At 37.4% G+C, this 72,089-nt stretch overlaps 3 protein-coding genes and 1 long non-coding RNA gene across 4 annotated transcripts; 2 read left to right on the top strand and 2 right to left on the bottom strand.

Moving 5' to 3' along the window:
• Positions 1–28,537: 28,537 nt before the first annotated feature.
• LOC114263868 (pentatricopeptide repeat-containing protein At2g13600-like) lies at positions 28,538–29,911 on the top strand. Its single transcript, XM_028204451.2, has one exon. It carries the CDS (start codon positions 28,538–28,540, stop codon positions 29,909–29,911), a length of 1,374 nt encoding a protein of 457 aa, XP_028060252.2.
• A 1,839-nt stretch (positions 29,912–31,750) lies between these two features.
• On the bottom strand, positions 31,751–32,382 carry LOC145814330 (uncharacterized). Its single transcript, XM_082911000.1, has 2 exons — positions 32,041–32,382; positions 31,751–31,801 (listed from the first exon to the last, which is right to left on the bottom strand). The coding sequence occupies exons 1-2, from the start codon at positions 32,380–32,382 to the stop codon at positions 31,751–31,753; spliced, it is 393 nt and encodes a 130-aa protein (XP_082767126.1).
• A 4,076-nt stretch (positions 32,383–36,458) lies between these two features.
• LOC145814191 (uncharacterized) lies at positions 36,459–38,603 on the top strand. The gene is made up of 3 exons (XR_014357529.1): positions 36,459–36,580; positions 37,504–37,556; positions 38,322–38,603. It is a non-coding gene; the product is annotated as an uncharacterized LOC145814191 (long non-coding RNA).
• A 25,028-nt stretch (positions 38,604–63,631) lies between these two features.
• On the bottom strand, positions 63,632–64,956 carry LOC145814329 (F-box protein At3g07870-like). Its single transcript, XM_082910999.1, has one exon. It carries the CDS (start codon positions 64,954–64,956, stop codon positions 63,793–63,795), a length of 1,164 nt encoding a protein of 387 aa, XP_082767125.1. The 3' UTR covers positions 63,632–63,792.
• Between the last annotated feature and the right edge of the window lie 7,133 nt (positions 64,957–72,089).

Here is a 72,089-nt window from a genome sequence, read left to right as displayed (position 1 = left end):
TTTTACATGCAAACCCAAATTTAATCTCATAAGTCTTTTTCATACATGAATTAAATCTAAAACTTTGAAATTCTAACATGCATGTAAGGATGAACCTCAAATTTATGAAAAATAATAAAAATCAAATTCAAACTAATTAATTTTCAAATTTATTTCCATAATCCTACACTTAACTTGATTTTCTTCATCTTCTTTTTTTCCAGCTTTTAAGTAATTAATCTAAAAGATTTGAACTTAAATTCCATACCTAGAGTTCTTGAGTGGTGAATTTCCTTTGAATTTCCCCTTTCCTTTCTTTAAACCCATGCTTCCTTGAGCTCCATCTTTCTCTCCTTGAAATAGAGCAACTCCCCCATTTTATTTTATTTTCCAGCAACTAAGTGCCTGGAACACTCTCTCCCTTTCTCACACGGGTTTCCAGCAGAACACCCAAATAAGCCTTCATTCAAATATTTCAACATATACACACACACAAGCACACATCTCTTGTTGACACATATTGCACACGTGCACCTTAGGTCAAGCTTCCAGCACATCACCTATACATATGCACACAATTAGATTTCTCAATACCCTCACACAAGTTTCTCTGCACACCCACACACAATTCTAATTTGTTCCATAATTTAATTTATGTCTAGGATTAATTCAATTAAGCATCACTTAATCTTAATAAATCTTGATCAACACATAATTAAATTAATTATAACAAATCATAATTCCTACATAATTTAATTAGTCTAATTGGCTTCCATTAGAGCCCAATTAAATATATTTAATTTTGCCAATCTGAATCAGATTTTTAGTCGGACTCCCAAAAGGCTCCAAATATTAAATTAAACTTATTATCATTGTAAATTTTGATTTCTCAAACCATTTAGGTCTTAAATTTCTAATCAGACTTTAAATTTCCGTCAATAATTTACATATTCAAATTGGACACCTCACAAATAAATTTAATTCGTAATAATCACAATTCTCAAACCTCAAAATTTAATTAACTTAATTTACTCCAATTCGGGCCCAATTTAATTGAATCTCAATTTTACTAAGTTGAATCAAATATTTAATTAAACTCCCAAATGGGTCCATAATTAAGATTAAATTGATTCAACTTCTTAACTTCACTGCCTTAAGCCATTTGGACCCTTAATTTCTAATTCCAAAATAAATCTTTAATAGAATCATATACGAGTCAGATCCCACAATTTCCATAAATCCCAAATTAAATTATAATACTCGGCAATTAATTTCAAATCCTCTTAATTAATCAAGTACTAATCATTATACGTGATGGGGTCGTTACATGTAAGGCATAAGCGACGAAGAAACAGTTCAGACAAAGAAGATCAGTACGATCCGTTTGTACGAATGATTGCAAGGGCAGTGCTACCCAAGAAATTCAAAGCACCATCATTCACCTTGTACGACGGTAAATCAGACCCCACCGATCACATTCGCCATTACAAGCAAGCCATGACGCTACATGCAGACGACGAGGCTCTCATGTGCAGAATATTTCCGAGCAGTTTGGGACCACTAGTTGTCAGGTGGTATTATAAACTGGAGCTGGCTTCGATCAAGAACTTCCACCAATTCCAAAAATCCTTCAAGGTGAGGTTTATTACTAATGAGGTCCAGCCAAAGCAAGCCGATTCCCTCTAGGCAATGCAGATTCAACCGAGGGAAACCATTCGTACGTATTCGGCGCGGTATTGGGAATGTTTTAATCTGGTAGATGATGCTTGCAACGACTCCATGGCCATTACCGCCTTCAAGATGGGGCTGCATCCCGACAATGCCTTTCGCAGCTCTTTGACAGACGGCCCCCCAAAACAGTCTGGTCTTTGATGAAGAAAGTTGAAGAATACTGTAAAGTGGAGGATGATGCCTTGCGGGTTAAAGCCGTAAATGTGACCAACAAGACGGCTCCTACTGAAATTGTTTAGCCGTTAAATTCTGTACCACCTCAGAGCCCTGAACCATGGCATCGGGCTAAACGAGAAAAGAGATGGGATTCTCGCCGACCAAACGACTAATGCTCTCACCGAGCAAATGAACAGCTACAAGTCGATAGCAGGCACACAAGGTGCGCCGATAAGAAATATACGGAGTTGACGGAGCCGATCAGCGCGGTCCTGACAGAAATCCAACACCTTCCGTTCTTCAAAGGACCGTCCAAAATGGTGAGACCTCCTGACACAAGAAAATGGGATAGACGGTGTGAGTATCATAAGGACCATGGCCACGATACTGAGAGTTGTTATGCATTGAAGGATTACCTGGAGGAATTGGTACAAGATGGTAGGCTACAACAGTATGTTCGAAAAGGTAACTCAACCGAAGTAATAGCCTTAAGACAGGATTCCCCTCCACTCGGCGTGATCCACATGATATATAGTCTGCCAATATCATCCGCGGTGCATACGATTTAGTCGAATCCCAACCCTCAAAATTAGCTCACTTCGACAAAACGTCCCCATGAAGCTGTGAGCATTACTTTTGATGATTCGAATTTGGCCAGAGTGACACTTCCCTACATTGATCCCTTAGTAATTGAGTTGCGCGTCAACCGATTCACCGTTGAGTGCATACTCATTGACCCAAGGAGCATATCGAAAGTTACGTATTACAAGACATTTACCAAACTCGGCCTCTCCGAATCGGATCTCTCTTCGGCTCCGTATCCGCTATTCGGCTTCAACGCCAATCTAGAATACCCGTTGGGGAAAGTTACACTACTCGTTCGAGTGGGCTCCCGAACAGTGGATGTGAAATTCTTGGTCGTTAAGCTGCCGTCGTCGTATAACCTCATCATGGGGCGAAATTGGTTGCACACCATGCGGGCCGTGCCGAGTACCTATCATCAACTGTTGTGCTTCCTGACAGAACGCGGCATTGAGCAAATCCGTGGCTCCTAGAAATAGGCACAAACATGTTGTCTCCTTGCTGAAAAAACACCAAAGGAGCTGCAAGTGAACTCTATTGAAGTAACAGATCAGGAGAGCCTCAACGATGTTGGGCGGCTCCCCAATGAAAAGGCCACGGAAGCCATAGATCGAGTTGAAATCAACGGAAACCCAGACAGGTTCTTCATGGTCGGCGTCTCCTTGAATTAAGTCGACAGATAGCAGCTAATTTCCTTCCTGCTCGGCAATCTTGATGTATTTGCATGGACTCCATATGAGATGTCGGGTGTAGATCCATCTGTTTCGCAGCACCGTTTGAGTGTTGACCTTAAATGCAAGCCGATCATTCAGAAAAACCGGCGATCAGTCGCAGAGCACACTGCTACCGTCGTTGAAGAGGTTAACTGGTTGCTTGATGCTGGAGCAATCAGGGAAGTGACCTACTCTACATGGCTCTCTAATACTATGGTTGTGAAGAAGAAAAATGGGACTTGGCGAGTCTGCGACGATTTCACGGACTTAAACAAAGCCTGCCCCAAAGATTGTTTTCCTCTCCCCAGGATAGACCAACTTGTAGATGCTACGGCGCGTCATTAGCGTATGAGCTTCCTCGATGCCTACAGAGGCTATCATCAAATCGCTATGCATCCGGAGGACCAAGACAAAACTACATTCCTCACCCCAAGAGGAACCTATTGCTACAAGGTTATGCCCTTTGGGCTAAAGAATGCAGGGGCAACTTACCAGAGACTAGTCACCACCATGATCAAGGAGCAACTCGGCCACACTATGGAAGTGTACATTGACGATATGGTGGTCAAGTCCAAGGAAGAACAAAATCATATAGCCGATCTGGAAGAGACATTCGGCATTTTACGCAAATATGGAATGAAGCTGAACGCTTCCAAATGTGCATTTGGAATCAGCTCTGGCAAATTCTTGGGTTACATTGTCAACCACCGAGGAATCGAAGCCAACCCAAGGCAAATCACAGCAACCCTGGAGCTCGGCTCCCCTCATTCAGTAAAAGAGGTTCAAAAGTTGATGGGGATGGCCGCCGCACTCAACAGGTTCATCAGTCGGTCCATAGATTGCTACCGACAATTCTTTCATACACTACGACAGGGCAAGGCTTTTTGAATGGTCCGCCGAATGCAAAGCCACTTTCAACGGCCTCAAGACCTACCTCCGCTCAGTACCACTCTTGACAACACCTGCTGCTGGTGACCCGCTCATTTGTATCTGGCAGTTTCTGACAGGGCCGTCAGCGCCGTACTGATAAAGGAAGAGCTAGGGGAGCAGCGGCCAGTGTATTATGTGAGCAAGGAAATAGTTGACACCGAAACACGCTACCTTTCGTTGGAAAAACTCATCCTAGCCCTAGTCATGGCAGCAAGAAAACTGATGCATTACTTCCAGGGACATGGCATTGGGGTGGTAATAGATTATCCCCTCCGATCAGTACTACGAAGTGTAGAAGCATCAGGACGTGTTTCAAAGTGGGCTCTTGAACTCGGCCAGTACGACATTCAGTTTTTACCTAGAACCTCAATCAAGGGACAGGTGCTTGCTGCCTTTGTTGTCGAATTCACTAGGGGTCTTGCCTATTTCAAGTTTGATGAAATTCGACCGAAGCTGAACTGGAGAATTTATGTTGGGGACATTTGGCAGTTGTACTGTGATGGATCATCCAATCAGTAGGGCAGCGGAGCCGGAGTTGTAATCATGGCTCTAGACGGCACAATAATTGAGCAAGCCGTCAAGCTCAGCTTCGAAGCATCAAATAACGAAGCCGAATACGAAGCCCTTCTAGCCGGTTTGCGGAATGCACATCTTCTGGGTGCTCGACGTTTGATTGTATTTTGCGATTCAAAATTGGTGATTAATCAGCTAAAGGGGGAGTACGCGGCAAGAAATGACCGTATGGCGGCTTACATGAAAACGGCCAACTCCTTGCTGGCAAAATTTGACCATCATGAATTGAACCAGATAACACGTGATCAGAACACACATGCAGATGCCCTGGCTTGCCTAGCCTCCGCCATTAACTCAGAGATTAAACGGACAATCGAAGTAGGTTTCATCCCAGAGCCGAGCATTGGCCCTTCGGAAGAAGTCCAGGTCAATGTTATAGAATCTGGACCGAGTTAGATGGATCCCATTGCTGCATTCCTATCTTCCGAACAGCTCCCAGAGGACAAGAAAGAAACGCACAAGCTGCGAAACAAAGCCCTGCGATACTACTTGGATCCGCAAGGAAGGCTTTATATCCCTCTTTGGTCCATATTTGGAATGTGTGCACCAGGACAAAGTCGAAGAGCTTCTGACTGAAATACATGAAGGCAGTTGTGGCGCCCACTCTGGCGGGCGGTCCTTGGCTCATCGAGTCGTGACACAGGGGTATTACTGGCCGACAATATGAGCAGGTGCCGAATGTTATGTGAAAAAGTGTGAACAGTGCCAAAAGTTCTCTCCTTTGACCCACCTGTCTGCTGAAGAGCTACGCTCCATAACCAATCCTTGGCCGTTCGCCCAATGGGAGTTTGACATCATCAGACCACTGCCTCGTGCCCCGAGTAACAAGCGAAGGCACTAACGCACGTCCGAGATATCGACGTGAAGCGTTTTGTTTGGAGAAACATCATAACGCGATTCGGCATTCCAAGAGCACTTATCTCAGACAACGGCACCTAGTTCAATTGTGGCGTCTACCGAGAGTTTTGCAGCAAGTATGGTATCCGGCCTTACTTTTCCACACCGGCTTATCCACAAAGCAGTGGTCAAGCTGAAACCTCTAACAAATCCATCTTGGATGGCATCAAGAAGAGGTTAGAGAAAGCTAAAGGCAAATGGGTCGAAGAATTGCCGAGTGTGTTGTGGGCTCATCGAACTACGCCGAGGAGATCTACTGGGGAAATGCCGTTTGCTCTGTGCTTTGGAACCCAGGCAATCATACCCCTGGAGATCGGCCTCCCAACCTTGAAATCGAAAGTTTTTTATATGGGCCAAAACGACATGATGCTAGCCTTGGATTTAGTTCTAATTGAAGAACGAAGAGACTGTGCACTTGCATCCGTGGCGCGGTATCAACAGCAGCTTGCTAAGTCATATAATCAACGTATCCAGCTGCGCTGCTACACACCGGGAGAGTTGGTCCTGAAGAAAGTACTTCCAGCTGCCAGGAAATCAGCTGATGAAAAATTGGGTCCTAACTGGGACGGCCCCTATCAGGTCGACTCGATCGCGGGAGTAAGGGCGTATCGGCTAAAAGACATGTCTGGAAGGAGTCTTCCACGGCCCTGGAATTCAACGCATTTACGTAAATTCTATCATTGACCCGACTTATGGGGCCTGATACTTGTATATATTTCCCTTTTGCAATGCAAAGTTTCTCATTTCTTCATCGCGTAATCCAGTTCACAAGTCTCTGGATTCGGAGCCCCATCGGCGCATGATGCCTTTGGGCCGATAAAGCCTCTGGATTCGGAGCGCCCTTCGCGGATATCACGATTGGCCAATTAAAGACTCCGGATTCGGAGCCCCATCGGCGCATGACATCTTTGGGCCGATTAAAGCCTCCGAATTCGGAGCGCCCTTCATGGATATCACGACTGGCCAAATAAAGACTCCGAATTCTAAGCCCCATCGGCGCATGACGCCTTTAGGCCGATAAAACCTCTGGATTCGGAGCGCCCATCGTGGATATCATGATTGACCAAATAAAGACTCCGGATTCGGAGCCCTATCGGCTCATGACGCCTTTGGGCCGATAAAGCCTCCGAATTCGAAGTGCCCTTCATGGATATCACGGCTGGCCAATTAAAGACTCCGGATTTGGAGCCCCATCGGCGCATGACATCTTTGGGCAGATTAAAGCCTCCAGATTCGGAGCGCCCTTCGTGGATACCACGATTGGCCAAATAGACTCCAGATTCAGAGTCCCATCAGCACATGACGCCTTTGGGCCGATAAAGCCTTCGAATTCGGAGCGCTCTTCGTGGATATCACGATTGGCCAAATAAAGACTCAGGATTCGGAACCCCATCGGCGCATGACGCTTTTGGACCGATAAAGCCTCCGAATTCGGAGCGCCCTTCACAGATATCACGATTGGCCACATAAAGACTCCGGATTCGGAGCCCCATCGACGCATGACGCCTTTGGGCTAATAAAGTCTTCGGATTCGGAGCACCTTTCATGGATATCACGATTGGCCAATTAAAGACTCCGGATTTGGAGCCCCATCGGCGCATGACACCTTTGGGCAGATAAAGCCTCCGAATTCGGAGCGCCCTTCGTGGATACCATGATTGGCCAATTAAAGACTCCAGATTCGGAGCCCCATCGGCGCATGACACCTTTGGGCAGATAAAGTTTTCGGATTCGGAGCGCCCTTCGTGGATACCACGATTGGCCAATTAAAGACTCCGGATTCGGAGCCCTATCGGCGCATGACGCCTTTGGGCCAATAAAGACTCCAAATTCGGAGCGCCCTTCATGGATATCACGACTGGCCAATTAAAGACTCCAGATTCGGAGTCCTATCGACGCATGACGTCTTTGGGCCGATTAAAGCCTCTAGATTCGGAGCGCCCTTCGTGGATACAGCGATTGGCCAAATAAACTTCGGATTCGGAGTCCCATCGGCGCATGACGCCTTTGGGCCGATAAAGCCTCCAAATTTGGAGGCCAATCGGTGCATGACACCTTTGGGCCAATAAAGCCTTCGGATTCGGAGCGCCCTTCGTGGATATCACGATTGGCCAATTAAAGACTCCGGATTCGGAGCCCCATCAGCGTATGACGCCTTTGGGCCGTAAAGCCTTCGAATTCGGAGCGCCCTTCGTGGATATCACTATTGGCCAAATAAAGACTCCGGATTTGAAATCCCATCGGCGCGTGACACCTTTGGGCCGATAAAGTCTCCAGATTTGGAGTGCCCTTCGTGGATACCACGATTGGCCAATTAAAGACTCCGGATTCGGAGCCCCATCGGCGCATGACGCCTTTGGGCCGATTAAAGCCTCCGAATTCGGAGCGACCTTCGTGGATACCACAATTGGCCAAATAGTGTTCGGATTCGGAGCCCGATCGGTGCATGACGCCTTTGGGCCAATAAAGCCTTCGAATTCGGAGCGTTATCGGCGCATGACCCCTTTGTACCGATTAAAAGCCTCCGAATTCGTGGCGCCTTCGTACAAGCCGTATAAACAAAGGCTGGAATATGCATATATTCAAAATTGAATAGTTCAAGCTGTGTAAATGAAGGTTGAAATATGCATCTATTCAAAATGAAATAGTTCAGGCCGCACAGACATAGTCTAAAACGTGCAAACATTCAAAGTAAAATGTGTCCTTAGATAAATCGATTGGCATCAAGTGTACTAACATAAATAAAAAGTACGCCATAAATTGAAAATTAAGCGTTTTATTAAAATCATCCAATAAATACATAATTTCTACATAAGCATTACAAGGTCTTCTTTTCTTGGCGGCTCCCTCATCATCACTCTTCTCGATTTCGAAAGCGGAGAAGGGGAAATCATTCTGTTGGTACAACAGCAACATCGAATTCACACGTGCTGCCTGGAGAGCCTCAGCTTCCTAAAGTGCCTTGATCCAGCCATGCCTAAACCCACGATTTTCACATCGGCAAACTTCTTCGACGAGTTTCTCCTTGGTCTTCTGAATTTCAACCTTCCAGCCGTCATGGAAGCCTTTTTCATAGGCCGCGGCCCTCGCAGTCTCAATCCCGAACATGCTAGCCGTGTTCCGATCGACAATAGCATTACTTATCAGCCTTTGAGTCACCCTCTCTTCCACAACCGGGTTAGGATGGCTGGCTGATTGAGACTCGACAGACTTGATTTTCCTTAGCTCACGCTCGGCCTTCTCCGTACGAGCTTCTAACTTCCGAATGCGTTCATCTCTCTTCTCTATATCGCATCGAGCGAAGTGGAGACGCATGCCGATTTCATAAGCGGTGTACAGCCCCTTCGCCACCCCGTGAATGCCTTTCCGAAACACTTCGATGTTCTGCCGACCTACCATCGACTGCTGGACCTCGGGTGGAAAAATCTGTCGAGCGAACTCGACTACCACATTTGGATCTCGAACGATCGAATCTGCCTCGGTCATGGGTCTATTCCCCACGAAGACCGTAAAACTCAATGGGCATGGATTCACGTTGGATTTCGTTCCAGAACGGGGTTGAGGAGATTTGCCCTGTGGCTGCTTGTCCCTCATGGGCGACCTACTTCGGCGACGAGGAGAGTGGTGTCTCTCCCGATCCCTCGAAGTCCTACTTCCCGTGCGCGAAGGTTCACCACTTCGACTCATATCTCATCCTAGCTCAGCTAGCGTCCTCGTTTCCCCTCTGCTGTTGAAAAAAATTCTATTCAACATTCGTACTTGTTTAATCTTCCTCAAAGAGCTGGACTGAGTTGTTGGCTGAGCACATAAATAGGACCTTCGTTCACGAAGTACACGCCCATTTATTCCCTACGAGGGCAGCACCTCCGAGGCAATCTCATTAATATTGAAACCTCAACAGCTCGACGCAGACTGAGTCATATGCCCCAATTGCCCCATCAACCACTGTTAGACGGCTTGAGTGCCCCAGCCACTCCACGAACCGATTCATCAGTACAATATTCATAAGTTCATGTTATTCGGCGTTTAACGTTCATGAACCAACTGGGGCAAGGATAGATTTATCAATCTAGTCGGCTTGAGTTCCCTAGCCGCTCCACGAATCGATTCATCAGTACAATATTCATAAGTTCATGTTATTCGGCTTTTAATGTTTATAAACCAACTGGGGTAAGGGCAGATTCATCAATCTAGTCGGCTTAAGTGCCCCAGCTGCTCCACGAATCGATTCATCAGTACAATATTCATAAGTTCATGTTATTCGGCGTTTAACATTCATGAACTAGCTGGGGCAAGGGCAGATTCATCAATCTAGTTGGCTTGAGTTCCCCAGCCACTCCATGAATCGATTTATCAGTACAATACCCATGAACTAGTCCTATTCGGCTTTTGGAGTTCATACATTGTCGATCAAACTGTGCCACAGCCACTCCATGAACTAGTCCTATTCGGCATCCAAAGTTCATACATTGGCTGGGGCAAGGGCATACGACGGGGCCCTAAGTTGATTTAAGGTTAAATTAATTACCAAGTTACATTGTTATCCAATCGGCAGCTATGCAGCGGGATATTTAATCTACTCATCTCTTGATCCTACTTCTTATCGGATCGATAGTTAGCAAGCACAACAGACAGTAATCATTTTATCCAAAGTAATGAAAAGCAAAACTCTTCATTAATATCAAAAACTGCGTACAACTAATAGTGAAATGAAAAAGAAATTTTCATTAATAAATTGAGAGCAGATAGTAACTAATTTATACATGAAAATTACCTTAAATTAACAGAAATCTACTAAACAAAAACATACATTGAAATTGAAAATACTTAATTAAACTAGAATGTCTCCCAAATCAATCCTCGGGATCAGACTCAAGTGGCTCAACGTCCACTTGCTTGTATGGAATTGGCATGGCCAATGTAACTCCAGCGGCAGCAAGGGCTTTGAGCCACCCATGTTTGAATCCCCGATTCTCGAATTTGGGAACTCCTTCTACGTAGTTCTCAAGGGCGACGCTCTTCCCAGTCTCGAACGCCGCAGAAGCCTCGGAGTCGGCTTTTTCCTTGGCCTTCTTCAACTCTTCGAACTCGGCCTCCACCTTGGCAAGCGCCTCCTTGGCTAACTCGATTCCTCACTCACGTTTGCCCTCTCCTCGGCTTCGAATCTGAGCTGGTCAGCAGTCCGAGCCCTCTCCTTCTCAGCTTCGGCTCGAGCACTTTCCATTGCGGCTCTCATCGCCTCGAACTTGGCCCTGCTCCTCTCACCTTCAGCTTCCGATTTCAAGTGGCCAATTCTTTCAATGGCATCGTGCTGGCGGCGGCCTAGTTCGGCTATCCTTCCAACCGTCTGCAAAACAAGGAGTTGAGATCATCACATACCAAGAAATATCATATGCAAACCAAACCAAACAAGGAGTCACATACCAGAAGGGCCGACTGGGCAGCTAATGCTATAGCTACCAAATCCGGCTCTGCTCGAAAGGTGGCTTTGTCAGACGGCAACGAGACTGAGGCAGCCAAGCTCAACGTTACAGCTGGATCCTTCAAGGTAGATGCGTCAGAGGAGATCGGCGTGTTTTTGATCTTTGGTTCAACAACAAAAGGAACAACCACATACGACTCCTCCAAGCGAGGCCGTTTGTCAGCAGGGCTCTCCTCTAAGCCGACCTCTCCCTCGACAGTACGTTTTTCTCCCTGCTCTTCTTGAATCGGTCGTTCATCTGGAATCTGCTGTTCGACTTCCTTCTCCGTCTTGGCCACAACAATTTGAGCCGTTTCTTTTACAATAACGGGTTGTGAAGATTCAATCGGGGCAGGTCCAGAACGGGTGGCCTCGACTTTCCGTCGGGCGACCATGCGTTCGGCATTTCTATTTCGTGTCATCTGCGTGAGATTTTCCCCAACCATATCCTCAGAATAAGCGCTGGGTAGGTCTCTCAAATTTGTAAAAATATCTCCGAAGGAAAACTCCGCCGGACCTGAAGTGGACGGTGAGTTAGGCTGGTTAAGACCGGCTGCCTCAAACACTGAGTTTAGAGCCTCGTCAACCTCTTCGGCCTCTGCAGCGAACTCTCTCGTTGGTTTGGCAATTACCTCGACCACCAGCTCTACGTCTTGCTCTGAATCAGAAGCTTCGAAACCAATTTGCCTAAGGGCCTTGAAGCTGGGGAAGATAAGAGCCATAAGGTGTTGTTTGCCGAATGGGATCGGAATGTCGTCCGCGGCCGAGAACGTAGTATAAGTAAGCTCGTACTGCAGGAGTATATGGGCGGCTCTCCCTTGCTTCTGCACGTTTGGACAGTCAAAATACTTGAGTGCAGTCTTAATTTCCGCAAGGACTGCGTCGTCAGTCGAGGTCAGAATCTTCTTCAACTTATTGCCTACAAAAACAAAGGATTAGACTTGGAGAAAAAGTCGAATAAAAGAAAGATCAATAAACACAAGAAGTTACACGGCAACCTAGTTCACCCCTCCGTCTGGGAATAGGGTCTAGGCGATCTTCGCCTTCGTCGAATTCCCAGTTACCTCGGACATTAACCATTGCATCGTCAACTCGTTTGCTAGAGCTGACAATCATGGTTACCAAGTGATGGTCGGTGTCCTTGGCCCTAAGAAAGTAGCGCCCGAGTCAACCGGAGGATTTGGCCAAAGCGTAGCAGTGCCAAATCGCCGGAATGCTAAGGTTGATCCTAAGGCGCCGGTTCAACTCTACGATTCCCATTATGATGCGAAAAAAATTCACATTGGGTTGGGAAAGAATCTGACCCCAATGGCAGATGACGACCCTAAGAAATGGGTGTAGGGGAAAGCGAACTCCGCCCTCCACAATGGACAGGAGAGGAAAGATGATTGTATTTTGGTCATCCCTCTCCATATCAAGAGTGCTGTCCATCACTAGAGATAGATGGACATCATCAAGGATAGAAAAATGTCGTCAGAACCCAGAAATACGACCCTCGGAAAGGAGGTCTTTCAAATGCTTAGTCATTCTAGTAAGGACTCAAGGGTATTCTAAATCAAAAATGAACACGAAAAATAGGATTAAAAAGAGAAGAGAAGAAAACTTACGAAAGGAAAAGGAGACAAGGAGAGACGGGAAGAAGTTGCAGAAGACGCGAGACAGAGGAGAGATACCGGCTGGCAATCCAAGAGGCTCAAATATTCAAAAAAGCGTGCGTTCGAAGAGACTGGAGGTTCAAATCATAATAAATGCAAAAGATGCACGAATGAGGCGGGAACGTATAATGATGACCGAGAGGCGTGTGCGTTCTGACATTTACATTGGGATAGGTGAAACCGCCTAACTTATGTTTCTCTTGACTTTTCAAATTCGAAACAAAACACACCAATTAACTGCTGTCAATAGGGAGTTTGGGGGGCAATTGTGGGAGCCGAATAAATAGCAGAATCAGAAGTGTACGCTCTAGAAGATAGGCATTACTCGGCTCTAATCTGCACGATTAGGAGGCCGAATACAATAAATAGGCTGAGTAACTATTGAACTATGGGGCCAAATAAATAAGCGAATAGTGAGCGAAAAGTGGACCAGGTCCCGAGGCCCTAGAAACGAGTATAAATAAAGGAACAGCAGTCGAAGAAAGGTATGTGAGAACTAGTATGCTTAACTTAAAATACAAGTAACCAAGAGAGAGTAGAGACTGACTTGTCCGTCGGAGTGCTAATTCCGACACCTCCGATCAGAGTGTTCATTTCTTTTCAAGTGTCTATTTGAGGATCACGAGCGTCTCCCAGAATCAGAAGAGTATTTCCAAACCACTTCCCCACAGTTATGAAATGCACTCAAGTTAGAATTGTTAGTCTATTATTTTATAAAATAAGATGTGGTGGATCAAGAAAGGTGATCAAATGATTTTAAAATCTCAAACCCAATTCAATAATTTAAATAATTTTATATAGTCATTCAATCCAAAATACATATTTTTTTATGACCATAAATACATATATGTGACTTGTGGAAGTATATTTTTAGATTAACTAAAGAGAAATATTTGTGAAACGAAAAGTATAACAATTCTCAAATATAGATTATTATTTTAAATATTAATATGAGTTTATAGGTCATTATAATAATTTAAAAAGTGAAACCTAAGCATGCGTAAATTGATTTTAGGGGACTTAATTGTAGGTTCTAATAGGTGAACTTATTATCCAATAAGTCATGTGGAAATTAATGATATTTTTCATGAAATACTATTAAAAAGCATCAGTAATTGTTAATTTTCAACGACAGCTTGAAAATTGTCACAATTGAATATTATTATTAATTTACAAAAAAAAAAAAAAAACAAAAACAAAAACAAACAAACAAGGTTTGATTGTTGAAACAAAATAAATCGTAAGTTTTTAATTTTATCAATTTAAACCTTAATTTTTTTTTTCCCACCCTAAACTATCTATCTATTTTTGTTATTAAACTCAATGTGTGTGTACATAAAATGGCATAGCTCTATTTGCATCTCAAAAGATTGGTTGGACACCCCCAATACTTTGTACACTACATTATAAAATTTGAAGTTTATTATATTATTTTAGACACCTTGTATAGTCAACAAACCTAAAGAGATACTTAACACACCCCAAAAAGCAAATTGATCCTTAGAGGATACTTCTCTTGTAGGGCAACCTTTCAACCATCATCGAAGCCAACCCAGTCAGAGCCCGTTGATATTATGAGGTATTCCACATATCCTTCTTTTTTTACCACTTTTACTCAGTTCTAAATGTCATAAATTGGTCCTAACATCTTCATTCGGATTTGTTAAACAAATAAAATATATGTGGATACTAAATTCCAAAAATAATAAATGGTTTTGCATACTCAGTTCCAAACGTCATAAATTGGTTCCACCATCTCTATTCGGATACGTATTGAAAGAATGAAATATGTGGGGATACTCAATGCAAAAGATTCTGTAACTCTCACCACCGAAAACGTAGAAGATGAAGAGAACATATCTCCTCTATAAAAAATAAAAAATTGCTTGGGAACATTTTCTTGATTGTTTATTGTTGACTTGAATATGAAATAGAATACAAGAATAATGGATTCAAGAGAAATATATGAAAATGAAAAGTGAAGAAAATAAGAAGAGAACATAAAAGGAAAGATTGAGATCGATTATGATATGAGATGTCCAAAATACTATGATTTGTATTTTTTTCAATATCAAGTAATTTTTGATTATTTTAAATAAGGACATAATATAATTTTTTTTATTTATTATCCAACCAATCTTTTGGGGGTACGAATAGAGTCACCCCATAAAATGCGGTAATTATATTTTCACGTAACAATTCACTTTAGTTCACAAACTTAGGCCAAGTTTGGGAAGACTAAAACAGTGCACTTTTTGTCTTTTTGGACTAAAAAATTGAGGTTGAAAATATGGATGTTTGGGTTAACTTTTTGACTTTTTATTGAAAAATGTGTAATAAAAAATTGTAAAAATTGATTTGTAGGGAAAAATTTGAATTGGGAGTTGTGCAGCCGTAATTGTTGACTTTTGGTGAATAGTGTTAACTTTTTAACTTTTTGAGTAACTTTTTGTCTTTTTGACTTTTTTTAAAGTCCCCAAACTTGGCCTTAATGAATTCTTTTCTTATTACAATTTTATCCCAAAATAAAAATCCCATAATACCTTTATCTTTTTCTACCTAAAACACTTTCCTTCACAATTTCCCTTCCCAGCGCCGCCTCTTCTCTCTCGTAGCCTCTTTCTGCCTCCGCTTATGACCACTTTCCACCATGAACCGCACTTTTCTACAAGCTCTTCTATCGTGAACCACCCACTTTCGCAAACTCCCTCCGCTGCGAACCCTATCACTGTCTTTGCAAAACCTATCTCTGCAACCCCTAATGGTTCGATAGTAGGTATCCGAACGAATGTAATTAGTTCGATGGTTGATTTCTTAATGGTGGCAATTCTTTCGAGATTGGTAGTTCAAATGATGATTAATGAAGCCTTTTTCGTAGATCTAGGAAGAGAAAGTTGTGATAGAAGGAAAATAGTGAAAGGGTTAAAGAGGGAGCAGCGACTTGTGGTGGAGTAGGTTCGGAGATGAGGGGTCACAAAGGCTGAGGTTTTGAAGGAAGGGTTAGCGGCAGCTAGAAATTAGAAGTGGGTTGTGAGGGTTGATTGTGGAGGTCTAGGATAGAAGGTAATCAGTTGGGAGTTGCGATGGCGGTGGAGGGTTGAAAATGACGGCAACAATATTTGTAGTGACGGCGGTGCAAAAGGGATAGGTGGATGACAGAAAAATTGGGATTTTAAGATTAGAGATGATGGTATTATTGAAATAAAGGATGTGTATTGATGGTTTTTTATTTTATTTTTATTTTTTATGTATGCTCTGAGAATTTGTTCATTAAGTGTGTGTATTTAAAAAAATTAGTATACGAAAATATAATTGCGCTATAAAATGTCTAAATTATCATGTTTCGTTGAGTTTAATGATTAAAATATTATTTTTTTTATTATTTTACTTAACAAAAATAAGTAGATGGTTTAAATTAAAAAAAAAAAAACAAAACAAAACAAAAGAATAGAGTTTAAATTGATACAATTAAAAATTAGAAATTTATTTTGTTTACAAGGGTCAAATTTATTTATTTTTTTTTGTAATCCAACCCCAGGCTGATTTTGTCAATCAATAAGGAATTACATGGTATAATTGCATTGTAAAAGGTTTTCATGTGGTATAACACTATATACACTTATCAAAATATATTTGTGAAAATTACTTTTCTAAAGTTTTATATATTTATCATAAAATTATATTGATAACATAATGGGGTTTTTTTTTTAAGCTCCCTAATAATAACAATTTTCTACATAAAGGACATTACAAAATGTAATACTGCCTCAGGTCCCTAACCAAAATACCAGCTCATTTTATCAATTTCTTGGACCAAAATACCCTACGTCTGTTGGATATTCTCCTTTGTCATGCTGGTACTGGTGTTGGGTATTTTCCGGCGAGTACGAAAACAAATTCAGCAAAACAAAAGTACTAAGTTTGGCAAATTTGATTTTCTGGATAAACAAACAGAGTGGAGTGGAGTTGATAGATGTATATATATATATATATGATACATACATATATATATATATATACAATCTGTTGCTTACTGTCTTTACTAGTATATATATGATAATTAATCAATTAAGACCATTTGCAACCATAATCAAACAGTCACTCTTAGTTATCTTATCTATGGTTGCAAACATATATATATATATATATGATACATACATATATATATACAATGTCAGCACATATATATATATATATCCAGTGTTGAATATAATATCTTCAGGTTCAGAGAAATTTGAATTTTCTCTGGATTCAACCCAGAGAAATTCAACCCAGAGAAAGTGATCCAGAGAAATTTGAATTTTCTCTGGATTCAACCCAGAGAAATTCAACCCAGAGAAAGTGATCCAGAGAAATTTGAATTTTCTCTGGATTCAACCCAGAAAAATTCATACCATTAAGTTTAAAGAAAATCTATCACAAACTCATAGAAGAACTATTAATTTGTTTGTGCAGGAAATTGTGATTGAATCAGCAGCAGCAAAACCAATGACAAATTGATCAAATCAGAGTTTTATCATTCCAGAGAAATTCTAGACCAGAGAAATTTTTCTCTAGGTTGAATCCAGAGAAATTCTTTGGAAGTCTAGAATTTCTTTGCTTCCAACTGATGATGGGTTGCTTTCCTTCCAACTGTCAAAATTGAACTGCTTTCTGTGCATTTGGGGCTTCTTATTGAAGCTTCTTGTGTTCTTGTTTTTGTAAATTTCTCTGGCTTGTTACATTTGTGTTTCTCTATTGTGTAATTTTATCTGGCATGCTTATGTTTCTGCATTATTTTCTCAAGCAAATTATCTGTGGCTTACTACTCTATTGGTGTGGCTAATTTTCTCTGGCATTTATAATTTTCTCTGGCCAAATTACTTTTCTTACTTGTGTGTCTAATTTTCTCTGGCAGCATTTATAATTTTCTCTGGCCACAATATGTTTATGTCTTGTGTCTAATTTTCTCTGGCATATTTATTTTGTTTAATGCTCCATTTCCTCAAAATTTCTCCGTTGTGTAATTTTCTCTGTCATGTTTATGTTGCTACCTTGTAATTTTCTCTGTTATGTAATCATTGCTACCTTGTAATTTTCTCTGGGATTTAATGTTTATGTTTTCATTCTATAGAAATGGCAAAGCGCAGAAGCAGCACAACCCCAGAAATCCCGAAAAAGAAACCAAAAGTCTCTGTGTCTGCGTCTTATGATCTTAGATCAAAACGCAGTAGCAGCACCAGAACACCACAAAAAAAAAAAAACAAGTCCAAGTTGAAAAAGCAATAAGCATCAAGATCAAGACACCAACTTCAAGGGTGATTTTCACTCAACTACAAAGCTTAACATTTTCTCTGTCATTTTCATTGGATTATAATAACAAACCTACGATTTTCTCTATACTACAAAGAAAAGTCCAGAAACATGATTAGTGCAAAAAAAAAAAAAATGAAAAGTGCAAAGAAAACATATCAGAAAACTTTGAAAAGTGCAAACATATAAAAACACATAAAAACACAACATATAAGTCCAGAGAAATTTGTAATACTTATGATTTGTAATACAATCATATGATTTTCTCTGGACTACAAAGAAAAGTCCAGAGAAATTTGTGAACCCATATTCACTTTCAATATAACAAAAACAAAAACACATTAACATCAAGAGACAAAAATATATCAAACACAAGCACATAAAAAAATCACAGAGAAGATCTGTTATGTTCACAAAACATTCAATTCAAAAAATTAAAAAAAAAACAAAACAAAACACTTACTACTCTATTGCTACATCTGTAAATTTCTCTGCCTACTTACAATTTTCTCTGTGATTTTCACTGCATTACAAGTTTACAATTTTCTCTGTGATTTGAGTTCAATTATAGTAACAAACCTGCAATTTTCTCTGCACTACACAAAAAATGCAAAGTGAACAAAAAAACAGAGCACAAAAACGTAGAAAAACAGAGCACCAAAAAACAACTCATAACCATGTTGACAGAGAATGAAAAAGGAACTCCAAAAATCAAAATCAACTCCATCAAAAATTCATCAATAACAGATAATGAAAAATTAACTTCAAAATCAAAAACAACAACACTGAGTTCGTCTCTCTCACATTGATCAAAACTAAAAACAAAAACCTAATTCAACACCTACACGATCAAAATCAAATCAAAAATTGAAAACTTATCTAATTCAACTCCACATGAAATCAAATCAAACACAATGAACCAGATTTCAACTCCTACACGATCGATCAACATCTACAAATAACGAACATGATTTCAACTCGTATAGGATTTCAACACCTACAAACAACGAACAGGATTTCAACACCTACAAAAACCCTAGAAAATCTCCACAAAAATCTGAATCGTCAAGTTCATCCTCACGTAATCTCCCACAAAATATCAATATGATCTTTAGCTGCCAAATTCAAAACAACGTATATTATAAATAAGGGTAAGACAGGTATTTTACACTCTAAAATAACATTGAGGGACCTTAGGCTACAAAAGAACACATTGTGGACCTAATCCATTACTAAAAGTTGGATAGGGACCTTAAACCGATTTTCCCTAACATAATATACATTAATAAGAAATTACTTTTTAAAATTAACTGCCGCTAGACCTCAAATAAAGCATGATGGAATATACTTACACGAAAGTAAGGAAAGTCAAATTCTTCACGTCCTAGTGAGGTGTACAAACTTTGGCCAACGAACTAAATAGGTTATAACTATTACTTAGATCTCGTTTAGCACTGAACTTTTTAATTAAAAAGTCAAAAAATTATTAAAGTAGTTAAAAAGTCAACAATTCATATCAAAAAGTTAAAAATTCTATTTTCTCTCTATTTTTTACACATTTTTTCGTAAAAAACTAAAAAGTCATCCCAAACATACTAGTTTTTTTTTACTCATATTTTAGACAAATAGCCAAAAAATTACTAAATTAGCTTGTCCCCAAACGAGGCCTTAAACTCACGAATACAAATATATGTTTATTTTTGAAATTTTAAAAACAAATTTTGAATTTTAAATTCATATTTTTATTATTTTTAGTAAACTTCTTTAATGTTTTAGTAATTGTTTTTAGATGCTCATAATCTAAATGTATTTACAAGTAAAACATCTGTGAAATAATTTATAAAAAAAACAATAAATACAAAAAAACAAAAACAAAAATATACTGAATTTTTTTATTTTTTGTATTTAGTTTTTAAATTTTTTTCACATATTTTGTACTTTTTAAGTATATGTAAATTAAGTGGAACTAAAAAGTAAAAATATTTAATTAAAATATTTAAAAAATTTATGAAAAAAATTTATATAAATTGAAAACTCATAAGAAATTTTTTTTTAATAACACTCTGAAAATATTTTTGGAAGAAATTTGCTGGGAGAATATTTTATGGCAAAATTACATTTTACCCCCAACTATTGTCTCATAACGTTTTACCCCATTAAATTAAAAATTATAGGGGAAATTACCCATAGGTCCCATGGGAAACATGTGATCTCCATTTAATCCCATAACTTTTTCACTACACCCAAAAGTCCTTTCCTCTCTCTCTCTGCTTTTTGCTTCCCTTCCTCTCTCGTGAGGACAATCTTCTGCATCATAATCTACTTCCCGAAAGTACGAATCCACTTCCGAGTTCAAGAAGAACAGTTCCTTGATCATATCTTTCTCCATTGATCGGGGTTCATTGATAACCACCAAACATTGAAATCAACTCCGACGAAGAAGATGATATATTTCCGACGAAGAAGATGAATGGATCTACTTAGATCTGATATAGATCTACTCAGATCTACATCAGATCTGAGTAGATCTACACAGATTTGGTTAGACATCCGTCTTTCCCCTTCGATTTCTTTTTTTTTTTTTCTCTCTCTGCTATACACTTCTGTTGTTCTGTTCTAATGGAGAAAATTTTCGAATTCTGAACAAGCAGTTTTCGAGTTTTAGTTACAGGCGGTGAAAACTGTAAAATTTTGCAGTTTCAAATTTTTTTTTTGGTGCTGGAATGAATCATGGTTTAAAACTGTAAAATTTTGCAGTTTTATAACATTCTTTAGAACTGTAAAATTTTACAGTTTCATAACATATTTTTTAAAATTTTTTTTCCGGCAATATTCTAGACATTCCGGTGAGTCTCCGGCGACCGTTAAACGGAAGTCCGACGGTAGTAAGATGTGAACAGTGTCTATAAATTAAAAAAAAAAAAAAAGGATTTTTTGGTAACAATTAAAAATGTGTTGGACTAATTGGTGCAAGTATTTTGTTTTGGGATTAATTGGATTTTGAACTTGTTACATGGGACTTATCAGTAAGTTCCCCAAAATTATAACACTTAGGCATCATTTGGCAAGTGACTTTTTTAGCCAAAAAGTCAAAAAGTCACTAAAAAAATAAAAAAACCAACAACTCATACAAAAAAATCAAAGATTCCCTCTTCTCTCTACCTTTTGCACATCTTTTCGTAAAAAGTCAAAAAGTCATCCCAAACATACTAGTTTTTTTTATGTCACATTTTAGCCAAAAAGTCAAAAAGTTCCTAAAAAAATATGTTCCCAAACGATGCCTTAATCTCTATCATCTATTAATTTATATTTTTTTTTTTCAATTTACACCTGAAAGATGAAAATGCCCTCTCAATTATAGGGGTAAATTATATTTTATCCCCATAAACTATCACTCAATTTCATTCTACCCCTCAACTAAACAAATTGTCTGATTTTTAAGCTAAAATACAATTTGAGAGTTTTTTTATTTAAATTTTTTTTTTAGTTTAGTCACAAATTTAAAAGTTTAGAAGTACCTAAAAAGTAAATATTTGTGAATTATTTTTAAAAAATTAACTAAAGGCAAAAAAATGAAAAAACAAAAACAAAAAAATATTTTTTTTTTGTATTTTTTGTATTTAATAAACAATTTTTAAGATTTGATTATAAATATCTACTTTTTACATGCATCTTGATTAGATGTCTCTAAAACATTAAAAAAAAAATTAACCAAAAAATAACAAAATCACTAAATACAAAAAACACCAAAAATAAAAAACTCAAAAATAATTTTTTAAAATAAAACCAAGCATACTAATAATGTCATTTTAAGAGCTCCATTCGATATCAATTTTGCTTGTCAATCTTTTATCTACTTCAGAGATATACCTTATCAAAACATTTACACTGATATGATTTTATAATTCAAAGTGGCAAATGTATTGTTTTTTTAGTTGAGAGGATAAAGTGATATTGGGTAATAGTTCAAGGAGGTAAAGTGTAATTTATTTTGATGAACTTAAAAGTTAAAATTGAAAAAAAAATAAATAAATAAATAAATAAGTGCTGCTATTAACACCTTTTTCAATTATTTTAGACGTCCCATTTCTTTGGACCTTCATTTATAAATACTAAAACTTTTTAAAAAAAATTCTCTCTTGAAATAATATCAAAATTATAATTGTACAAATATTCCATCCATTCAAATGCACTTACCCTCCAAATCTCAAGAAGCCTTTCTCCCAAAATCTTAACAAATCCTACAACGGTAGAACCTCCCAAAATCAGTGGAAAAAATTTGTGATGATTAAATTTTTTTTCAATACTTCATTATGAGGTTTGTCAATTTGTTTAATTTTTTTATTACATCTTTTCACACATACAACACACAATCCACTTTAATGCTTCTCTAGTTGGTTTTCTATGATTCATCCATGACCTCATTATAGTTGTATGCTTTTGTGTGAGCAAAACTGGGTAGGATTTCACTCCCTGATCAACCGGCCAGTCAACCACCCAAAGGTGATTCGACCTCCTTTGTTTGCCTACTTCTACTACTGTTTCGGTTATCTGTTTCCGAACAAATAAGAAATGTTTGGTTACCTGTTCCTAAACAAATAAACAATGCTCGGACTTGTGCTTTCGAATTGCGGTCATATGTTCAGGAGTTAGTCTCGAAAAAATGACGAACATTTTTTTTATATTATTTTTGCCATTTTTTTCAAGGAATTTATCCTTATAAAGTTAATCTCCTCTGAGCTAAGAATACCATCAAAATTATAAACCCCTCTGAGCTTTTTATTGTTATACTCCTCTTGTTTCATAGAGTTGTAGTTGCTAGAAAAACTTGAAAACAACTTTTCATGTTTTCTAAAAATGTGTTTTTATTTATGAAATAGTTTCTCAAATAAATTTTTATTATATTTTTTGGAAAATAAAAATAAAAATAAAAATATAAAATAAGGAATTGTTTGGAAAGTTGATGTTTTAGTCTAAAAGTCACTAAAAATAATAAAAAATTAACAAAAAAAAAGTTTTATAAAAAAATCAAAAAAGTCATCTCAAATATATTTATTTTTTCTATCTCATATTTTAATTAAAAAATTAAAAAATCACTAAAAAAATAGTAAAGTTGGGTCTAACCTTTACGGGTCCCAAGTATTGCGTGCAAGTCCATAAGTCCGCAGAGTTGGAGCCCAACTTCTAAGGGTCCAAATAGTGGTGGGTCCAAGTCCACAAGTCCAAATACCAGAGTCCATTTTACCGTAGCAAGTTATTTTGCATAACGCCATCTTTTTGTGTCTTTATAAATTTTGATAGAAATTTAAAATAAATAAATAATAATTTAGTTTAATTTAATTCATATTGTCTCTTTTCCTTTTCAAATTCATATCCAAATCCATGATTTAAACACAGCCTTAATGTCATTTCAATAAACTTTAGAATAAAGTTTGGAAACAGTTCTGAAAACTAAGATTTTTTATTTTTCAATATACTACATTCTCTTCCAGAGAAAAAATGGCGAAAACAACCCATATAATTGATCCTTGATTGGAATATAATATTTAATTTGGCTTAGTTTAGTTTAGTTTAGTTTAAACATTTTAGTACATTCTCTTACAATTTTCAATACAATAATAGGATATGAAATGCATATTTTTGAAGGCAATAACCTCCCATTGCAAGATAATTTATTATATCAAAGCTTGGTTGTACAGAAACTCATGACCCACTTGTCTGTTACTAGTAAATTAACAGTGTCAATAATTCCTATACATACTATTTATCAAAAAAAAAAAAAAAACTCCCATACATACAATAGATAGATGTGTTTGTTTACTATTGTTCTACTTTAAGCCTGTATTTGATTCGCTAGAATCTATTTTATTTCATTTTATTTCAATGAATCAATGAAAACATAATAGGTAAGAGATTTCTCAAAAAATAAAAGAAAATTAAGCAATAGAATTATTAACTATACAACATGATACAAAGTTTGCTTCTCAAAGTATTAACAATAAATAGATGTTATTAAGATAAAATATTAATTATAAGAAGGTCAACTCTATATATGATAAATATTAGGCCATATTGGGAAGATGTTTGGTGCAGCTTATATAAAGTGTTTATAGTTTTTTAATTTATGTAGAAATTTTGTATCAAACTATTTTATGTGGCTTTTGCTTATTAGGTAAAAATAACTTAAATAAGAGGGTGTTTGGAATGATCTAAATAAGTATATTTTTTGATTTTTTACTAAAAAATATGTTAAAAAATAGAAATATAATATGACTTAAAAAAATAAAAAGATAAAAAAATACACTTTTATAACGGATTAAATTAAAAAATTTAGTTAATTAAAAGCTCAAAGGAGCGTGTTTTTAGCTTATGCTTTATAATCATTAGTTTTTAACTCACAATCAGGCATAGTTTGGGAAGTTGGTTTTGGTGGGTTAGGAGTTAAAATAGTCAAAAAAAAAAAAATAGACTATTTTAATCACAAAAAATAAAACATCAGATCTAACCCATAATCATTACACTTCTCTCTCACAAAAAAAGTCAAAAAAGTTAAAAAGTCAAAAAGCCTTTCCCAAACCAGGCTTTTTAACCTCATACTAAAATAGTCAAAAAACTAAAAAACTAAAAAATCAAAAAGCCAACTCACTTCCCAAACGGAGGCTCAATAAGTTACACCATATACAAGCCCAATGAACAAGTCAAAAAAGACCTGAGACATTCAGGGTTGGTTTGGCATAATCTAAAAAAGTCAAAAAGTCACTATTCTATTTAAGTCACATCATCTTATTTAAATCGCATCACCTCTCTAACACATTACATCAAACCCAACCCAAACCCAACTCATATAGGCTGATAAATTAAAAAGTGTACTTTTTTAGAATATCTAAAACCAACCCTCAATGTAAATGCTATTTTATAAATCTTTTTATAGATATCTAGCATATTATTCTCGGATTAGTTGAGAAACAACGAAGTGAGTGTCTGGAGTATGTTTTTATTGATAGCGAATTGCATTAACCATCTTTATAGTTTTGGTTTTATGTTATTGTGGTTTTTTATATTTTGATTGGGATATATTTGATTTTAAATTTTATTTTAAATAAGGACAATTAAAGATATTATTGCACAATTTTAAGGATAAAGTAGTCAATTTGATAAAATATAAACTAATTTGTCAAAAATAAATGTCAAAAATATATTTAAATTTTTAAAAATAATTTATATCCACCAAAGATAAAATTATGTAAAATTTATAAATCGTTTAGACATTTATTTATTTACCAAATTAATTTTTATTATTTGTTTGGATGATAATCATGTAATGAGTGATTGTTAAGCTTTTAATGTGTAATTGATATATTTAATCTATGAAATATTTTTAGTTTTGAATTTTTTGACTTAATGAATTAATTTAATAATGATATCAAAATTGTCGCCATATTTGACTTTTAGAAAAATATAAACTAATTTAATGAAAATAAAAACAACCACCCATTACGTGATCATCATCTAAACACAAAGTAAAAATTAATTTGATAATAAATATATAAATGTCTAAAAGATTTATCAATTTTACATAATTTTATCTGTAGTGGGTAGAAATAATTTTTAAAAATTTAAAAATATTTTTTTGATAATTATTTTTATCAAATTAATTTATATTTTATCAAATTGACGGCTTTGCCTTTGAAATTGAGCAATGATATCTTTAATTGTCCTTATTTGAAACAAAATTCAAAATTCAGAATTCAGGGTCAAATGTCTTACAATTGAAATGTCAAGGATCAAAGTGACACAAGACCTAAACTATAGGGACCGTTTGTGTAATTCGCCATAATTTTTTGAGTTTTCAATGTGTATTTTTTTTTTCTATTGATTACTTTCGCATCTTAAATTTATTTATTTATTTATTTTTATTTTATTTTATTTTTTACCTCCACTTAATCTAGACACTTAAAAAATATATAATTTGTGCAATATTTTTTTAAAAAAAATCATTGAATACAAACAAAATACAAAAATGTATTTTTTTTTTTTTTTGTATTTTTTATATCCAATAATTTTTTATACGAATGTCACGACCCAGACCTGGTATCCGGAGGTTCGGTGTCGCAACGCGATAATAACTGAAATCATAACAAATTAATAGTGCAGCGGAATAAAATCAAGGGATACCCAAATTTTCATTTCAGTATAACAAAAATTTGTACATTGGAGCTTCTATTCGATTGCAATTTCTGAGCTGTACTATGACTACAAAATGCCTTGTACCTACCCTATGTACCGGTTTTGACACGTCACCCGAAAGTGGTTAATAGCTATAAGCGCATGGCAGAGTGAGAAATATTATACAGTGAGCATGAGGGTACAAAAATTACCATGGATAATTATTTTAACTAAAATATTAACATAACTTAATTTGAATAAATAACTTATTCAATGTAGCAAAAACTGAAATACGAAAACTATATAAATAAATAATCATAATCACGATACAAAACAGAATAAAACAAGACAGAGGTCACTGGAGTGACAATCAGAACAGAGGTCAATAGATCCATGACAAACAAATGACCACAAAGTGGCCAAATAGAGGCCAATGGTTGTTTAAGTCCCCAAGGCATGGGACACCCGTGCTGGTACTTACAAAAAATAATTGTTTACAAAATCATTATTAAATAATTTTTAAAAGTTAAACAAACATATCCATATGTTTCAATTTAGGCAAATAGAGTTCAGAAAATAATTAACGTAATTAAAATATTAATATAATTTATAAAACATAGATTGTGTAAAATAATTTATATTAACCCAAAACATACGTAAAATATATTATGGTAACTCAAGATATAATATAACTCATATTAAAATTAATATATCGCTCTTTCTTTTCACTATCAAAACCTTCTCACTATCAAAGACCTTCTTTACCTCTAAATATTTTCTTCCCCCCCCCCCCCTCCCTCTCCCTTTTTTTTTTTCCCTTACCCTCCCTATTTATAGGGAGTCAATCCGTGAGCCCCAAACCACCACTCATACATGTGGCACATCCAAATATCTCTCCATCAATTCATGCTTATCTAACATACGCATTTAGAGTGACTCACCACACCAATGCATGCCTAATCATCATCTTAGACTATGTGTCACTTGTTCCATTTTTGCTTTATTTATTTATTTTGTTTTATTTTTATAATTTAATCAACTCCAATTCAGACCTAATTAATAAAATTTCAACATTACTAAATTAAACAGATATTTAATTAAATTCTCATATAGTCCGATACTCGAAATTAAAATAATTCAATTCATTAATTTCACATTAAATTAAGAATTAATTAAATGTAAAACATTATACGTGGCGAGGTCGTTACAACGAAATTGTATTGATTTTTTGTATTTTTTTATATTCAATGAATTTTTTTAAAAATACATAAATTTTATACTTTTTAATTGCATCTAAATTAAGTGAATATAAAAAGTAAAAAAAAAATAATTAAAATGTTTAAAAAAACCAATTAAAAAAATACTAATAGAGAAAACTATAAAATTATGAAAAATTCTACTATACACACCTTTTGAAAAATTTTAATATTTTAATTATAACTCATAAGATCTTTAATTATACCCTCATGTGGTGATTGATTATATATATATATATATATATGTATATATTTTTAGTTATGGTAACTTAGAAGTAGGGCTGTTACTGAACAGAGCCGTTCGTGAACAGGCTTGAACTCGGCTCAGTAAGAGGTCATTCGAACTCGGTTCGTTAATTTTTTTTTGTGTTTAAGCTCGAGCTCGAGCTCGCTAAATTTTTAATAAACAAGCCCAAACATTCTAAAGCTCAGCTCGTGAGCTCGGCTTGTTTAATATTTATTATTTATATATTAAATAATATAAAAATATGCATAAAAAATAAGAGAAATATGCTATTTATATATTTTAAAAATATAAATGTAAATAATAGTTAATTATAGATAGTACATTTATATAATAGTAGTAGTAGATATTATTATTTTAGTAAAATATGAAATTTTTTTTAGTATGTTTATATATATTTTATATATAATTGTATGATCAAAATTTTAATTGTAACTTTAGTCTCACATGCAAATATGAATTCATAAATTTGTTGGCTCGTTAAGGCTCATGAACAGGTTCGAGCTCGAATCAAGCCTAAGCCAACTCGGTTCGAGCTCGGTTCGTTAAATTTTTATTGAGCTCAAGCTCGAGAGCTCGAACTCAAACTCGTTAAAATCTTAATAAACAAGTCCAAACATACTAAAACTCAACTATGGTTGGCCCGTTTACCCCTATTTAGAAGGTATGAAATTATAACATTTTTTCTTTTTAATTTTTATTTTTTTATATAAAAATGTTTAGGTGCCCAGCCAAAAATCTGATTCTTACCAACTCAACCAACCTCCGCCGACTTATGACAATTTTTTTTAAGTTATACAATGCATGTGGCTAAAACTATGAATCAAAAACAAGCACGCGACGCCAACCTCCACCAACGATCAGACTAATCGAATTCAAAAACAAACTATCCTTCACTTCACATGTACAAGTACAACCCACAATCCTTTCATGCATCCCTCATAAAAAATGGCCTTCTCTACAATAATAATGTCTACCAATCCAATCTCCTCCTTCGATCCTGCATCAAATCTCAAAGCTTCATTGAAGGTCACAAGCTTCTTCACCTCCTACCTCACCCCAATCTTGTCTCTTACAACACCATTCTATCTGGGTTCTTCAAATCTAGCTTGTTACTTTCCCAAGCATTAATTTTTTTTGATTCTATACCCCAAAAGAATTGTCAATCATGGAATATAGTCATCTCTGGTTTTGCTCAGCACCAAAGATTGCAACAAGCTTTGACCCATTTCATAAAAATGCGTCGTTGTTCGATTAAGCCGGATAATTATACTTATTCGATTGTATTGCCTTGTTGTGATTTTGAATTTGGGAAACAAGTTCATGCAGAGGTTGTCAAGGTTTTCAATTTATCCGATGAATTTCTTGGGACCAATCTTCTTAGGATGTATTCGGGACCTGGGGAGATGGATTCAGCGAAGAAGGTGTTTGATGAAATGCCAATGAGAGATTTAGTTACATGGAATGCTTTAATTTTTTGCTATTCCAAGTGTGGAATGGGTCATGTGGGAGTAGAGTTGTTTCGTCAGATGGGTATTGAAGGAGTTATTTCTGATGGCTATACTTATGCTATTGTTTTGAATGAATTTGCTTCTCGCTCTCAAGTCTTTGGGGCAATGCAAGTGCATTCATTGATTTTACAATGTGGGATTTGCTTGGATCGCTTTATTAGTAATTCTTTATTAAATTTGTACTCTAAGTGCAGTTTTATTGCCTCAGCTATGTTGTTGTTTGAGGAGATGCCTAACCCAGATGTTGTTTCTTGGACATCAATTATTTCTGGACTCTCACATTGTGGGTGTGTGAGCAAGGCGTTCTGGTTATTTCACAAAATGCGGGTAGCTAATGTTGAACCAAATTCTTTCACTTTTGGTGCTTTGTTTGGGGCTTGTGCCAATTCTAGTGCATTTCAAAAGGGAAAACAATTTCATGGCCTTGTTTTAAAAATTGGTTTAGAGGCTAATGTAGTTGTGGCAAGTGCAATCGTGGATACGTATTCAAAATGTGGTGAGATGGACGACGCATTCAGGGTATTTCAGACCATGCCCGAGAGAGATATTGCTTCTTGGAATGGAATTATATGTGGATTTGCCCAAAATGGTGAAGCTATGAAGGCATTGAAGCTATATGATGAGTTGTTGCTATCAAAATCACCCGTCATTGCTCCAAATAGTGTCACATTTGTTGGTGTGCTTAATGCATGTAGGTATAGTGGTTTGGTTAAAGAGGGATATGATTACTTTAATGACATGATTCATAGATATTGTAAGAAATGATGTATTATTGATTGATGTATGTTATATTGATTATGTTTACAATGAGTCCTATATATAGAAGATTAGAGGAGGTAGGTATGTAGTAGGTGGAGTAGTAGGTGGAGTAGGTGAAGTGGGTGGAGTAGGTGTAGTGGTAGGTTTTAACAGCCCCCCGCAAACTCAAGGGGGATAGGAACTAACCAACTTGAGTTTGGAGAGAGTAACAAAACAAGAAAATAGACGAATACATAAAAGAAAAGAGGATAGGAGACACTGTATGGTCGTATCAGACCGATGGTGAAGACACTGTATGGTGGTGTCATAACGTTGTAGAGGACACTGTATGGTTATGTCATAACGTTGTAGAGGACACTGGATGGTTGTGTCAGACCGATGTAGAAGACAGTTTATGGGGTCATGTCGGACCGTTGTAGCAGACAATGTTGTGACAGTTGTTGTGACAGTTTACGGAGTCTTGCTGGACCCTTGTAGAAACTAACCGGAATCAATGTCGGGACAGTTTACAGAGTCTTGTCGGACCCATGAAGGAGCTAACCGGAATCAATGTCGGGACAGTTTACAGAGTCTTGTCGGACCCATGAATGAGCTAACCGGAATCAATGTCGGGACAGTTTACAGAGTCTTGTCGGACCCTTGTAAAAGTCGCACCCTCAAAAGGTGTGCCCAATCTTTCAAAAGGCGTGCCATCAAAAGGCGTGCCCAATCCATAAAAAGGCGTGCCATCAAAAGGCGCGCCCATGTTGTCGTCTAGCGCCGAGCGGCGCATGATGCGCGTGTCTGCCTCTTCATCATGGTCTTTATAAACCGAAGCGGAGGCTGAGGCTTGGAAGCATAACAAACCAGTTGAAACCTCTGCGTTCTCTGAGAGCTTGTCGCTAAGAGCTGCAAATCTTGAAACACTCTGTAAACACTCTGTAACCAACCCTTCTCTGAAACACTCAGCAACCCATAACATGGCCTCGTCTTCCCGTTCAGCTACCCAGAATATGGCCTCTTCGTCCCGTGGTCTGCTCACTCTCTTTCCCGACCTCAACGAGTCAACAAGAGAGATAACTGGTGCGGTGGCCAGTGAACCTCAACCAAGCGCCTCTGGTTTTGCTCCGTTGAACTTTCCGATGCGGTCGGTGGAGCAAAAAATGACGGTGCAAACTGATATTGAGGCCAATCAGTATACTTTGAAGTCATGTGTGGAAACCATGACGGCGGTCACAAACCTGTCGCACCGGCTGCAGAGTAGGACAAATGAGGTGCAGCAGTTAAACGCCCAACTGGCTCTGCTCCAGTGCATGTATAAGGATGCGCGAGCAGAGATAAGTGTGCTAAAGGCGAAAAATAAGGAGCTGAAGCGGAAGGCCACCGTGATGTTCCGATTTGGAGGGCCGCCATATGTTGCAGTGGAGGAGCAGGGAGTAGTGATCGTGCCCAGTGGAGTGGGAAATACGGAGGCAACACCGTCAAGTGCCGCCCAGGACGGAGGCAAGAAGAAGAGACCGGCGGCAGAGTAGAGAAGAAAAATCCCGCCTGTGGATGTGGTTGTTTGGGTTTTGTTTGTGTTTTTTTTATTTTTATTTTTATTTTATTTTTTTTTGGTATGGTGGAACATGGTGATCGGGGTGAGCCCCAACATGAATAAAATGAGTTTGGTGTGCAGTGCTTCTACTTCTGCTGCTTCTTCTTCTTCTTTTTTTTTTTTTTTGAAAATAAAAGAAAATAAAAGAAAATAAATTTGAAGAGAAGTATATGAATAAAATTGAAGAGAAATGTGTGAATGGGAAAGGAATAAAAAAAATAAAAATAAAAAGGAAATGTGATTCAAATTTGTTTGATCGGGTCCTACCACTAATGGAAAAGTAAGCTGATGGGTGTGCAAACTAGTTGATGTTTCGGTTTCTTTTCAAAAGATGGAGTAACATAAATATAAAAAATAAAAGAAAGTGGAGTGGGGAACAAGAGTGTAATGAAAAAGAAAAAATATAGGTTGGAGAATCTGAGCAACGTGGGAAACAGGAGTGTGGGGAAAGAATAAAAAAGAAAAAGTATAGGTTGAAGAGTGGGTCACATGGGAGAGAGAAAAACAACACACATATGCATGTGCTCTCTCTTGGGCCAGGAGCTCCAGCAATAAATACCTTTCCACTGTTGACAGTAGCTACTAATGCAACATGTTGTTGATCTCGACCAAACTCATAAAAGTAGTAAGTCCTGAAACCTTCGTCTTCTTTAATTTTTATTGAGCGAGCAGAGTATAGAGTTGACCCACCTGGAACAAATATTTTTGCTGCATCCTTCAATGAACCCAAATCTGTTATATCTTTAGCCTCTAAAAAGGTGATCTTGAGTTGATTGGATGGGCGAATGACAACACTTAAAACTTCAGATCCATCTGAAGATGCAAACCGTGCTGCAAAGGTCTTTGGCTTAGCCTTATCTCCATAAAGAGATAATCCAGCATTATAATCCTCGGGCTCCATGATGTCCTCGAACTGAGGAGGAATGCGAATGGCAAAGCCGCTGCCATAGAACTGGAACCAAGACTTGGTGTTCGCAATGCCCGAAAGAATCGACTTTGAGGGCGATTTTTCGGCCAAGGAAACGGGAATTGGGTAGTGAAGAGTTAGAGAGAGAAAACAAAGAGAAGCAGTGTGGAAGACGAAAGAGAAGTATGTGCATGAGCATGAGAGAGAGTAGGGATTAAGATGCCATTCATGGCTGGTAGTAACTCAAGAAGGATTTCCCAGACATGGATGTCATTGGCATCTCTGGAAACTTTTGCTCGGATAAGAAGCCAGCAGCAGGGAACTGGATTGGAGGGCGTGGAAAATCAGTTGTTTGTGAAGCAATCATCAAAGAAGAGATAGTGAAGAAGGTATGTGTAGACAATTCTAGCGGACTAGGTTGAGGTCCGGCGGGCGGCCAAGGCGAGGGTGCCGCCCGCCGGTGAAGCGAAAAATACTAAGTGCTTAACCTTGCTCTGATACCATGTAAGAAATGATGTATTATTGATTGATGTATGTTATATTGATTATGTTTACAATGAGTCCTATATATAGAAGATTAGAGGAGGTAGGTATGTAGTAGGTGGAGTAGTAGGTGGAGTAGGTGAAGTGGGTGGAGTAGGTGTAGTGGTAGGTTTTAACAGATATATGATCAAACCCGAAGCAGAGCACTATACATGTATGCTTGATTTGTTAGCACGAGCTGGTCTACTACAAGAAGCCGAGGCTCTGATGAAAGCCTTACCCTTTAAGCCTGATGTTGTAATGTTGAATTCAATGTTAGGAGCTTGCAAAGTACATCGGAATCTGGAAATGGCTAGGCATGTTGCAAAGCATCTTTATGTTGATGAACCATGGAACTCTTCAAACTATGTGCTACTCTCTTACTTGTATGCAGATATTGGTAGAAGGAGTGAAGCTATAGAAGTTAGGGAAGTGATGGATGATAGAGGAGTTCAGAAGATTTTGGGATTGAGTTGGGTTGAAATTGGAAGTTGCATGCACTCATTTGTAGCAGCTGACAAGTTACATCCTTGTATTGAACCAATTTGTGATGTTCTGCAAAGACTCTCTTTGCAAATGCAAGAAAGCTACCAAAATGAATTTAGTTTCCCATTGAACTGATTTGATTACATATTTCTTGTTATTCATTGAACTTATCAGAGTATATGCATTTTTTTAAAACAATGTAAATTACTTGTTTGTGTTCTTTAGTTTATGTATTTTTATCACATTTTTTTAGTTTTTTTTCAACTTGATTATTATGTTCAAGTTGTTCGTTCAGGTTCTACAAATTATCTGGCCCTCTATTTCTAATATATGCTAGATTTATTTTTCTTTATCAGTTTAGGGACTGTGGGTATTAGCAAACAAAACTAGTCTTTTGCAAAAAAAAGTCACAAAAGTGACGAAGTTGTTTATAAGCTAAAAGGTTAATTGTCACATCAATTTTTTCACTTATAAAAAGTGTCTTTTTTAGTAACTTCTCAAATACATTAACTTTTTAACTTTTAAAAATTCAAAAAGCCATAAATAAATAAAAAGGCAAATTACACAAACTTTGGATCACATGTCATTTTAGTTTTTGACTTTTCAATTGTGACCTATGTTACACGGATTTGGGTACGGGTAGCAGGTGCGGGTGCATATCTAAGGGTTGGATACTTCAAAATTAAAAATTAAAGATACATAGATATGTATCCAAATTTAGATATGGGTACGAGGATACGTTAAATAATTTTTTTTAAAAAAATATATATTTATTATATGAAGATGAGTTATACTATATAAATAATAAATAAAAATTATTTTAGATATAAAATAAATTATATTATATATGATAAAATATGTTATTTTTATTTTAGACATAAAAATTATATTATTTATGATATATTATATTATATAATTTTTTTTGGATGAATAATATTATATATTATTATATTAATGTAATTTATACTATATGTTAATGTAAATATAATAAGAATAATGGATAAATAATATTATATGATATGAATAATATTATATATTGTTATATTAATGAATTTTATATTATATACTAATACAATATAAAGAAGAAGAGAAGAAAATAGAACAGAGAGAATAGAGAGAAGAAAATAGAGGGAGATCGAGAGAAGAGAGAAGAGTAGAAAGAAGTCAGCGACCGAGAGAGAGAGAGAGTAGAAGGAGATCGAGATCAAGAGACGAGAGGAGAGGAAGAGAGATCGACAGATCGAGAGACGAGAGAGAAAACAGAGAAGGAGAACGAGAGAAGAGAGAGAAGACATAGCAGGAGATGGAGATCGAGCATCGAGCATGTCGAAGCAGTGACCAATGTCTTCGCCGTTTCGACAAGAGACCAGGTTCTCGCTTTCTATCCCTCTTTCATTTCTTTTGCTGTCTGTAAAGAGCTGTGTTCGAGAGAGAACAGGTGTATCCGACACAAATCACACACTCGCACCCGTGTCGTGTCGTGTCAATACGGGTACCTCACCTCAAAGTGTCGAGTCCATGTAACACAGATTGTGACACATTTGATAATGAATTTTGAATCTTATTTCAAATAAGGACAATTAAAGATACCATTGCTCAATTTTAAAGGCAAAGTCGTCAATTTGATAAAATATAAACTAATTTGACAAAAATAAATGTCAAAAAAATATTTTTAAATTTTTAAAAATAATTTCTACCTACCAAAGATAAAATTATATAAAATTGATAAATCTTTTAGACATTTATTTTTTTTTACCAAAGTAATTTTTATTATGTGTTTAGATGATGATCATGTAATGGGTGATTGTTAGGCTTTTAATGTGTAATCGATATATTTAATATGTGAAATGTTTTTAGTTTTGGATTTTTTGATTTAATGGATTGGTTTAATAATGATATCAAAGTTGTCGCCATATTTGACTTTTAAAAAAATAGAAACTAATTTAATGAAAATAAAACAACTACCCATTACATAATCATCATCCAAACATATAATAATAATTAATTTGATAAAAAAATATCTAAAAGATTTATTAATTTTACATAATTTTATCTTTAGTGAATAGAAACAATTTTTAAAAATTCAAAAATATTTTTTTGACATTTATTTTTGTCAAATTAGTTTATATTTTATTAGATTGATGAATCTACCCTTAAAATTGAGCAATGGTATCTTTAATTGTCCTTATTGGGAACAAGATTCAAAATTTAGGGTCAAATGTATCATAATTAAAATTTTAGGGATCAAAGTGACATAAGGCCTAAACTATAGGGACCGTTAATGTAATTAGCCTTTCAAACAACATACAAGTTAACTTACACAAAATAAGTTGTATGACTATTTTACCTTTGAAATGGATTGTTTGTAAAAAAAAACATCTTTGATTGTCCTTATTTTGAACAAAATTCAAAATTCAGGATAAAATATATCTGCTGGCTACATATTTTGTACAAGCCAATTACAATTCGACGCGTGGCAAAATAGGGGTAGTACGGGAAGACTATTCAAATCTTCGATCCTGATCGTACACGTGGCAGTTAGTATTGGTTGTTACGAGATTTGAGTAGCAGTGGATCAGCAGAGAGATACAAAGTGATGTGGCATCATCGGTTACTCACATTTGAATTCAAATTTAGGAGGGAGGCCTAACTGCAAGTGATGGCGTAATGGAGCTAATCCTGAGGCAACATGATCAACGACTGTGAGAACCCGAATATAAAAATTAAGTAAATAATTAAATAATAATTTTACAAATCTCAAATATTTTGGTGGTGAATTCTAAGGTGCAAATTAAATATTATTGGAGGATCCTTTAATTAATCTTTAAACCTAAAAAAATTTATGGTGAAAGTCATTGATTTAGAAGCAGGATTTATTATTAAAAAAAAAAATAGAGAAGAGGGTGTGACTTGAACTCTAGACCATAAAATTTATAAGTTAGACTCCTACCATTTGAGTTGCATGTAACTTATACATATGTTTTGCATATTTATCTATTTATTTGACCTATGTGTGCCCACCACTAGTATAAAATAAAATAAACACAAACCCTACTCTATTATTTGTTCACCACATAGGGCAACAACAGCAGCCACGGGAGAGGGTTAGAGAGAAGGAAAAAAAGAAGAAGATGTTGCAATCAAAGAACTTTTGGGTGTGTTGTGTTGTGTGTGATCATCAAAGGTTAGCCCTCCTTGGTTTTCTTCTCTTCTTTTTGTTCTTCATCCTTATTCTATAATTATTTTGTTCATTGATGGAGAGGTTGTAGGTTTATGTATTGTGTATATAGATATCCTATTAAGAAACTTGAGGAGCTAAATTTATGTGTAAAGATTGGGTATAATTTTCAGTCCAAAAATTCTGTACAAAGTCACAAATTTTAAAAATCAGGAAACCATATCAAACGGATGAATTTTAATCTGAAATTTTTACAGTAGATCAATTACATATTGAATTGCATATCTGAATTTTTTCATAATTTTTGGGAGTCAAAATCCATATAAATTGAGGTATTCAAATCTGTCCAGAAAACCAGTCCAAAACAGGAAATTCGGGAGTGTTGTTCTCTTTGGGTATAAATCCAAAAATTATCAAATTAGTGTCATTAGAACCGGTTACAAGTCTAGTTTCGTACGTTTTTGGCCTTGCATTGATTGCTCGTGTATATTAAGAGAACCGTCAATTTCTTTAAAGTGCTGCAGAAAACAACCTGTTTGGATATAATAAATTGTAGATAATTATTTTGATAAGAAAATCAAGTGAAACCAATTGGGTTTGAAACTTAGGATATATTAGATCATATCTGGAGGTTATTGGAATTTTTCGAACAACGTGGAGTGGGTTTTGTAATTTTCAAAGTTAGCGAATAGATTGGGAAAACTTGTTTAAAACACTGTTTCATCTCCAAGTCATTTTTAGTTAAGTTTCGATCGGAATCTATGTCTTGGGTGATTTTAGACCTTGAAGAATATGAACTTAGGTAATATTTAGGAGTAACGGTGAGTTGGGTTGAGCCGTGTTAGTGCGCTTTAGTTTGGGGTTACTTAGTTCGTATTCTTTAGTATTTTTAAATTTGTAGTGACGTGTAGTTTTTATACTTGGTTCAGGGCACTAGTTGGACTTTCATACTCTATTCGAGGATTATATTATTGCGTTTCAGGTGAGTAGTTTCATGCTACATATTTTTATAAATGTTCCCCTACCCTAAATTGTTGGAAAATCAAATTGTTGTTTCAAGACTAAACTGTTTTGATAAATTATTATATTATCAATTGAATCAAATTATTTCTGAAACATGTGTGAACTTGGCATACTGTAAACTATTTGTTTTGGTCTCGTGTTTATAATGATGAACCACCATGTTTTGCAAAACTGATGTGTATTGATTATTGGGACCATGTGTGTATTTAGTCCAGGAAAATTATTCCACTGTGTGTGGTGACTCTGGCCACTAGGGAACAGATCCGGGTTGGGCCGTGATGACTCTAGTGCTCAACGATTGTAAGGAACAGACCTTTAAAAACAACTAGGTGACCTTCAATCGGATCGTCTTTGAGAAAAGGCCCAGGTGCCACCCTGAGGATGACTCTTAGTTCGGTATTGGATCCAACGGGGCTTATAGCCTGAGAAATGTGTGGCAGATTATTTGTTTTTATTGGTACCCAGAAAATTATTGGTGTTCATGTTATAATCTGTTTTAAGTGGAAAATGTCGTTTATCATGTTCTTGCGAGACATGAGTATTTTAAGTGTTGAACTGTGGAACCTTCTTTTTGAAACAGATTGTATTTACCAAACTGTATGCCAATCTAGTTTCTGTGATATATATCTTATTTTGGAATTGAACCCTGTTTTCAAAACTGTATTTACTATCCATGTTGCTACTCACTGAGCTATCAGTTGACTTAGTTGTTTACCATTTCCAGGTGTTAGAAGGACTTAGAGTGGACTCATGGCGTTGCGGGGACTCAATTGCATGGACCTCTAGGGCATTCCTTTAGTTTAGAGTGTTATGTCAAGTTTGTGCATATTTAAATTTATTCTTATCGAAGTTCATTTAGGATTATTTTTGATATGTGGGTTGTTTATATCCCATAAGTTTGGATGGTTTTTTATTACGGTTGATTTTGCCGTTTATAATTGTGACATGTCTGGATTGAGTTTTGGTTATTTGTTATTGGACTATTGTTTAATTGTTCAAGGTGAAATTGAATGCGTGTTTAGGCTTACGTGTGCCTTGGGCTAAGTCCCTGTGGGCCACGGCCGGTCATGCCCGGATTTGGGGTGTGACAACGACCATGGAGGAGCAGTTCGACCGTTGGAAATACAGTTCGATGGTTATCCTTAAGCAGTATAAATAGTAGAGAAGACCCCAGAAAATCCCCCCCCCAGACTCAAATCCAAAAACCAGTCTTATTCTACTTTACTTAGTTTTACAGTTCCTGTTCTTTACATTCTAGTAGTTTAAATTCTACACTGCATTTCATTCATAGGAGTAGTTTCAAGTAGATTGTCGCTGTAAACCTCTACGAGGCTGAGTTTGAAATATTGTAAGTTTTTCATTCTAATGAAATGCTTCAGTTGTTCTTTATTTGATCGATATTTTGCTTAATCCTCCTAAATCAAGCCACTAGTAAAAGTTCTCTTCATTGAGGCTGAGAGAACTAAAACACAATCGTCTGATAATTGGTTAGCAATTAAATTTCTGTAAGGACTGATTGATCCTTACTGGCACGCTCGCAATTACAATAATAACCTTCGAAAGCTAAAAAGCCAACATATATTTTTGGCACGTCCGGTGGGACCAATTGAAATGGCTAGACGTAGGAGATAAAAAGAAAATGAATGCTTGGAAGAAGGCGTGGAAGGAGAGGTAGAAATACCTAATCCAGAGGATAATGTGATAACACATCCTGTGGAAACTCCCATTTTATCAGAACCTATGGTCGAACAGACCAGTACTTCAGAACAAGTACGATATGTTCGTAATATTAGACGAGACTAAGGAATTGGACCATCCACTGTCCCATCTACTCAGCCAATGAATCCATGGGGTGGCTTAATAGATGCAATGGGACAGCAATTAATGAACACAATGGAAAGGTGGGCAACATCCTTTTTGGATCGAATGAACAACCACCGGCTAACAAACGTAAGACACATGGAGAAAATTTCGAATGTCCCTCAGCAAAGATTGGCTAGAGATAAACAACCTATGCAAGTTAATGGACATTCTAATGGTAAAACTAGTAATCAGAACTATGAAAGACCATCACCTCAGTCTTGGTACGAACCTGTTCCAAGGCCTGTAGTAGGTCAAAATGTCTCAGTACTTAACAGTGAAGCCATGCAATTTGGTAGAACTGGCCCAGTACAAGAAAATTGCGTAAGAATGGTTCCAAATCCCATATTCGAAGCCATACCTGGCACAAGGGGGTTCACTAATCCCTTATTCGAATTTATACCCGGGGGGTTGGAAGGTTTCCCTACAAATGAAAAAGACACAACACCAGTTCTAGCACCTTTTGTAGGACAAATTCAAAGGGGCTACCCACACCCCCAATAGCAACCTGCACCACAGGGACAACCAGTTCCAAACATACCACCTTATGGACCAAGAGGACCACAAGCACAAGTTTGTCCACCAAATCCTGTGTTTGTTCCTCCAGTAGTGGTTCAGCAAGCACAAAATATGGTCCTTAGGGACCAAATTGCTGACATCGTTAGGGAGATGTGTGGACTGATGGCTCAGGGGGTCCAGACTCTTGTATACAGAAAACCATATCCAAAATGGATAGATAGGGTACATGAATACCCAAGAGGTTTCAGGATACCAGATTTTGCCCTTTTTTATGGGAGTGGAAACCAATCAACAGTAGAGCATATTGTTAGGTTTGCTGCTCAATGCGGTGAATTTACTAATAATGACTATATGAAGCTAAGACTGTTCCCAAATTCTCTAACTGGAGGAGCATTTGTATGGTACATTAATCTTACACCTGGCTCAATCCAAACTTGGCAACAAATGGAAGAGGCATTTCATGCCCAATTCTTCCAATCAGAGCCAGAGGTTTCCATGGCAGACCTGGCAAGATTGAGTCAGAGGCCTGAAGAGAAGGCTACTCAGTTTATTGCCAGATTTAAAAGGGCTCGAAATAAATGTAGAGTCATCTTGCTAGAGCCAGAATTCGTAAGATTGGCTCAAAATGGCTTAGAGTTTAGGCTTCGAAAGAAGTTTGACTCAACAGCGTTCAGGAACTTAGTGGAACTGACTTATAAGGTATCTAGGTATGAAGCATTACTAGAAGTGGAACAAGATCGAAATAATGCATCATACAAGACATACTACAAAGATCCTAACTATGAGATTGATGCAGCAGAGATTGTGGGGAAAGAACCTGTGATCTGTGAAGCATTAATTCATAAGGATACAACAATTGACCAGCAGTTTAAAAAGAAAAACCTTCACAGGAAATACTCTTTCGATTTAACTAAGGCAGATGACATTTTTGATCATTTGCTTGCAGCCAACTTCTTTAAGTTACCAAAAGGGGTTAAAATTCCATCTCTTGATGAACTTAAAGGAAAAGTATATTGTAAATGGCATAATTCTTGGTCTCACTCGACTAAAAATTGTGTTGTTTTTCGAGACAGGATCCAAGATCAAATTCGGAAAGGAAGTTTGAAATTCCCAGCCAAAGCTGAAAAGGCCATGGGGATCGACAGTAATCCATTTCCAGAAATTAGAGAGGTGGCAGCCAATGTCATTATGCCGAATTTTCAGAACTTGTCTTTGAAAGAATTGGAAGAAGTCAATGTGCAGATGCATGTGGCCAACCAGACAGCTGTCAAGAAAGACACTGGAAATCTACTAGTTATTGGACAAGGTTTCTCAGACCAGAGGGAAGACTCTGAGGAAGAAGCATTGGATGACGATTCCTTAAAAGCAGCTGTAATGCAGAGGATGTGTCCTAGGTGCAGACTAAGCTACAAGTGGTTGAAAGGACTTCCAATTTATGGGAAGCAATACTACAAGGATGTGCAGAGACGTCCTAAACCAACCAATGCTTACAAAAAAGGCCATATCCATTTGGTGTCAGGCAGCAGCCATTGAGGGTTGAACCAACAGCTGATAGGATGCATTCCAAAGGCAAGAGGCCTTTACATGAATCCAGGCTAGCTAATTATTACAGAATGGAGAGCAGTCATGTTGAGAGGAGATTGGAGAGAGGTTCAGTTTATGGGATCAAAGCCAGAGATTGGCCCCTTAGACCAGCCTCACGCAGGATAGAAAGTGAACACCTTCATCGAAGGCTTGAGTTATACCCAAAGCATGAAGTCAGGACCAAGCAGTGGCCTTCGCAGCTAGCTTCGAAGATGACTTCGAAAGAGGAAAGAAGCAGTTCAACGGCAGGGTCAGTAGGTTCGTGGGTACCTGGGGTCCCAGATTGGTTTGTGATTCAAAATAAACCTAAGGAAGTGTTTACCCAAAGAGATGTAATTGGAAACCAAGGCAGGATGGTTAAGCCTCCTTTGGTGGCTCCAAACAATTGCGTGTTGCTTAAGCACCCAAAAACAAAGGAACCAGATATGGTCCTTGTAATTTCTAGATCACAAAAGAGAAAAATTCAGCGTAGGTATACTTAGTACCAGCGAGACCTGAAAGAGAATGGAGAGAGTTCTTCATTGGTACAGACAGAAGGAAAGAAGAATCCAAAGTCCGACCATACTCCAAAACCAACTCTACAAGGAAAAATGGGTTACAACAGAGAACAGTTGACCAAAGTTCACTCTGAACTCAAAGCCAGAAAGAAGTCCAGTTTAGCGGGATTGGAGAAGACATTGATGGAAAGTGACAGCGAGGCAGAGACAAAAGTTGGCTTAGGCCAAAAGAAAGAAATGGTTGAGGAAGAAATGTTCGAAGCCTTCATGGCTGAACAAACATTTCTAGTTGAAAAACCAGTCGTGACAGACCATTCAAAGGACGAAGTACCAGAGAGGAGCATGGAGGATGCTTCTAGAGTAACTGAACAAGGTGGCCAAAAGGAGAAGCAGACATAACCAGCCATCCAATTTGGGTCAGTGTCAGTGAACATGGTACACATAATATCGCATGAATTCCAAGCTGGAGATGAGAATCAAGAGGGGCAAGAAATTGACCCAATTCCAATCTCTAGCGAAGACTCACAAGTGAGTATAGTGCAAGATAACTCCGGAATGGTTACCCTAATGGAAACTGAATATGAGAGTGAAGAACTGGTAAGTATTAACCTCTCGTATCCTTTTGAATATCCCTCGAATTCTATGACACAGCATGTTAAGCCTTTGTATATTAAGGCCTTCTTCGATGGGATACAGTTGAACCGAGTCTTGGTGGATAATGGGGCAGCGGTGAACTTACTACCGAAATTTTCCTCGAAGAAATTAGGGAAAAGGAATCCCAGGTTAATCCCAACTAGTACAACCATTGTTGGTTTTGCTGGGGACAAATAGATGGCCTAGAGAATTCTACCCATCAACCTAAGTGTGGGAACCAGGGACTGCATGACGGCATTCTTCGTCATCGACAGTAATGCTAAGTACAATGCTTTACTTGGTAGAGATTGGATCTACACTAACAAATGTGTGCCTTCCTCTTTGCATTAGAAAATAATGATGGCCCTAGGCAATGGAGAGACAGAGGAAATTGATGCAGATCCTTAGCCTTTTATAGCCTGCGCAGACTTCACAGAGGCCAAGTTGTATATTGAGGGAGTGACACCACTCAGTATACTGAGGAAATCTGATGGCTCAGTCGAAGTGACGGCTGTAGACACCTCATTTTTGACCGACCTTGAGACTCGGACGTCACCAGTTGAGCACTCAGTGATATTGCATATTGTGCTTGCTCAGAAGTTTCAGAGTCTCGGCTGCGAGCCTTGCCTCCAGACTTCCGGGCTCTTCTGTGTTTTGCCTCGGTTTGCGAACTAGGCTCTGTTTTTCCTGTTTTCTTTTCTCGAAGGGAGGGAGAGGTCTCGTAGATCATCTCTCAGTGGCCGTAGGCTACGTTCCGTGGTCGTAGGCCATTTTGCCCATTTGGAGTCCGGTTTCCGATTTTTCGGAGCCGTTGGCCGTGTGCCTCGGTTCGGGACCGCTTAACCATCTCTGTTTGCTCCGGTTTCTGGCATACATCCTATTTGCTCCCTTTTGAGGGACACTGTGGTCCGAGAGACCGACTTCGTGGTCGAACACCACTCTCGGTGCTTAACAGCCCGTTTTCGGGGCCCCAAACTGCGTGTTTCGGCCCTCGAACCTTCATTCTGCATTGGTTTTGGTTCATTTTTGGCAGGGACCTCTGTTTCATTGGTAAGAAGGCCGTAGAAGGGTGGGAGGCTAGTAATTGTTCTGTCGGCCAACTTTATCCCTTCATCGCCCTCCGTCGCCCGTTTTTCCTCACTTCAGAGCCAATGTTGAACACCCTTGGACCATTTTCTTGCACCCAAAACCACATATTTGTGATGTACACATCTGGTCACGCTGATTGATCCTTGTTGGCACGCTCGTAATTACAATAATAACCTTCGAAAGCTAAAAAGCCAATAATATCACAACTAAAATGTCAGGAATCAAAGTGACAAAAATTTCAAATTACAGGGACTATTAGTGTAATTCACCTAATAATAAAACCCTTTGAGGTTTGGTCTAATTACTACTCACTCCCTGACGTTTTGGAAACTACATTCTCACCCCCTGTGGTTAATAGTTTCATTTCACAAACCCTCATGCTTATATAAAAGGTAACAACTCCTAGTAGAAAAACAGAAAAAATTACGTTTAAAAAAAAAAAGTAAAGGAAAGGGGAAAAAAAAGAAAGAAAGTAAAGCAAAGTAAAAAAAGAGAGAGTGCATGAGTTCGATATATTCATTCCGTCTAAATAATTACAATGACAGGGGGTTAGTGTAATTTTCCAAACGTCAGGGGGTGATATGTATTAAACCTAAACCTCAGGGGGTATAAGTGTAATTTACCCATAATAAAATAACAAAAAACAAAAAATTCATAAGTAGAGCAGTGATGATTCACAAATAAAATTTATACAAAATTTTTGTAAAGAATGATGATATAACTTTAATATATATACCTTTTTATCATAAAATAAAATGTTTTCACATTATTCTTGTGATTTTCTTTTAAAATAAATTTTCTATAACAATAGAGTTTAAAAAATAAATAAATAACTTTTAAAACAGAAAAGAACGAGATACATACAAGTGAAAATTGAAAAAAACTTCAAAGGTAGATGTAGCAACTTGAATTTTGACTTCTTGTCAAAAAAAACTTATTCCATTTAGGGGTATGCATAGGATTGGTTAGGTTGGGGGATATTTTTCAAAGGGAATGGCTTTTCTCCAGTCCAATCACGGACTAGAGGGTATTGTTGGGTTCGTGGGGATCCACCACGGGTCTCATTTCGATAATTCGAACCGTTAATGTATAAAACTCATCGAATACTATATGCTTATAAAATATCACTTTGATCGGATATCGATAGTTATGTGATCAAATCAATTTTGTATGAAAAAAATAGACAGTAAAAAATGAAGGGCTTACAAAAATCTGATTTGATCACATAACTATTGATATTCGATCAACGTGATGTTTTACAGGCATATAGTACTCGACGAGTTCTATATATTGAACGGTTTGAAATATCGAAACAAGACCTGTGGTGAGCCCCCATGGATCCAACAGTACCCTCCAGTCCGATCACAAACTGGAGAGAAACCATTCCCCTTTTCAAACCAAATTATCCTTAATGGGTAGTTTTTTTTTTTTCATTCGCAACCAACACACCTGTCATCAAATTTACGAATTGAAATGAATTTTATTAGCATCTCTCTCTACTTTTTAGAGCCTCTCTCTCTCCATTTCTTTTTCTTCTTCTAGGGTTGTCTTTAAGGCCATGTATATTTAGCAGGGTAGGAGAACAGATTAGATTAGTATGGATGTGGATCCTATCCACATCTTATTTGGTGATAATTTGGGAGGAGAGATTAACAGTGTAAGGGGCTTAGTAATTTTCCTCAAGAGGAGGATTAACTTGGCTAGATTTTGGATAGGATTAGAAAAAATAGTGAGTAGATTGAGTTTATTTTGTATAAAAAAATTATTTTTTAAATTTTATTTATTTTTATCAAGTGCACCTGTTTATTTTAATATTTGTTTAAGTTTTTTTTAATATAGAAATAATTTTTTTATTTATTTTATATAAAAATAATTTAACAATCTTATCACTAACCATCTCCCACACTATCATCAAAACAAACATATTTTTACTTAATTCTCTCGCTAACAATCTCCACATTAACTATCTCTTCACTAACCATCCTCATTAACAATCTCATCCAACCTAATTCGCTAAACAAATGTAGCCTAAGAGAGTGTTTTGCAGGTGGGAGAAGGAGTCTTTGGCTTCCTTCTCCCTTTTTTTTTTGTTCTTCTGTTCTCTTAGCCATTTATGGTTCAATAAGTTTTGAAAACTTTATCTTCCCAACTTCTCCCCATTGTGAAATGTTCTTTTCCTTATAGTGAATTTTTCAGTCTGATTCTCCTCTTCCCCTCCCTTTTGCCTTACGCCAGCCTCAGCCTTCACCAAATTTGCTATCTCTTTTCTCCTCTACATCACGTTGGCGGCGCCGCCACTACCACTATCAGATCTGCCACCTCTCACCGAATTTGTCGCTTCTGTTGTACAAAATACATAATTGAATTAAAATAAACAGATTTATATTTAATTAAATTCAGATTATAGAATAAGAAAATAATATAACTACTTTATGGTGGAGATTACAATTTGATAAATAGAAATATATACTAAAATAAGAAATAGGAAGCAAACCAAAATCTGTATGATATCATAATCTCTTTAAAACAGATTCGCCGTCTCACTGTAAGTGCTGGAGGTATGTTGGTGACTGTCTCCTAAAATACGACGGTTGGAACTAGCCAAGTTAGAAGCATTTTCTGTATAGCTTTAGCGAACTAACAATGGCAGTACTCTATTACACAAGAAGAATACAATATGAGCAGATTGACTATATAACTTGAGAGCAAAAATTTCTATACTCAAACCAAAGAGGATGGTCTCAATTTATACACAGAGGGGGAGAGAGGAGAAGCCTTCCAGCCATAAAGGCTAGTAACAAATGCATAATTCATTTCTGCAAAACTGATGAAACAAGTGTAGAGGTGTAACAACCCTCATACTGTTTACTGATTAATGACTGATTGATTACCGATAATCACCGATTACTGTTAAACGGAACTGATAATGACTGATAACTGACTGAGAATTGAACTGATTAAAGTACTGAACTGACTGACCGAAATTGAAACTGAATTGAGTGAATACATCTGGTTGAATTGCATTTTATCTGTTGACTGTTTGTTTGATCTGTTCGTGTTTTATGTTTAAACTATTAATTGAAGGCCTTATCGGCGGCCGAACCGGAAATGGGTTAGTGTATTATGATCGTCATATTTAATATGATTTTATGGTATAATTATCTAAAAACTGATTAGGTATGATTAAATTAGATTAAATAATGATCAATTGCAGAGTTGGCCTTATTTACCGAACTACCCCTAGTGGACCACTATCTCACACACACACTTGAGCCTTATACATTGAATCAAACATTTCTTTAGCCTATTTGTGAGACCCTTAGCCGACCATAGAGAGAGAGACTTGAGGAGTTGAGTTCATCTCAATATTGCTTAGAATTTGAAGAGAATTGAAGTGTTGATTGCTAAATTGAGCTCCTAGTCTTCTAATTCAAGACCTAAGGTAGAGTAATTACCCTCTTGCTTATGAATTGAGCTTGTTCTTGCATGATTCATGTCAAATTAAGGAGCTAAGTCTTGTTTTAGTTCATACATGTTGAAATAGAACATAATTCATGCATGTATGTTTGAATTGTTGGATTTTGAGTTGAATTCATGGCAAATTGTCACATGCATGTCCATAATTTTGTAATGGTCCATGTTTTCATCTTGTTTGTGAATCAATTGGCTCACTAGAGCATGTTTTGAAGCTTGAAAGTTATTTAAAGATCATGCATGTCATGTTTGAAGATTGTTCTTGAAAATGATTTGAAATTGAGCTTGAATTAAACACCCTTGGGCTTTGATTTCTCAAAATTGAGCTTTGAACCATGTTATACTATGTGTTTATAAATGTTTTCCAGAAAATGGGCCCAAGAGGATTGGTTTTGATGCATTTGAGTGTGAGTTGGAGCTTGGAGGTGCAATCTGGAATTCCCAGATTTTGCACTTACGCTCGAGCGGGGAAAGTGGCGCTCGAGCGTGGAATCCGAGCATCCAGCATCTCTCTGCACTGTTTTGCAGTCTGCTCGAGCGGAGGATTGGGCGCTCGAGCGGAGTCATGTCTCACGCTCGAGCGGGCGTCGAGCGGAGATTTCACCCATCCAGTACTTTTACAGTACGCTCGAGCGGGAAAGTTTACGCTCGAGCGTGTACCTTTGTTGCATTACCGCTCGAGCGGGGAAACCTGCGCTCGAGCGGAACTCTGTTTTTCTGAAAATGCTTTTAAATGTGCATCTTTGCATCCTCATCTCATTCTAGGCATTCTTAGGCCTAGTTGTAGACATCTTGTTGAGGATATAGATGTAGAACACACCGAGGCATTAGGGGTTAAGTTATTATTTTTCCCAGCTGTGTAGCTTAGTGTGTTCAATCTGTTAATTGTGTAGGGTTGGCGACTGGAGAGGCACGCTCTAGCATACTGTAGCCCGAACTCTGTGAGTAACGAATGTGTAAAGATATGTTCACAAATGATTATTTTCTGAACAACTGAACTGTACTGTTTTCTGAACTGATTACTGTTAACTGAATGAATGTATGTCCTATATTCTGAACTGTATTGTGGCATCCTTGGCACCTACTGCTTACTGTTACTGTGACAGAATTCTCTGTCGGTTCCCTCGTTGGAACCACTACTGTTTACTGAGTGATGGCCATCATTACTGTTCGGTCTTTTAAGACCTACTGTTACTGTTATGCTAATAGATGTACCACATATGACTGTTTACTGTACTGAGCAACTGAAATATTGATTGAAATGAACTGTTTTCATTACTGTAAGGACATTCATTCTAAACCCCTTTACGCTTTATGTTATTCACTGGGCTTTAGCTCACTGCTCATATATATATGTAGGTGTACAGGCACCGAATTGAAGCTAGAGGCGTCGGGGTTACTCCAGTTTTGTCAAGCCAGCCTTTGTGCCTCACTGCGAGGTTCCGAGCCTAACGTGTTAGGGCTTAGGGGTGTTTTACAATTCCCCCTTTTGTACTGTTTCACTGTTTTGTATAGACTGAATGTTTACCGTACTGTTATCTAGGGTTGAGTCCCTAGTCTGAATGATTGTAAATATTGTGCATACCGTTCTGTACTGTTTACGTATAAATGTATGAAAAATCTTTTCATATAGACTGTCGCAGCTCATTGGGCATTGTTTATTTACTGTTTTGGCTTCCGCCAGGCCCTGTACTCTGTTTTACTGTATTACTGTCCTGCAGGCCTTCGGTAATCTCGGATTACTGGCCGGTTACGGTGCTAAACCCATAGGGCCGGGTTTGGGTCGTGACAAGAGGTTACACACCGTATATAAATCTGACCTAGCCTAAAAAGATTAAGTTGGTAGCCCAGCCTAGCCCAGCCCATTCTAGCAAGCCTTAAGCCCCAAGATCGCTAGACCAGGCCAAGTATGGGCGGGCGGCGTGCGCATGCGCGTGTGGCATTTTTTGCATAACCAACTTTGACCATAGTTTTGGCCCAAGCCCATCCTTGAAGTATCAACAACTCTCTTCCTTTGGAAATTTTGAATGTTCCAAAGGGCTCATACCCTTATAAAAAATTTGAGATTTAAATATCTATCAATGCATTTATCTACAATCAATGTGGGATACATAAGTTACATATTATTCCCAATATCTCATTCATGAGGTCAACTGTATGAGACAATTTCTCATTCAATTTTTAATGGTTTATGGTTATTCTTTTTGTGATGTAAATGTCTTGTTATAAAGAATCTAGACCCACTTGATCCCATCTCAACCAGTGGTTGGGACCCACTTTAATTTTACATTAAAGTCACTATAAAATCATTTTTTCCAATAGCTTCTATGAACCTGCTTCCACGGATCTGGCTTGTTGGAACTGAAGTCTAATACTTTTTGTTTGTTTGTTTGTTTTTGTTTGTTTGGTGTGGGTTGTGTAGCTAGAGTCCATTGGTGTTGTGATTGTAGCTCTCCTTTTCTATAATTGTAACCTATGATTTTAATATAGACTTACTCTATTATCGAATTCTTATGATCGACTTTTGATTTATAGTATGAGTTTTGTGTCTGGATATTTTCATAGTTTTCTCCTTGGTGCTTCTTTGATAAGTTTTACTTTGTTTGATGTAAGTTTTATTTTGTTCGATGAATTTTTTGTAAGTACCGTTTAATTTACCTTAATGAAAACTAATACTATTCAAAAAAAGAAAAAAAGAAAAAAAAAGAATGAATTTTAGGTTTCAAGGAACGAGCTAGATAGTTGGCAGTTTAGCCTTTTAAATTTTGAATATATAAGGTAAAAGAATTAAATTAGTAAAAAGATTACATCACAACTACCAAAAAAAGTAATGTACATGAGGAAAAATTATTGGATGATGGGGGGGGATGGTCACGTAATACCCTAAGAATATAATGATTAGTGAATGAGTGAGATTCATAATTTTGTGTTTGGTTATAGGGAAGCGCAAGAGGCATGATATTTGGTGATAGGTGAGGGGCATTGCTAGGTAATACTCCTAAACTACCAAATAATTTTTCATACATGGGAGGATCAGAGCTTGATGACATTGAAAAATAATATGTTTATTTTATTACATGATAACAATATTAGAACTAGGGTTAATTAAATAAATACAATTATTGAGTACAATGTAGTTAAGGTTTATCATACTAGAATATTACTATACTACATAATTATGCGGGTTGAGTTGAGTTGAGTTAACACGGTTAAAAAATTGTAAGCCAAAATTAAATCACCTTACCTATTTTTATCTTATAGTCCACTGTAGGAGAGGGTTCAAGAAAGGAGTTGGAAAATTTGAAAATCTTCGAAGATCCTTGAAGAACAACTTCGAATTCTCTAGAAGAAATGTGAGAGGCTTAGATTCTTCAATGGTCTCAACTTAAGAACACAAGAGTAAAGGAGATGATGGAGATAAGAGATTGGGTGAAGAAGAAGGCAAAATGGCTAGAGAGAGAATAATGGCAAGGCTCTCCCATGGATCTCCCACTTTCACTCTCAAGGTTGATAATGGAGATGGGAAATTAGTTCTTTCCCAAGAGTTAACTCTCCAAAATCCATTCCTTGTAAAGCTATGAGTGGGTGCTATTTATAGGCACCTCATGATGTAGGATGAAGCCCATGTGCAAGGCACATGGGGAATATTCTCTCTAACCACATTGTTCGAGGAGGTAACCTCTCCGAGGATGAGGAAAACCCCGAGGAAGAGATTAATCTCTCGGCGAACTCTTCTTCTTAGCCACACCTAACCAATGATCCCCAATCATCCCAAAGGGTCAGGGGTAGTCCCAGAGGACGTCCTGCCGCATAAGGGTCACGGGTAGTTCAAGAGAACGCCTTGCTGTAAATATTGCTGAGTTTCAGGGACCCCCTAGATCGTGCCACCTCGACCCGGGTATAGGCTAGTTTAACCGAAGAGTGAATTTATCTCCACTCACCGTCCTCAGGATCGGGTCCTTTGTTCGAACTCCATTACGCCCATGGTTCTGGTGCGTAGATCCCGGAAAGCTCCGAGCCCGCAAGTGTTCTAGGACTCATTAACGGAGCGACTTCTAGATTACGTCTGAATCCGTTCGAAGTTAAGTGCTTCGGATCTCTAGGTTCGTGGATCCGAACCATTTCGAGTCCGAGTGCCTCGGATCTCTAGGCTTGTTCAATACCTTTTCGAGTCAGGGCCCGAGTAAGTCTCTAGGTTCGTGGATTTGAACCCTTTCGAGTCCGAGTGTCTCGGATCTCTAGGCTTGCTTAATATCCTTTCGAGTCCGGGCCCGAGTAAGTTTCTAGGTTCGTGGATCCGAACCCTTTCGAGGCTTAGAGCCACTAAGCTCGTTTGATGGCGATAAATCCGGGCCCACCAATCTTGGACTTGCGATAAATTCAGGCCCATCAACCTTGGACTATTGGGTCTAAATAATTTAGTAGGCTTAAATTAGCTCCTCTTACATTTACCCCTTGCGTGTATGAGAAATTGTAATTTTCTCGGACATGCATAATTTCACCTTATCAGCCATGCTTCACATTACGTCTTCAGGAATATTTGGTCTTGACAGAGTCTGAGGATAACGCTGAGGATTCACCATAATTTACAGATAAAATCGACAAATAATATTAAAAATAAATAAATAAATAACTTTTTTTTTTGTACTTTTTTTTTTTGAACTTCTTTTTTTGAAAGAAAACCAGAACTTGAATTATTCTCCACCAACCAAACCTTGACATTTAATCCATACAGCACCAATTAAATTGCCAAAGAAAATAATAATAATAATTCTTTTCCTTGAGAATAAACAAATTAGAAAAGCTGACCCCCCTTTTTTTATTCTAAAATGTAACCAACCAGCAAAACTTTTATTTATTTATTCTGAGAGGTCTAACATCCAAACCCATTTTTGTTTCTTCTTCTAAAAACGTGAAACCCACTATCCTTCTTTCTTCAAATTGAAAACCCGTAACTGCTTGGGCCCTTATATATATATGCAGAATATTTGAGAGGATATTCCATGTATCACATCTCTCCTTTTCTATTTAAGGAAAGGGGTAGCAACCCTAATCAATAGCCACTTACCTTTTCCATAGCTCATTTCTTTTTATTTGTTGCACAGCGGCGCCTCTCTTTCCAGATCGAGAGACCAACCCAGCTGTTCTTCTTCTTCAAGAAGGCTCTGCCATTTGCACACTAATCTTCATCACAGCTTCAAGCAAATGCCGCCGACCTCAGCCTACTCTCTCTGACTGCAGCAAACGTCGCGGCCCAGCCACTGCCTTGTCTCAGCTCCGACGGCCAGCACCGACGCCAACCTCTCTACACAGTCACAACTCTGTGACTTCTCCACCAACATCACTGCGACTTTCGGCCTCAACTGCCTAGCGCCGACCACCGTTGGCTCCTCTCTGCCCCGACTTTGCCTTCTGCTTAGAAATCTTCATTGTTTAGTGCTGGAATTTGATTACGAACAAAACCCTTCTATTATTTTTTTTATTTTTTTATTTTTTTTTTGGGTGTGCCTTTTCTCTCTCTGAAATTTGAAACCCATTTGTTTGTTTCTTCGAAAATGAACAGTTCACCATTTTCTTCAAAGAACCAAAGCTGCATCTTGCTTTTGCATCCCATTGAAGATCACTGCCGCTGCTATAACTCCGGACGCCATCACCATCACCGAAGACCTACACCACTGTTGTTGGTATTTCATCTTGGCCCAATAATGCAGCATCTGAGCTTTAGATACACCAGATCTCGGTACTACTCCGGCGACCACCTGTTGCAAACGTCGTGACCCAAGCTGCTGTCCACGTTTCTCTGCTACAACTTCGCCATCAATCCCGACTGCCCAGAGCCGACCACACCGTTGCCCATTCAACGGGACGCGTGTGGTAGCCAACTCCTCTGCGACACCACTGCTGCCTCCGGTTTCGGATTGTCCGACATTGACCACACACGTCCGCCCACTCAACGCGACGTGTGTGGTCTTGCCTAGCACTGCACAGTTTGTCGTTGGCCTCGAGTGTGCTTGTTTCATGTCTATAGCCTGTGCTTGTGCGTCTCACACTTGCGGCCTTGCCACTGCCTCTAGCCGCGGCTTGCTCCGGCTCCGGTTTGCACCATTTCTCGGTTTCCTTGTTCATTGTTGCTTTGAATCTGCTCTTGCTTTCTCTGATCTGTGGGTAAAATTTTGTTCAAACCCACTTACCTTTCTTGCTTTGATGGACCTTTGTGCTCACGAATTTAGATCTGCTGGGCCTTAATGCTAATGTCTGTGATTTTTAAATTCCACTGATGCTAAAATTTGTAAAGTTTGAGATCACAAGTTTGTGGGTGAATACTTAAACCCACTGTTTTGAACTCTACATCTGATATACATATATATATATATATATATATATATTGTGAATCTTGATTTGTTGATTGCTGCTCATTGCTAAAGAAAATAAGACTTGAGTGAACCCCTATTAAGTGCTTGGTCACTTAGAGAAGTAAAATGCCCTGATATTGAATTTTGCAATTTTGGCCTAAGATGGGTAGTACACTGTTGAACCTGTCCTGATACACTCTGAATTTGTGAACTCTGATGGTAATTTTTGATTTCAGTCTTGAGGCTTGCAAACAATCTTGAACTAGTGCTCTGTTGAATCTTGATAGACTTGTTGCAATGAAATTTAATCCCGTGCGTATTGAAGACCATAGAGTTGTTGCAATTTGTTATTGTTGATGTTTGAGGAGATTAATTTGTTGAATCTTGAACTTGTGGACACTTGAGGAAATAAAATGTTGATGCCGAAATTTTGTTTGACCATTGTAGCTTTACGTCGGCTTGAGAGGAACCGGCCCGGAGAGACAAAAACTTGATTGTTGCATTTTCATAAACTTGCTAAGAGTAATAAAATTGTTGTAGCTTAAATAGATCATTATTATTTGTTGATATTGCCCTATTCCGATAATGCCTGAATCAGGATATGAAATTGATATTGCTCATCTCATTTGTCGGTTTTACTATTTCAGGCAAATAAGGTTTTGTGCGAAATCCACGACCCCGAGGCCTTCAGAATCTTCAGTAATGAGAGCAAGGGCTATCCTTCGAAAGTTTGAACGAGAGCAAAACTGTCCCTCAGGAGTCCGAAAGTAGCATACACCCTACTTCGACAAAAAAGATCCCTTTGGACGGCAACCGAGTCTACCAAGCTTGCACCAATAGAAGTAAAGATTATCTCTCAGAAGTCCGAGCAGAAGCAAGGCTGTCCCTCAAAAGTTCGAGCAGAAACAAGGCTGTCCTTTGGAAGTCCAAGTGGATGCGCACTTCTACTTCGGTAGCTAATGGAAGCAAAGGCTATCCCTCGGGAGTTCGAGTAAGAGTCCACTCTACTTTGAAAAGAAAGATCCTCGGAGCATGTATTGATGAAATCAAGGGCTGTTCTTCGGACCCGCACTAATGAGAGCAAGAGTTGTCCCTTGGAAGGCTCTCCCTCAGAAGTCCGAACAGAAACAAGGCTGTCTTTCGGAAGTCCGAGTGGATGCGCACTTCTACTTCGGCAGCTAATGGAAGCAAAGGCTATCCCTCGAAGCTCGCACTGACGGAAGCGAGATCTGTTCTTCGAAAGTCTGAGGTGGAGAACACACTCTACTTTAGTAAGACAGACCCTTGAGGCTCGCATTGATGGAAGCGCGAGGTCTGTTCTTCGAAAGTCTGAGTGGGAGCACACACACTACTTCAACAAGAAAGATCCTCGAAACTCACGCTGATGGAAACAAGATTTGCTCTTCGAAAGTCAGAGTGGGAGCACACACTCTACTTCAACAAGAGAGATCCTCGAAGCTCGCCGAGTGGGAACACACACTTTGCTTCAACAAGAAAGACCCTCGAAGCTTGCACTGATAGAAGTGCTGTTCTTCGAAAGTTTGAATAGAAGCAAATGTTATCCCTTGGAAGTTCGAACCCACACTAATGAGAGTAAGAGATGTCCCTTGGAAGTTCGAACAGAAGTAAGGCGACAGAAGTTCGAATAGTAGCACACACACCCTACTTCGGCAAGAAAGATCAATTATGGCAGGAAATTGAGTCTACCAAGCCCGCACTAACAGAAATGAAGATTGTTCCCTGGAAATCCGAGCGGAGGCAAAGCTGTTCCTCAAAAACCCGAGTGGATGTACACTCATTTCTTCGGCAATTCAATGGAAGCAAATGCTATTCCTCGAAGCTCGCACTGACAGAAGCGAGGTCTGCTCTTTGAAAGTCTGAGTGGGAGCACACATTCTATTTCAGCAAGAAAGATCTTCGAAGCTCGCATTGATGGAAGCAAGGATTGTCCCTCGGAAGTCTGAATAAAAGCAAGAGATGTCTCTCAGAAGTCTAAATGTATGTATACTCTCTTCTTCGGTAATCAACGGAAGCAAAGGTTGTCCCTCAAAAGCTTTCCTCGGAAGCCATAGCCGCATGCACGTCTCCTCTTAATTCTTCATTCACTGGTTCATAGTCACCACTTGGAAATTGGGCAAGGAGATCGGCTAAGGCTTGGCTTTTGATTGCCTTGGGAGCTACACATGTGATCTCGAATTCACCCAGTGCTAACAACCATCTTGCCACCTTCCCGGTTATAGCAGGCCTACTGATGAGGTATCGGATTGGATCACTCCTAGTAACAATCTGAATCTGACGTGCTAAGAAGTAATGTCTGAGCTTTTGAGCGGTGAATACCAAAGCTAAGCAATGTCTCTCTATCGGAGTATATCGGACTTCTGCTCCTTGAATCTTCTGGCTGATGTAATACACCGGGCGTTCTACTCCATCTACATCTTGGACCAATAATGCCCCTATGGACTTGGGGGTTGAGGCTAGGTACAACATTAGAGGGACCCCGAGCTACGGGGCTATCATGGTTTGAGGCGAGGTCAAGGCCGCCTTGATTCTCTCGAAGGCCTTTTGGTGCTCCTGGTTCCACTCGAACTTGGCATCTCCTTTTAACAATGAGCCGAAAGGGGCAGAGATCTCTGCAAGTGCTAGGATAAACCTTCGAATATAAGACACTTTCCCGAGGAACTTCTTTAACTCCTTCTGAGAATGTGGGGAAGGCATTGCTCTGATAGATTTGACCTTGTCATCATCTGGCTCGATACCATGTCTGTGTACAAGAAACCCGAGGAACTTCCCAGCCGTCACCCCGAAAGCACATTTGAGAGGATTCATCATCATTTTGAATTTTTGGCATCTCTTGAATACTTTCTCAAGGTCTCGGAGATGGTCCTCTTCTTTCTTGGATTTCACCACTAGATCATCAACATAATCTTCCACCTCATGATGGATCATGTCGTGAAAGATTGCAGTCATAGCCCTTTGGTAAGTTGCTCCAGCATTCTTGAGTCCGAAAGGCATAACTGTATAGAAGAAGTTTCCGAGAGGTGTTCTAAAAGCAGTCTTTTCTGCATCCTCTTCAGCCATCTTAATCTGATTGTATCCGTTGAATCCATCCATGAATGAGAACATTTGGTGCCCCGAGGTGGCATCCACAAGGGTATCGATGTGAGGTAGAGGGAATTCATCCTTCGGGCAAGATTTGTTCAAATCTCGAAAGTCTACACATACTCTGATTTGACCATTCTTCTTCTTTACTGGCACTATGTTTGCCAACCACGTGGGGTACTGTATTGGCCGGATGAAACCTGCTTGTTGAAGTTTTTCAATCTCCTCCTTAATCTTCTCTTCGAGATCCGGATGATATTTTCGAGCAGCTTGCTTAATTGGCTTGGAGTTTGGGAACACATCAAGATAATGGGAGACTAGGTCAGGATCTAGTCCGGGCATTTCCTTATATGACCAAGCGAACACATCTGAATACCGGCTTATCAACTTTAACAACTGTTCCCGCTTCTCTGGACTAAGGCTCGAACTTATGAATACCGGCCTTGGAGCATCTTGTCCATCACTCAGATCTATTTCAATAAGTTGTTCGGGCTGAGGCTTCGGCCCATCTTGCATGCATTCTGGAGCCACTTCAGGCTTTATTACTATGTCATTGTCAGGAGGCTCTTCTTTTGACTCGGAGTCGGTGGCCAAAGAAACCGACTTCCCGCACCTTCACAAATAGTACACCATCTTGCCCCCTTCTCGGACTTTCATTACCTTCCGAGGAATAAGTGGACTTTCTGGTCGAGACATTGCCCGTTTACTTGATTTTGCCCTTGGCTCCTTGTTATCTTTGATATCCTCCTAACGAGGAATTTTTACCCCCCGAGGCTTTGAGGTTGTGGGAACTTCTTCGACAGCCAGTTTGGTGAAGTAGATGGCATCAGAGTAATGAGCTTCATGGATCTCGAAAGGCCTTTCTGTAGCTTGAATTGTCATCGTCTTCTTTCCCCATTTAGCCTTAACACACTGATGATAACTTGACGATACTGCCCTATATCTATGTATCCAGGTCCTCCCTAGAATGATGTGATAATTTGCCTCAGAGTTGATAATATGGAACTTGGTGGCCGAGCGAATCTCTCCGACGGCTAAATCAACTGTTACACATCCTATAGTAACTCTCCTTTCTCCACCGAAGCCAGTAATGACTATTGGCTGTTTCACAATGCGCTCTTCAGGGATTCCGGCCTTTTCTAGAGTAGCGCGAGTCATAATGTTGATAGAGGCTCCGCTGTCTAGAAAGGCCCTTTTGAACTCAACCCCGTTAATAAAAGCAGTCACATAAAGCGGGCGATTGTGAGAAAAAGGATACTTCCGATCAGCCTCAGAGAAAGTAATGGTACTAGATTGCTCTTTTGCCTTCCTCGGGATAGATCCCTCAGTCGACATGCATTCCTCATGGTGTGCCTCGGCTATATTAATGATAGACTTGGTGATTTCTGTTCTTGCCTCCCTGGAAAGTCCAAGCTGGTCAAAGAACTACTTGAACTTTACACAGTCTTGTAAGGTTTTGGCATAGTGATCCGGATCTTTTTCCACTCTTGGAGGCTCGTAGTTAACCATCTCCTCGGTCTCTTCAAAATAAGATGCCACATAAACATGGTGTCCTCCCCTTCCATAGCACTCTTCTCCTCTTTCTGGATCAAAAGGATCTTCGCCATGAGTCATAAATGTTCTGCCCTCTGGATCGAGAGCACTTTCATAGTAAACTTGCTCACCCTCTGGCTCGAGGATGTCGTCCAGATAACAATCATTGTCATCGAGATTGGCGATAGCCTCGATCATCGGGCCTTCATAAGCTATCATAGCAACATTCTTGCCCTTGTCTCGGTGTTGAGGATATGGTTGTTCTCGGATGTCTTGAGTCCCTTGCTTTTTGAACCTCAGTTCGTTTGCCTCGACTTTATCTCTGAAGATTTTCCTGAGAGTCCAACACTTCTCTGTTGGATATTTCAATGTACGATGGTACACACAAAATTTAGGGCTCTCGCGGTCCTTTTTTGATGGCATTTCTTCTATATAAGGCAATTTTAGCTCTCCGTCGGCCACCCATTCCTTAACTAGAGCTTTCACTTCCTCGATTCCACATGGATAAGAAACATTCCCCTTTTCACCATTATATTGCTTTCTCTTCTGGCCTCTATGACCTCCTCCTTGTGAATTTCGGGTATCTGGGGCAGAGGCAGCAGCAACAATAGGTCCACGAGACGATTTGACACTAGTCTTGTAACTGGCCTTAAATCCGGACTCCTGAGCCTGAGGAATGCTAATGTTCCGAGCTGCTTTTATTAATGCCGAGAAGGTGGGTAGCTTGTGATTAACTAGAAACATTTTTTACCTGCTCAATGCCCCTTCTAGACAGATTTGAACCAAATAACTCTCATCTACTGCTTCATGGCAATCCACGGCCTTGTCCTGAAACCTTTTGACGTAGTCAAGGATGTCTTCACTTTCCTACTGCTTTTCTTTACACAATGTAAGTGTGGTCACCTTCTCCGCCACTTGAAAGAACTTAGAGTGGAATTTGTTAACCATTTCCTCCCAACTTCGGACAGAGTTTGGGACCAAATTAACATACCAACTATATGCTCAGTCGGTGAGGGACTTAGAGAATTCTCTCAGTCGGAGGACGTGGTTTGAACCATGAATACCCAGAGTCTCGATGAATCGCACAACATGTTCTCGAGCATTTCCTTGTTTGCCATCGAACTTGATGAATTTCGGCACTGTATATCCCTCAGGGTACGGATAGCTCAGCATCTCAATGGGGTAAGGCGGCTTGACATCCGGATTAGGCAAAGAGGGTAAAGTCCTCTTACCCCGTTCGAGATCGAACATGGCTTGCACATCGGCGAGAGTGAGAAACTGTTGAGGGGGAGAGTTTGATGGTGGTATTCCCGGAACTTGGCTTATGGACCCAAAGACTGAGCTAGGGGCGACTTGGCCATTTTGGTGCTGCGAATTCATCATTGGTGAGGACATTTGATGATACTGGCCATCAGCGCCTGTAGACAAGCCAGTTGGTGATGGGACATTGAATTGAGGCCCGTAAAGTCCACCGCACGGCGCCGCTATACCGGGTTGTGCTTGCAAATTTGTTGTTGGCACCAAAGGATGCCCGTTTGGTGCTTGGGTAACATTTACTGGCGGCGTAACAAGATTAGGTACGGGCAGAGCACCCTTTTGCGCCATCATGCCCCTTGTTTTCCTGGACACCAACAGTTGCCGGAGCGCCATTCATTACACCAGAACCTCCCCTAGTCACCACTGGATCTTGGCTTGGCACGCTGTGGAGCCCGGGCATGGGCAAACTGCTGCCGCCTACTGTGGTTTGAGCATGTGTTACTGTGGTCGTGTTGCTATGAGCCATAGGCTGATTGAGGCCTACTTCTCATTGGATTTGATTTTGCGCTCTGGCGGGAATAACTCCACCACCCGTTTGATTTCCGTTTGGCACCGGTGCAAAATTAGAACTCATCACCAACATGGTGTGAGTGAGATTTTGAAGAGTGGTAAAAATCTCCTGCTGAGTATTTTGAAGTCCTTGAATGGCTTCAAGCAAAAGTGGTTGATCTGGAGCCATGGTCCTGTCATCACTACCATTAGAGGATCCTTGTTGGTGAACTTCATCTTCTCCCGCCATCGTTGTTGGAGTTGTGTGGATTCCAGATCTCGTTGAGACCATTAACCAATCTGCCTCCCCAGCGGAGTCGCCAAAAATGTAGGAGAGGGTTCAAGAAAGGAGTTGGAAAATTTGAAAATCTTCGAAGATCCTTGAAGAACAACTTCGAATTCTCTAGAAGAAATGTGAGAGGCTTAGATTCTTCAATGGTTTCAACTTAAGAACACAAGAGTAAAGGAGATGATGGAGATAAGAGATTGGGTGAAAAAGAAGGCAAAATGGCTAGAGAGAGAATAATGGCAAGGCTCTCCCACGGATCTCCCACTTTCACTCTCAAGGTTGATAATGGAGATGGGAAATTAGTTCTTTCCCAAGAGTTAACTCTCCAAAATCCATTCCTTGTAAAGCTATGGGTGGGTGCTATTTATAGGCACCTCATGATGTAGGATGGAGCCCATGTGCAAGGCACATGGGGAATATTCTCTCTAACCACCTTGTTTGAGGAGGTAACCTCTCCGAGGATGAGGAAAATCCTGAGGAAGAGATCAACCTCTCGGCGAACCCTTCTTCTTAGCCACACCTAACCAATGATCCCCAATCATCCCAAAGGGTCAGGGGTAGTCCCAGAGGACGTCCTGCCGCATAAGGGTCAGGGGTAGTTCAAGAGAACGCCCTGCCGCAAATATTGCCGAGTCTCAAGGACCCCCTAGATCGTGCCACCTCGACCCGGGTATAGGCTAGTTTAACCGAAGAGTGAATTTATCTCCACTCACCGTCCTCAGGATCGGGTTCTTTGTTCGAACTCCATTACGCCCATGGTTCTGGTGCGTAGATTCCGGAAAGCTCCGAGCCCGCAAGTGTTCTGGGACTCATTAACAGAGCGACTTCTAGATTACGTCTGAATCCGTTCGAAGTTAAGTGCTTCGGATCTCTAGGTTCGTGGATCCGAACCATTTCGAGTCCGAGTGCCTCAGATCTCTAGGCTTGCTCAATACCTTTTCGAGTCAGGGCTCGAGTAAGTCTCTAGGTTCGTGGATCCGAACCCTTTCGAGTCCGAGTGCCTCGGATCTCTAGGTTTGCTTAATATCCTTTCGAGTCCGGGCCCGAGTAAGTCTCTAGGTTTGTGAATCCGAACCCTTTCGAGGCTTAGAGCCACTTAGCCCGTTTGATAGCGATAAATCCGGACCCACCAATCTTGGACTTGCGATAAATTCGGGCCCATCAACCTTGGACTATTGGGCCTAAATAATTTAGTGGGCTTAAATTAGCTCCTCTTACAATCACATAACCCAATTGGTCGCATTTCTCTAATTACAGATTGGACTGGATCGAGTTGGGTTGGGTGATTAACAGATAATTAGCACGCTCTTAATTGCACTGTGGCAGAAATTCAAATCCTCTGTGATGGCAGAGAAAGTCTGATGGGTTTTTCAATATTTACGTTCCTTAATCTCGTGACAACATAGTGGTCCCCTGCTTATACCACTTAATGAAAATTACAAAGCCACATAAATAAAGAATGCTTTAACATCATCATTCCAACAAACATATTAATTAATTTATTTATTTTATGTATACGTGCAGTAATAAATGAAGTTTGCCCAGCATGCCACTCTCCATCATCATTTACTTCAATTTAAAAAATCTATTTGCAAAAGAGAACAAATTTGAGGCAAATTATTTTGACTGACATTGGGGTCCAAACTTTGGTAAACTGGTTTATTGGAATGAACTAATAATTACTACCTTATATTATCAAAAGAGTACGTATTAGTTGTCTGCTCACCTAATAACGTAAGGGACTCTATAATTACTAATGTACATGGCTAAAAATATAGAAATAATGTGGATATAAATCACAAAATATCAATGGCTATTCGTGCATGTTGATGTGATATTTTGAAATCATGTAATAATGTAATAATTTTTATTGAAACATACCGACCGTGTAACACTTCTAAAATAAAGAGATTGATCTAACCAACTAAGCGCTTAGGGGTGAGGGGCTGTTGCATGTGATGGTTCGTGAAGATTTTTCCTAAGCCTATTTTGATGATTTAAAATGTTTACATTGTAAGGTTTTTCATACATATTATTCATGAAAAAAAAAAAAAAATCGAATATTCGTAACTTCATAATCAAGTTTTAATTGTTTTAAATAATTATCAAAATCATACTAACTATTAATTTTTTGAAAACAAATATAGTCTTGTTATTGGGCTAGAGATGTTTAATTAATTTAATTTTTTTATGAATAATTTATTTAACGAATCTTACAATATAAACAATTTAGATTATTGAAATAGGCTTGGAACAAATCTGCACTAGGCCGCAAAGCAACCTGCTGTGCCTAAAGGTTCAATGCTTTAGTGAGATCCGATGCGATTCAATTTAACTTCCCTTTGCTTTTTTTATTTTTTATTTTTTTCTTGTGCCAATTATGTAAGGCTCTTCTTTATACTTGGTCGTGTTTGGCATTAGTTAAAAAAATTATTTTATTTTCTTTTATTATTATTTTTTTAAAAAAAATTATTTTTTAATTAAATAAGTCAAAAAGTAAAAAATTGTTTGTCAAGAACCAAACAAGCAACTAAAAAAACTAAAATATAGTCAAATTTTTTACCAAAAAAAAAAAAAAGTATTTCGTAATTTCCAAACACTTCGGTGTGTTTGGTTTGGTTTTGGGAGATAAATTTTCAAAAAAAAATTTGAGGAAAGAGTTTAAATTTTTTTTTAGTTTGTTTGGTTGTATATTTTAGAAATAGTTTTGACGTATGGGAGTTTGGGATGATATGATATTTTGTTATAGTTGAGTAGATGTGCGTGAGAAAAAAAGTGATTGAGAATGAGAGATGATAGAAAAAAAGTGATTAATTGATATGTAGGAGAGAAAAAGTGATTTTGAAAAAAAAATTTCCAGAATCACTAACCAAACAAAATTTTAGAAAATTTTCTCCAAAATTTGTTTCTAAAAAACCAACCAAACAAGTCTTCAACTTTGTTAGATTTGAAAAAAAAAACAAAAAAAACAAAAACAAAAACAAAAACAAAAACAAAAACTACTAAAAAATTGTCAATGCCAAACCCGCTTTAGGCATATTAGTAAAAGGAATAGTTTTTCCCCCATCTTTGTAGAGAAACCGGTTTTGTGATTTCATGATTTTGACAGCCAAATTTCATGATATATTTCGCTTTTAAGGATGGAAAAAAATACATCAAAAAGTAAATCAAAATCACTAATCTTTTATATTTATTTGTCAGTAACCATGTTTTTCAGTGATCATAACAGTTTTGTTTGAAGATTCATCCTTTTATATAGAGCTGCATATAAGAAATTAGTACCATATAGATAAATAAATGAAATTTGAAAAGATTAAAAATGGATACTTTAACAAGGACAAAAATTATAAAATTGCAAAAGAAGAAGGTTATTCCACGCTATAAAAAAGCAAAATTTTCAATCGTAAAAGTAATCAATATGACCCAAAAAAAAAAAAAAAAGACAAGAAAACAAAAATCCTAACAAACTGTCATAACCTTAGGGATTGAAATCAAACTCCTCCGGTGACTGTAAAGTACAGTTGAATTAGATTCGAGGCCCAAACTCTGGCTGTACCTCAAGCCAGTTTTAGGATTGTAAATAAAGAACCCTTCTTCACATTGCAGCAATATTTCACCATGCTCCCACATACCTTTGACTTCAAAATGTCCATTATCAGATCTCCCACCTGGTGCATGAATATCAATTCTATACTCTTTCACCCACTCTTTCTTCTCCCACCCTTTTAGTACCCATATGTCGATCTTTGTGTGACACGAACGATCAACCATGCCAAGATTACCATTCAGATCAAGCAACTGAAACAAGTCAAGGTCTTTTGAATGAAAATTAGGATGGGGAGTCATGTGAAATTTCTCATTCTCAATATTAAAAGAAACTATCATGCTCTCTGAATTTTCATGTGTGAAAAAAGGGCTAACAAGCCAATGCAAAAATCCATGAGCAAACACCGCCTTTCCTTGCATCGGATAAGGGGGAACTTCCACAATCTCTTTCCATTCGCTCATACCCAAACTATATAATTCAACTCTTGACAAAACTTTCAAATCCAATTCTTGGTACACGACGCGAACAAGTTTATAGGCTCTAGTTGAACTATCAAACCCTAACCCACAACTCACCACGCCTGGGACAGCCTGGAGTGTTGTTGGCAACGGCAACTCAAGAAATTTGTTTCGAAGAGGATTGAAGAGAACGAAGCATTGTTTCTTATTATATGAAAAGGAAAGTAATCCTTGGCACGAACCCTCTAGACTGCACTCATTGAAATCCAACTTGGCTATAGGGTTTTCAATTGCCTTCAAAGTTCTATTACTTTCTTGAACTAAATGAAAGCTCATGTTTTTTCGCTTAAGGGTAGGGTAAGAAAGAAGTAACATAATTGGTTCTTCAATGGTTTTTGTTAAGTGCATGTTAGCAAGGAACGGATCGTCGATGATGTGGCACCAGAGCTTGGAGACAGATCTTGATTGGAGAAGGGACTTTATGGGTATTCTTGAAAAGATGTCGAAGACGATGTCGAGTGGTAGTTCATCCATGGCTTGCTGTTGTTCAGAGCATTGAGAATTAATGTTGCTAGGTTTATATAGGATGTTGTTGATGATGTTGTTTGTTTCTTCCATGAATGAACCCTAGTTGACGATATTCACAATCTTATTCAACTAGGAAATTTTCGCTACGCTGTTTTTTGTCTCTCTGCATATTCTAGTTTAATTTTATATAGGACTTGAACCCTAAATACTAAGCCAATGATTAATACTAAGCTGCCAGAGTTAATCATTGTTTCCATAGGAATTATTTTGTTTCTTCGGTTTGACCGTAGAATCATACCTACCTTGTTTTGGAAAACACAAGATCGGTACCTACAGATTTGGAACCCAAACTCCTTCCACGCTAAGGTATTATTATTATTATTATTATTATTATTTTGTCTTTATTTTCTTGTGAACAATCCAAGAAGTTTGTTTGGTTGGCTTCTTCTCCTCATTCTTTGTTTCTTTAATAAATAGAAATTAAAAATTTTAAAATTGTATTTGAATTATGGATTTGAATAAAAAATTTCAAAAGAGAAATAATGAGGACAATATAAATTAATTTTTTTCTGAATTTTTTTTTCTTTCTATAAAACTCTATCCAAGTTTATGATTTAATTAAGCAATGTAAGCAAACTAATGGAAGTTCCTTACAACATCTATCAAACCGTGTAAAAATTGTATTTGAATTGATTTGAATAAAAATTTCAAACGAAATGATAAGAATAATGTGAATAAAATATAACAATAATGTTCCAGATCCCTTTTTCTCCCAATCCCCTTTGACCCCCTCTCAACATGATTGGCCAATTTTTCTTTTTCTTTTTCTTTTTCTTTTTTTTCCTTCTCCTCCAATCACCACTCGCCATGTGTGTGTGGGGTGGTGGGGTGGTGATTGGAGGGAGTCTCAATCATGATCCAAAATATAAATTAAATATTTTTTCTCTAAAACTCTATCTAAGTTTATGATTTAAAAACAATGCAAATAAACTAATGGAAATTCCCTTGCAACATCTATCAAACCGTGTAGTGGTACATCATCACTATGTTATGATATATATTTTTTGGGGGATAAGTTGTACACAATATATTTTATTTTTTTTGTGTTCATTTGGTCCATTCAAGAGGGGATGGATCATTTTACACTGATTGTTAACCTTTTAATCACTTTGAATAGAGTAAATTGATTATTTTGCTACATAGTGCCCGTTTTACAACTGAGCTTTTTTTTATCACCTTTTGACTTTTTTGTAAGATAAAATTTTGTTTGGTTTGGAGTGTAAAAAAAAAAGTTTTTGAGTTTTAAATTTCTATTTTATTAATTTTTTAAAATATTTTAATCAATAATTTTTTGACTTTCTAGATCCACTTAATATTAGTATACTTAAAAAGTATAAAATTTATATAAAAATATTTAAAAATTCATTAAATACAACAAAGTACGGAAAAATATTTTTTTTTTTGTATTTTTTGTTAATTGATTTTAAAAAAAATTCCCACAAATATAAAAAAAATTTACTAAAAATAAAAGAAAATCTTAACAAAAATACACTAAGATTTTTATTCAATTTTTTTTTGTTGTTGTTTATTTTTAGTTTATTTTTAATATTTTAAGAAATTTATTTTACGTTTTAAACGTATGTTGATTATCTACATCTAAAAAGTACAAAAACTATTACAATTTTAGAAGTGTGGAGAACTTGTTACGTTTTTTCACTTTTTTTTAAATCTCAATTTTACACTATCAATTCCACTGTGTTTTTTAAAAGTCATTAAGAGTCAAATATAAACTAATTATATTTTTATTTTTTGAGTTGAATACTTAAATTCTAATTTTATCCTCTCAAATCTACTATGTTTTCTAAAAGTCATGAAGAGTCATATATAAACCAACTATCTTTTTATTTTTGGAGTTGAACACTTATAAATATAAGCAAACCGTCTCCCTTCTTATCCCAAAAAAAAAAAAATCTCTTTATTTTTTCACATTGATAATGATTGAAAAATAAAAAATAATTACTATTTCTAATTTTCTGTGTTTGCTTCTATACTAATATATATAATATTTACAATTGTCCATCATGAATCAAATTGTCGTGAAAAATTTTAGTTGAATATTAAAATTGTATGCATCCATTCAAATCTAGGCAGAGGAAAACGCATACGTTATTTGTACTGCATCTCAAAAATTCGCAGGTTATCTTCATACACTTTTTTTTTTTTATTTAGATTAGATTTTCTTAACTGTAATATTTTACATGGTACTTTAATAACCAATACATGATATCAAAATTCCAAACAAGAATCACTTTCATTGGTTTTATTTTTTAAATTTGTTTTCTAGTTTTTAGTTTTTTATATTTTTGTTGTTCATTTTTTATATTTTCTCAGTTTTAGTGACTAAAGATATTACATTTTTTTTTTCATATTTTATATTTAAATTATACTTTTACATGAATATTTAATATCTAATAATCTAAATAGAATTAAAAAGTAAAATATTAATGGTAAAAAAGTTATAAATTCGAACATATACGGGAAATAAAAGGGATATTAAAACAGTGTCAAAGACAAAAAAAACTATGAAAATCAAAAAATTTAAAACAAAAGTTTGAAAAACAAACCAAATCAAACACTATAAAATTCTCTTTTGTTAAATCTTTCTTCACTAATCTCTAATTTTACACAAATTATTCACAAATTTCTTTCAATTTTATGTGAATTTAATAATTTAATTAAAAATAGTGTATACACACAAAAAACACAAAAATGTAACCCTAAAAATGTACATTATGACCAATTATTTAATTAATTAACTTCTTATTGTTAACTATATTATATTGTTGCAAAAGATTTTACAAATTACTTTTGTAATATCTTATATATGTTGGTGTCTACATATATAAATATATATATAAAAACATATAAATGTAAATTTATATATGTTACTGTATTCATACATTGTCAATCCGTAATATTATATTACTATCGGATACTTTAATTTTCTAACATGTATCACTTTGGTAATATAGTTATACTCGTTAAGAAAAAACTGCATAATTGTATATTGTTTTCTTATTAACTTATGTTCAATACATATATACATATATGTTATACAAATAAGTGTTCACAATGAACACTTTCAATAATAAATCAAGGCTTTGCAAAATACTTCCATCACAATTTGTACTTTTTTTTCTTTATAGAAAAAATCACATTATTGAGGGAAAATGGATTTTGAAATTTATAACAATATGATATTGCATCAAACTCTTACTCATCAAAATATTTTTATTATAATGAGTTATAATGGTGAGTAAGAAAACAAATAAGAAGATGGTGAAATAAAAACTAAAGAAGATCTATTGCAACATGCTCTCCAAACAGAGTTACACAAGTTAAAATAGGAATTGTCCAATCTGTTGTAAAATTTAAGAAAAATAATGTACCTTATGCACACATTTTAGTGAAATTGAAAAAATCAAATGATGTCCAAACATTATTGCAGCAACTCAATGATGCAAAAAGTAAGTACATCAAATACAAAATTTTGATCAATTTTTGTCATATGTTGATGTGTGATGCCCTTTTTGGGGTTATAAAGTGCGCCCTATAGTTCAGACTCCCAATCTCCGATCTGACATCACCAGTGCAATGTGAAATAGAAATTGAGAATCCAAATTTGACAACTTTTATAGAAAATACATTTTTATTGCAAAACACTTGCCAAAAATGGACTATATCACCAGATTTCAAAGTCGCTACTTAATCTTTTGGAGAAATTAAGGAACCCATAACTCATGTCAAAGGTCACCGTCCATTATAATTAACGTGTCTCAGTGTAACATCGCCCTGGGGATACCTACGCGTGCTAACAGCTCGGACCCTCGGTATCTTCGATCTAGTCTCACGAGTGCAATGTGAAACGTAGATGAAAGTACAAATTTGACAACTTTTATGGAAATTTATTTTATTGCAAAAAATTTTGCCAGAAATGGACTACATCACTAAATCTTAGAGTTGCCACCTGATATTTTTGGAAAATTAAGAATCCCGTGACTCATGTTAAGGCCATTGTTCGTCATAACCAAAGTTGCTTAGCTCGGAACCTTAGGTATACGAGGGGAAAGTTATTAATTGAGCACCCCTACTCACTATGATATGGTCTTATTTGCTTTATATGTTCATATCCGGTTATTTAATAAATGTTAAAATTATTATGTGAAGCAAACAAGTATAAATTTTGTCATTTATTTTGGAACAATTCGATTTCATGTATTTTTGAAAGCATTTTAAACAACTCGACGAAAACTTGAGTTTGTGACATGAAAATCAATTTTGTTCCAAATTGAACAATACAACCTCCATCCACAGACATTCATAGAGATATATCAAATAAGCACATAGTCGCATGGTAGAATACTAAATATAGTAAGAAAAATACACACAAACAGGGATGCTAAAGCATAAAAGCTTACATATTTACCAGCGTCCTGTAAGCAATTATAAAATAAAGTTAGTAAACATGCATAGTCCTATATACAAGATTCTAATGCAATTCATTCACGATCACTACAAGAAAAAACACTTTTGGCGACCACCTATTTTTTTTGGTCGCAAATAGTCCACTTTATGCGACTAAAATTTAACTTTTGGCGACCACAATTTTTTGGTCGCGGAAAATCACCTTTTGGAGACCAAAAAAAAAAGTTGGTCGCGGAAACTATACTATTGGCGACCAAAGGCTTTTTTGGTCTCGGAAGATCACCTTTTGGCGACTAAAAAAAAAGTTGGTCACAGAAAGTATACCCTTTGGCGACCAAAAAAAAAAGTTGGTCGCGGAAAGTATACTATTGGCGACCAAAGGCTTTTTTGGTCGCGAAAGATTACCTTTTGGCGACCAACAAAAAAAGTTGGTCGCGGAAAGTATGCTATTGGCGACCAAAGGCTTTTTTGGCCGCGGAAGATCACCTTTTGGCGACCAAAAAAAAAAGTTGGTCGCGAAAAGTATACTATTGGCGACCAGAGGCTTTTTTTGTCGCGGAAGATTACCCTTTGGCGACAAAAAAAAAAAAGTTGGTCGCGGAAAGTTATGGCGGGATAAATTTTAAAAAAATTGATACTACAGTAATTACATGCTATTTTTCTATTTAGGCATTAAAAGTTTTATAAAATAATATATAACCCAATTTTTATGGGTTATATATTTTTTTTGCCAAATATGAACAAGAAGTATGTTATTGGTAGACTGGCAGAGTGGATTGGGTGTATGGTGACTCCTTGGTCAGGAGTTCAAGTCCCAGGAAGCACAAAAGAATTATTTTTTTTGGGTCAAGGCGCTGACTTTTGGCGACGAACTTATCTTTGGTCGCTAAAAGTTTACTTTTGGCTAATATGAATTGGACTTTCCGCGACCAAAAAAGTTGGTCGCGAATGGTCACTTTTAGCGACCAAAGGCTTCTTTGGTCGCAGAAAACTATCTGTGACGAGGCTTTAGCGACCAACTCGCGACCAACATATTTTGGTCGCGAAAAGGTTTTAGCGACCAAATATGGTACTTTTCGCGACCAAAATGTTGGTCACGAAAAGTGTTTTTTCTTGTAGTGGATATGTAACTAGTGATTTGGCTTCTAAAACATAACATGTGATTCATATCAAGAACATGAAGTTGTAAAAATCATGTAATAATCGATCAAACTCATAAATGCAAATTTAGCCGAACAACGATGTATGAAACATGGATGTAAATCATGGATATGATGATAAACAAAATATATTACATGTGTATAGATATGGAAAGCACGTAAAGAATGGGGTACAAATAAGCGGGGCGGGGAATTATTACAACATTTGAATATTATAAATCCGAATAGTGGGAAAAGAAAGAAAATATTACAACAAAATATCCTCACAAATATCTCTGAAATTAAAAGAAAAACAAAAAAACAGAAGCTTCAGTGTGGCCTCGGAGACCGTCGGAGACTGTTCTGCTCAACGCCGGGAGATTGCTGAGTTCTATCCAAGAGAGGTTGGACGACCGACCAAAATATGAGCTAGCCGGCCAAAAAGTTGGCCAGCAGGCCAATGGTCAATCAAGCCAGGCCAAAACTTTGTTTTGTTGTATTATCAAACAAAGAGCAAATAAGGTGTATGTGGGTGACTTAACTCACCACGTCTAGTTAGAATACAACAGTTTATAATATGAAATCAAACACAAAAAGAGAAAAATGAGAAAGAAAATACAAGAAAATAGAAGAAAAAAAAAAGTGTGCAAAATTCACATTCTAAGGAAATGATTTGATTTCCAATCTTCCTTTTGATCACCCTCAAGTTTAGAAAGTGAATTCTTATTTCTTAGTTTGAAAATTTGAAATTCTTAATGGTATTTTTGGGTGTTTAACAGAGTGTGTGGAGGAGTTTCTCAACTCTTTGTTTTTCTCTCTTTTCAACAACATTTACTCTCTTTTGATCAAGACTACTAAGGCTTGGCTATATCAAAGTCTTTGGGATGGTTTTGGTGTCTCAAGAATGGTGGATGGTTTTGGTGTCTCAAGAATGGTATATCAGTGTATGGCAGTGTATATTTGAAAATGGGAATTTTTGGTTCAAAGCTTAGACTTCTCTCTTTTCTCCCTAACTTTCTTCTCTTGGTTTTCAATCATCTTCCTCTAACAATCTGATCACCTTCACATAGGCAATAAAAGAATGCTTAGTAGAAAAGGTGGTGGGGGACAAGGTTGAAAACAAAGGTCATAAAATGACAAAGGCCAAGGACTTTGTTGAAGAGGACAACTTTCTTGATAATGAGAGATGCATAGATACACATCCTGCAAGGCTCAATTAAGCAGGTGGGAGGGGACAAGGTGGAAGGTAAGGATGATAGAGTGACAAGGATGATTGCATTGGATACTCCTTTTGGGATAGGAGACAAATGTTCTTTTGACAATGGAGGCCAAAGGAAGATAGTGGAGGGTTAGGAGGTGTGTATCTCGTGTATGCATATATCAAGAAATATCTGAAATTGAATGTTCCACACACTTCTAACAAGAATTATGCCGAAACTACCATGTTTCTGGGAAAATTAGCTGGCCAGCCAAAAAGATTGTCGGTCGGCCAACAAAGTTGGTTGTAGCTGACTATTTTGTATAGAAATAGGATCTTTTTGACAGAATTATCATCTTTTCATCATATTTTCACACTGTTCTTTGCTCAATTTTCTCAGA

Source organism: Camellia sinensis, unplaced genomic scaffold (assembly GCF_055761805.1).
Source record: "Camellia sinensis isolate YWXY unplaced genomic scaffold, ASM5576180v1 Unanchor1, whole genome shotgun sequence".
Classification (NCBI taxonomy): Eukaryota; Viridiplantae; Streptophyta; class Magnoliopsida; order Ericales; family Theaceae; genus Camellia; species Camellia sinensis.
The sequence above is the reverse complement of the archived record's forward strand: the minus strand, read 5'-3'. Positions and strand labels throughout refer to the sequence as shown.

Coding starts and splice junctions, on each gene's coding strand:
- LOC145814329 (XM_082910999.1), bottom strand. CDS start 64,956: ATGGAAGAAACAAACAACATCATCAACAACATCCTATATAAACCTAGC.
- LOC145814330 (XM_082911000.1), bottom strand. CDS start 32,382: ATGGAGCCCGAGGATTATAATGCTGGATTATCTCTTTATGGAGATAAG. Junction 31,802..32,040: donor CTACTGTCAACAGTGGAAAG/GTATTTATTGCT, acceptor TCTTTTGAAAAG/AAACCGAAACATCAACTAGT.
- LOC114263868 (XM_028204451.2), top strand. CDS start 28,538: ATGTACAAGTACAACCCACAATCCTTTCATGCATCCCTCATAAAAAAT.